The sequence below is a fragment of the Salvelinus alpinus genome, chromosome 12 (assembly GCF_045679555.1).
Source record: "Salvelinus alpinus chromosome 12, SLU_Salpinus.1, whole genome shotgun sequence".
Classification (NCBI taxonomy): domain Eukaryota; kingdom Metazoa; phylum Chordata; class Actinopteri; order Salmoniformes; family Salmonidae; genus Salvelinus; species Salvelinus alpinus.
Genome location: NC_092097.1, coordinates 56,948,308 through 57,020,396, shown reverse-complemented (window position 1 = coordinate 57,020,396; position 72,089 = coordinate 56,948,308). Strand labels below are relative to the sequence as shown.

General features: G+C 42.2%; 3 protein-coding genes and 1 long non-coding RNA gene across 9 annotated transcripts in view; 3 read left to right on the top strand and 1 right to left on the bottom strand.

Moving 5' to 3' along the window:
* Positions 1-3,200, top strand: part of LOC139536405 (arf-GAP with coiled-coil, ANK repeat and PH domain-containing protein 3-like) — a 185,053-nt gene extending 181,853 nt beyond the window's left edge. Inside the window, exons 23-24 of the mRNA XM_071336916.1 lie at positions 729-839; positions 1,087-3,200. Of these exons, the coding sequence (XP_071193017.1) occupies positions 729-839; positions 1,087-1,234 (259 nt within the window). The 3' untranslated portion in view covers positions 1,235-3,200. The remainder of the gene's footprint in view (positions 1-728; positions 840-1,086) is intronic.
* A 15,218-nt stretch (positions 3,201-18,418) lies between these two features.
* Positions 18,419-29,586, top strand: LOC139536404 (ubiquitin-conjugating enzyme E2 J2-like). Of its 3 annotated transcripts, none has more exons than XM_071336913.1 (7): positions 18,419-18,857; positions 19,862-20,009; positions 20,579-20,619; positions 21,046-21,148; positions 21,799-21,937; positions 27,556-27,636; positions 28,953-29,586. In XM_071336913.1, the coding sequence occupies exons 2-7, from the start codon at positions 19,879-19,881 to the stop codon at positions 29,235-29,237; spliced, it is 780 nt and encodes a 259-aa protein (XP_071193014.1). In that variant the 5' UTR covers positions 18,419-18,857; positions 19,862-19,878; the 3' UTR covers positions 29,238-29,586. The 3 variants fall into 3 exon arrangements, with proteins under 3 accessions (XP_071193014.1, XP_071193015.1, XP_071193016.1); XM_071336914.1 differs by having other exon boundaries at positions 18,421-18,680; XM_071336915.1 differs by having other exon boundaries at positions 18,723-18,857; positions 19,879-20,009.
* Positions 29,587-39,649: 10,063 nt separating this feature from the next.
* On the bottom strand, positions 39,650-68,359 carry LOC139536401 (homeodomain-interacting protein kinase 1-like). Of its 4 annotated transcripts, none has more exons than XM_071336910.1 (14): positions 68,115-68,359; positions 67,886-68,005; positions 64,585-64,671; positions 61,059-61,243; positions 60,745-60,898; positions 60,230-60,416; positions 56,851-56,969; positions 56,413-56,556; positions 52,062-52,216; positions 51,600-51,743; positions 51,205-51,378; positions 48,305-48,501; positions 45,447-45,565; positions 39,650-45,209 (listed from the first exon to the last, which is right to left on the bottom strand). In XM_071336910.1, the coding sequence occupies exons 1-14, from the start codon at positions 68,307-68,309 to the stop codon at positions 44,772-44,774; spliced, it is 2,418 nt and encodes an 805-aa protein (XP_071193011.1). In that variant the 5' UTR covers positions 68,310-68,359; the 3' UTR covers positions 39,650-44,771. The 4 variants fall into 4 exon arrangements, with proteins under 4 accessions (XP_071193011.1, XP_071193010.1, XP_071193012.1 ...); XM_071336909.1 differs by having other exon boundaries at positions 52,062-52,219; positions 68,115-68,356; XM_071336911.1 differs by lacking the exon at positions 56,413-56,556 and having other exon boundaries at positions 52,062-52,219; positions 68,115-68,355.
* Positions 51,215-53,295, top strand: LOC139536403 (uncharacterized). Its single transcript, XR_011667297.1, has 2 exons — positions 51,215-51,351; positions 51,590-53,295. It is a non-coding gene; the product is annotated as an uncharacterized lncRNA (long non-coding RNA).
* Positions 68,360-72,089: the final 3,730 nt, after the last annotated feature.

Genomic DNA, 72,089 nt, shown 5'->3' with positions numbered 1-72,089 from the left:
TCTCTCTTCCCCCCATCTATCTCTTTATCTCTCTCTCTCTCTCTCTCTCTCTCTCTCTCTCTCTCTCTCTCTCTATATATATATATATATATATCTCTCTATCCATCTATCTCTCTCTCTCCCTCTCTCTCTCTCTCTCTATATATATATATATATATCTCTCTATCCATCTATCTCTCTCTCTATCTATCTCTCTCTCTCCCCATCTCTCTCTCTCTCTCTCTCTCTCTCTCTCTCTCTCTCTCTCTCTCTCTCTCTCTCTCTCTCTCTCTCTCTCTCTCTCTCTCTCTCTCTCTCTCTCTCTCTCTCTCTCTCTCTCTCTCTCTCTCTCTCTCTCTCTCTCTCTCTCTCTCTCTCTCTCTATATATATATATATCTCTCTATCCATCTATCTCTCTCTCTCTCTATATATATCTCTCTATCCATCTCTCTCTCTATCCATCTCTCTCTCTATATATATATATATATATCTCTCTATCCATCTATCTCTCTCTCTCTATATATATATATATATATATATATATATATATATATATATATATATATCTCTCTCTCTCTGTCTGTCTCTCTCTCTGTCTGTCTCTCTCTCTCTCTGTCTGTCTGTCTGTCTGTCTGTCTGTCTGTCTGTCTCTCTCTCTCTCTCTCTCTCTCTCTCTGTCTCTCTATATACATATATATATATATCTCTATCCATCTCTCTCTCTCTCTCTCTCTCTGTCTCTCTCTAGTCAGGTGTGTCTGTTCCTGAAGAGAGGGGCTTGTCAGACGGAGGTGGATGAGGAAGGTCACGACCCTCTGAGCATGGCTGTCCAGGCCGCTAACGCCGATATTGTTACACTGTAAGTGTTCACCGAAAACATCTGATACCTCTTCTAAAAGTACCTTAAATAATCTCCCAGCATCCCCCCCCGCCTCACTAAATGACTAAAATGTCAATATAAAATGTTACCCAAACTTTTGTTAATATTATTCTGTTTTCTGTTTCTCTTCTATATCTTTTTCCTACCTCTCCAAACCTACCCACCTTCTCCTACCTCTCCCCCACCCTCTCACTTTCCTCCATCACGCTCTCCCTCTCTCTCCCAGGTTGCGGTTAGCACGGATGAACGAGGAGATGCGCGAGGCGGAGGGTCCGCTTGGTCAGCCAGGTCAATACCCCAGCAGCTCCCCAACTGAACATCAGTACAGGAAATGTATTCAGGAGTTCATCTGCCTCACCATAGACTACTGCTAGGGGGCGCCACTGAGGCAGAATACATCCCAAATTGTACCCTATTCCCTAAGTAGTGCACTACTTTTGACCAGAGGCCTATTGGTACCCTATTCCCTATGTAGTGCACTACTTTTAACCTGGACCCACTACAAAAGTAGTACACTACATAGGGAATAGGGTGCAATTTGGAATACAGCTTAGCCACTACTAACTGGGCATGGAGAGGCATATCATACAGCGCAGAGTAGTAGGATGAAGTTGCCCTTAGATAAACTGGTCTGGAGTCAGTTTTGCATTGTTACCGTAAGTGGTTAGGGTTATGATTTGTAGAGGGTAAAGCTGATTATAGATCTGTGTCTAAGAGCAACATCTACTGGGAGTGTGTGTGTGTGTGAAGAGAAGATGAGCGAGGTGAGAGAAACAAGGGCCTACTGACCGTAGGGCAGATCAACGTCATTTTATCTTTCCAACAACATGCTTCTCTTCTTGCTAACCTGGTGTCTACATCCAGGTCTTTTAACCACATCGCTCTCTGCTTTCCACACCATTCATATTATAAACTGAGTGAAACACAGTGTATCTGGCTGCTCCTAATAGTCTTGTCTGTGGTTCTCACTGTCAGGCCGTTTACTCGCTATACTGCTCAACACTCCTGCCTCTTGTACACTCTTAGAGGGGAAAAAAAGGTGCTATCTAGAACCATTAATGTCTCTTCGGCGATCTCCCATAGGAGATCCCTTTGAAGAACCCTTTTTGGTTCCAGGTAGAACCCTTTTGAGTTCCGTATAGAACCCTTTCCACAGAGGTTTCTACATGGAACCCAAAATAGTTCTACCTGGAACCAAAAAAGGTTCTCCTGTGGACATAGCCAAAGAACCCTTTTTTTCTTAGTGTAGGCCTTCCTGTCCATGTATTACCTTCCCTCTTCCTCCCTCTCTTACCAGTAAGGACCTAAGCTTCCACAGAGTCTTTACAATATTATTCTACAGTGTCCTATTCAGCATTTTACAGTAGTTTAGATCATTATATTATAGTGTTCTATTCAGCATTTTACAGTGGTTTAGATCATTATATTATAGTGTTCTATTCAGCATTTTACAGTAGTTTAGAACATTATATTATAGTGTTCTATTCAGTATTTTACAGTAGTTTAAAACATTATATTATAGTGTTCTATTCAGCATTTTACAGTGGTTTAGATCATTATATTATAGTGTTCTATTCAGTTTTTTACAGTAGTTTAAAACATTATATTATAGTGTTCTATTCAGCATTTTACAGTAGTTTAGAACATTATATTATAGTGTTCTATTCAGCATTTTACAGTAGTTTAGAACATTATATTATAGTGTTCTATTCAGTATTTTACAGTAGTTTAGATCATTATATTATAGTGTTCTATTCAGAATTTTACATTAGTTTAGATCATTATATTATAGTGTTCTATTCAGTATTTTACAGTAGTTTAAAACATTATATTATAGTGTTCTATTCAGCATTTTACAGTAGTTTAGAACATTATATTATAGTGTTCTATTCAGCATTTTACAGTAGTTAGGAACATTATATTATAGTGTTCTATTCAGCATTTTTACAGTAGTTTAGATCATTATATTATAGTGTTCTATTCAGCATTTTACAGTAGTTTATATTCCAGAATTTGATAGTACCATAAGAATTTATCAGCGGCCCATTGTGTTATAATTCATTAGAATCTGTCGATTGAGAAATAAGGGCATGATTACAGTATGTCCATAACTCCGTATTCCTTAAAGGGTTAAATCTGGTCTGAAAAGGAACCCTTTTGTCCTTATATCTTCCGTGGGAGATCTAGGTTAGATGTAATTCAGTGGGAGATCTAGGTTAGATGTAATTCAGTGGGAGATCTAGGTTAGATGTAATTCAGTGGGAGATCTAGGTTAGATGTAATTCAGTGGGAGATCTAGGTTAGATGTAATTCAGTGGGAGATCTAGGTTAGATGTAATTCAGTGGGAGATCTAGGTTAGATGTAATTCAGTGGGAGATCTAGGTTAGATGTAATTCAGTGGGAGATCTAGGTTAGATGTAATTCAGTGGGAGATCTAGGTTAGATGTAATTCAGTGGGAGATCTAGGTTAGATGTAATTCAGTGGGAGATCTAGGTTAGATGTAATTCAGTGGGAGATCTAGGTTAGATGTAATTCAGTGGGAGATCTAGGTTAGATGTAATTCAGTGGGAGATCTAGGTTAGATGTAATTCAGTGGGAGATCTAGGTTAGATGTAATTCAGTGGGAGATCTAGGTTAGATGTAATTCAGTGGGAGATCTAGGTTAGATGTAATTCAGTGGGAGATCTAGGTTAGATGTAATTCAGTGGGAGATCTAGGTTAGATGTAATTCAGTGGGAGATCTAGGTTAGATGTAATTCAGTGGGAGATCTAGGTTAGATGTAATTCAGTGGGAGATCTAGGTTAGATGTAATTCAGTGGGAGATCTAGGTTAGATGTAATTCAGTGGGAGATCTAGGTTAGATGTAATTCAGTGGGAGATCTAGGTTAGATGTAATTCAGTGGGAGATCTAGGTTAGATGTAATTCAGTGGGAGATCTAGGTTAGATGTAATTCAGTGGGAGATCTAGGTTAGATGTAATTCAGTGGGAGATCTAGGTTAGATGTAATTCAGTGGCTAGATGTGCAGGGCAGTACTTGTTCCAGCTGTTGTTTCTACGGTGGCACGAGGTTACAGTGATATGGAAGTGGGTGTTGTGTGGCTGCTATAGGCATGGTCAAGGAAGGTCCACTGCGTTAGTCTGTGAAGGTGGTGGTCGTCATGGTTTACTGTGTGCGTAATGGGAAGGGACGGATGAAGTGGATTTAAAATGTGATGAGAATTCCCGAAGGACTGATGGACGGAACAAGAGACAAGCACCTGCTTTGTTGTTACTTGTGAGGATTAAAAGTTATATTATTATTACGATGATATCTTAATGTAAAAAACGACTTTCCCTTCTTACAGTAAAGTGATTTCTTTATAGTTGTTGTCGTGTTTTACGTCATGCTCTCTCATTTTGCTTGTTGAGTTTCTGTCTTTTTGTTTGTATTCGTTTATTTATGTTAAAATAGGGAAGCAAAATTCCACTTCGGGAATCTTCCATACATGATTTCTGGGAAACCGGGGAGTTATTGGAATGTTGTAATCTTACGTTGAACCCAGAGTGACTAGTGCAATGATGATTATTGGGATTCAGAATTTATATGTTTCTGTAAATTATTTTCCTTTTTTTAAATCTTTCAAACTTTTCGATATCCTCACTTTTTTTTTCTGACTGGATATGTTTTGGTCTGGTCTTGCGTCATCGTGCCACAAACACATTCTGGCTTCAGTTCTAAACAAGGGTTTCATCAACCCTGTCCCTTCAACGTTCCCACTGAACTATACCTAGAATTACTGTACTAGACTTTTTGAAAAATGTCATTTATTGATAGACATTCTAGTGATTACGTGTTTCTATATCTATATTTCAAACCTTTTTTGATTGCAGTCATTCAGTGTTTACTGATAAAGACATCTTCTTCACGACCACACCAGCGGTGCTTTGGTTGAATCAGGGGCCATTGGTAACTGTCCCTTTAGCAGGTAGGGAGAGGAAGAGCTAGACCCATTGAATTATCATCAAAACCCATTGTAATTCTATGGTTACAACTGACTGTCTTCTCCGGTCATCATTGCTCAATGCTCATTATATTCTGCATGCTTTTCGGTTGTGACCAGAACGTTCTAGAACGTATGTACGCGTTCTAGAATATGCTCTTGGGCGTTTTAGAATGCTGCGTAGTTCTTGGGGGCGTTCTAGAATGCTGTCTGCATTCGGAGCTTGATAGTCTCCTATTGGTCCCCTCATGGTGCTGTGCAGTCCTGTTAAAAAGCATGAGCTACTGTACAGTACAGCCACTTCCTCTGATGTCCTAAATCAACTTCCTCCTGTCTCTTTGGTAGACCTATGGACCTCTGTGCCATCTCTACGTCCACTTATGGACCAGCTATAGCTTCACTGTTTTTGTCAATTTGATTTATTTTTCCTTTTTTAATGAAACATAGAGCTGAACTGTTTTTCATTAGCTAGCTGACCTCTGTTTGTTCCTCAACTACGTTGGCATGAAGTCCTAAAGTAGTTTGATTTTTTATTTTGTTCTCTGCCAAAGACTTTGGAAAAGGGAAGTGTGCAACGGTGTTGTTAGGCATCAATCAGTTTAACTTCAGCGGGAATACATAAATACAGCGTTTAACATCTGATAACAAGTGGTACAGTCAAACAAAGTGGTAGAAACAGTGTTTTTACAAAAATGTTCAAAAGAAGATAGTCACGGAACAATTATTATTTTCGTCAATTGAAGTGCGGCAGCAGGTGATATTCTGCAATAACCATCTGAAAGTATTTTGAATTGAAAGTAAAACGATGGGAGTGATAAATTGGATATATTTGACCAGGGACTGTGACTAAATAGGGTGGTAACCTAGCCCAGCTGAAGTCATGGCTGTTGTTTCTTAGTGTTTTAACATTGGGGTTAAAGGATGCTTCTAAACAAACAAACATGCTGTAAATAAAAACGCTTTTTTTTACATTTTATTTTAACTCTTGACTCCAACTGCTCTACTCTGACTTCCGCATTCCACCACGGAACCCTGCCGGTTCCCTTCCATCTGTTCTGATTCTGTTCTCTTCTTCCAAACATCTTTCTGTACAATCTTTTGGAATATTGTGACATAGCTGTCTCTCTGTGCTACTTGGGGGAAACAAACATCCTTGTATTAATATCTCTACATTTGGATATCTTTGGAATAACTTTCTTTGTTCCTTGGTTTTAGAAAACACTGAGATGGTGATTTAAAAAAAAATGCATAAAGAGAATAAAACCAAGAAACTCTTGAACTCCTAACCTTGCTTGGACTGCTTCTGCCTCATTTCTGACTCCTGTTGTCTTCTCTCCTTGTAAACAACCCTTCTCTCTACGTTGCCGTAACTTTGCGGTTGGAATGTTACTGGAACGTTGGGAGAACATTACTCACTGGTCGCAGGGTAATTCCCTCGTCTATACTGTAACTGCGTCAACACACCACCTCACCTTAAGCATTCAACAAGGCACAGTACAGTCCCTTGAAGCTAGAGCCAGATCAACGGGTCATATACTCATCTCAGAGAGGTCTTTCTTTTACCCAACTCTCTTCTGTCTCCTTCTCTGAGAAAATAAATACACTGTCTGTTTCCCAAATGCTACCCTATTCCCTACATAGTGCACTACTTTTGACCAGAGCCCTATGGCACCCTATTCCCTATATAGTGCACTACTTTTGACCAGAGCCCTATGGCACCCTATTCCCTACATAGTGCACTACTTTTGACCAGAGCCCTAGTTCAAAAGTAGTGCACTATACACTGAGTATACTAAACATTAGGAAGTGTTGCAGTTCTTGACACACGCAAACCGGTGCGCCTGTCACCTACGACTATACCTCGTTCAACAACACTTAAATCTTTTGTCTTGCCCTTTCACCCTCTGAATGGCACACATACACAATCCATGTGTCAATTGTCTCAAGGCTTAAAAATAATTATTTAACCTGTCTCCTCCCCTTCATCTGCATTGATTAAAGGGGATTTAGAAAGTGACATCAATAAGGGATCATAACTTTCACCTGGATTCACATTTTTGTCATTTAGCAGATGCTCTTATCCAGAACGACTTACAGTTAGTGAATTCATCTTCAGATAGCTAGGTGAGACAACCACATATCACAGTCATAGTCAGTACATTCATCTTCACATCGCTGGGTGAGACCACATATCACAGTCATAGTCAGTACATTCATCTTCAGATAGCTAGGTGAGACAACCACATATCACAGTCATAGTCTGTACATTCATCTTCAGATAGCTAGGTGGGACAACCACATATCACAGTCATAGTCAGTACATTCATCTACAGATAGCTAGGTGAGACAACCACATATCACAGTCATAGTCAGTACATTCATCTTCAGATAGCTAGGTGAGACAACCACATATCACAGTCATAGTCAGTACATTCATCTACAGATAGCTAGGTGAGACAACCACATATCACAGTCATAGTCAGTACATTCATCTTCAGATAGCTAGGTGAGACAACCACATATCACAGTCATAGTCAGTACATTCATCTTCAGATAGCTAGGTGAGACAACCACATATCACAGTCATAGTCAGTACATTCATCTTCAGATAGCTAGGTGAGACAACCACATATCACAGTCATAGTCAGTACATTCATCTTCAGATAGCTAGGTGGGACAACCACATATCACAGTCATAGTCAGTACATTCATCTTCAGATAGCTAGGTGGGACAACCACATATCACAGTCATAGTCAGTACATTCATCTTCAGATAGCTAGGTGGGACAACCACATATCACAGTCATAGTCAGTACATTCATCTTCAGATAGCTAGGTGAGACAACCACATATCACAGTCATAGTCAGTACATTCATCTACAGATAGCTAGGTGGGACAACCACATATCACAGTCATAGTCAGTACATTCATCTTCAGATAGCTAGTTGGGACAACCACATATCACAGTCATAGTCAGTACATTCATCTTCAGATAGCTAGGTGAGACAACCACATATCACAGTCATAGTCAGTACATTCATCTTCAGATAGCTAGGTGAGACAACCACATATCTCAGTCATAGACAGTACATTCATCTTCAGATAGCTAAGTGAGACAACCACATATCACAGTCATATAAAGTATTGTTTTCCCTCAATAGAGTATCTATCAGTAGAGTCAAAGCTAGAAAGGGGGGGTGGAGGGTCAAGTGCAAGATTCAGGTTTTATTTTATGGGGAGCGAGGTGAGGAGGATATATAGTCAGTTGTACAACTGAAATGTGTCTTCTGCATTTAACCCAACCCCTCGGAATCAGAGAGGTGCGGGGGGGCTACCTTAATCAACATCCACGGCGTCCAGGGAACAGTGGGTTAACTGCCTTGCTCAGGGGCAGAACGACAGATTTTTACCTTGTCAGCTCGGGGATTCGATCCAGCAACCTTTTGGTTACTGGCCCAACGCTCTAACCACTGGGCTACTTAAGATACTGTTTTAACAGGTTGGGTTTTAGAATTTTTCACCTGGTCAGTCTATGTAATGGAAAGTGCAGGTGTTCTTAATGTTTTGAAAACTCAGTGTATAGGGAATAAGACACAGCCAAAGTAGGTTTGTAGTGTTTTGTTGACTGCTATCTGAGAAAAAGAATAAACTGATGACTGTTGCTGCTTCCATTGCTACAGGCGTTGCCATGGGGACCAGCAGGAAGGTAAAGCGCAAGGATAGTGTTCGGGATAGAGTGAGTGATGCATCATGGTCTATCTCGCCTTGGGGGTATGGTGTGTTTGGTGTCCCTCTCTGTGGTCCATGCTATCCGGGATCCTTGGGGACATCCCTAACCTATCGGAAGTTGAAATGTAAAATGGTTAAGAAAGGGTTATTACGGTTCGGATAAGGGTAGGGGCTAAGGTTAGGTTTAGAATAGGAATGTCCCAGGGATCCCAGATAGCTCTGACCATCTCTCTGTCCTACTGGTGTACATGATCATATATTTAAGGAACCTCAATCTCTCTTCAAATGATGTGCACACACACACACACACACATAAACAAACACAAAACACACACACACACATAAACAAACACAAAACACACACACACACATAAACAAACACAAAACACACACACACATAAACAAACACAAAACACACACACACACATAAACAAACACAAAACACACACACACACATAAACAAACACAAAACACACACACACATAAACAAACACAAAACACACACGCGAACACACTTGCTTTGGGAGAAAATGTGGTTGGGTGACCTCACTGGTATTGTTAATCTATCTTCGGTCTCTTCCCACTGTGTGATAATATTGTTCTGCTTATCAATGGATCAACGCTTTTCTAAACATGGACAGCTGTGAAGGAAGTAGGCTACAGAAGTTTGGTGATTGCAACGACCCGTTCTATCCCAGCTTTCACAATCATTACAAATCATGCTCGTCAGTATTTACCACAGGACTGAAAACACATTGGGTTTTATTTTGAATTTTGTCTACATACCCCCGATAGCCCACCAGTAACACTTTTTGGCTAAACTTCTTACCAGAGAACGAGAAAATAAATATCTGTTTTCGTTGTAATCAAAATGGAAACCCAGTGCCTCCCAATGGATTGCTATGAATTAAGAAGCTTACCTCCAAAACACTATAAGAACGAAGAGATATACTTTCTACACTTAGCTTATAGTTATACTTCACTAAATACTCGTAGGAACCAACACAGCCATAGGGAAGATTAAAAAAAATTAAAAAAATGTTACTTTTATTTAACTTGGCAAGTCAGTTAAGAACAAATTCTTATTTTACAATGACGGCCTAGGAACAGTGTGTTAACTGTCAGCCTCCTGGGGAACAGTGGGTTAACTGCCTTGTTCAGGGGCAGAACGACAGATTCAAGATGAATGATATGACACAGAGCAGATTTCGATCAACCATAGAGAATGATAGAGGCCTCTAGAGGCCAAAATGCTGTTTTAGCATGGGCAGCGCCATTGAGGGCTTCCACCCTGGCTTCCACCATTTTAAAGTAGTCAAAGTAGTCAACTGGGTGGGGAGTCCTATGGTTTGTTGCCTTAATGGCGCTGCCCATGACGCCGCAGATCCTTTAATGGCACAGATATAAAGATGAGTCCTCTATCTCTAGGGGATCAACCCTCAGGCAAGGTGGTCAGGATGTTCACCACTATGGCTGCGTTTACACAGGCGGCCGAATTCTGATCTGTTGCCCAATTATAAGGAAAAGTGCTGATCTGATTGGTCAGAGGAATTACTCACTCCAGCTTCAGGGATGGGCAATATAACATTACTATAGAATACTATAGGGAAATAGATCTATAGAACATTACTATAGAATACTATAGGGAACTAGATCTGTAGACCATTACTATAGAATACTATAGGGCATTAGATCTATAGAACATTACAATAGAATACTGTAGGGAATTAGATCTATAGAACATTACTATAGAATACTATAGGGAAATAGATCTATATAACATTACTATAGAATACTATAGGGCATTAGATCTATAGAACATTACTATAGAATACTGTAGGGAATTAGATCTATAGAACATTACTATAGAATACTATAGGGAAATAGATCTATAGAACATTACTGTAGGGCATTAGATCTATACCTGTCCAATCATTTTAGACCAGTGCTATACTGAAGTACGGAAACCAATCCTGATAATTACCTGACAGCTTTTCTAGTTTTCCTATAGTAGATGTACTGATCTAGTCCTGATACTGTGTTTTACTAACACCGGGATCTCTGAACCAGTGGGATTCATTTAACACCACACGGGGTGACAGATTATCTGTGGGCTATCTAGTGATCTAGTCTGAACCTCTGATCAAATCAAATCAAGTTATCGCTAGTTCTATCTCTGGTCCAGGCCGTTAGTGTGTGTTCCTTCACTAACCCACACAGCCACACTAATGCCCAGGACCAATGCTACTCTATTCCTTGGGGAGCTACAATGCCCGAATGGCGCCCCCTTGTGATTGTAATGTCCCCTCTTGCAGGTGACACAACATATCACATCTTTCGGGAGTCCTCGCTCATGGCGTCCCACCAGCCCGAGAAGCTAAAGAGGAGAATGCACTTCAACAACTGCCAGACGTAGTCCATGATGACATCAAAACATACTTCAGCCACTGCCTGAGGTAGTCAAAGACTCCTAACTTGACTCAGACTCTGAAGTGACTAACTAACAAGTCTCTGTGTCCTACACCTGAGATCTATTTAGGTAGAGCACCACCAAGACAGATCTATTTAGGTAGAGCACTATCAACAAGAAAGATTTATTTATCTACTAGTTTATTAGCATTCTACCTGCCTAGTAAGTAGTTAGTAAGTGGCCTTGTGCATGCCAAAACAGCCCATAGGGCAGTGAGTCTTGTTTCTGCAGCGTGAGGCAGAAGTACATCCCTGGATAGGACTAGTCTTATCACAGGTTCATAACTGCATAATGATGTATAATCTAAATTCAAATATGTTATTTCCTTATTTTCTTGGATTACATTTTATAATGTTATTAAGTACACAGTGTATGTGGTGATGAAAGGTTGATTTGTTAAACTTCTTACATTTTTTATATAAACTATAAACTTTTCAGTGGGTGCCCTGGTGCCCTGGTGTTCTCCTAGCAAGCGATAATTGCTCTCAGTTCCATTGCATTACACACAAGATTCATCATTAGACGAAGGCGTCTTCTGTACGGGAGAGTTTTGTTTTAAGAGCCGCGACGCTCGGTCTGAACATTTAACACGCATCGTTTGCGGTACGGTTTTGCAAGCATAAGGACCTTATCTTTATTCTTTTTTTAAAGTTTAAATTGATACACACCTTTTATAGGGTTAAGGTTCCCACACGGCCGTATTTCCATGTTACAGCACTAGTTTAGGGAAAACATACGGAAGACAGAGTGGACTACCTGTGCTAATTAGTTATCAGCGTCTCCGAACACCTGTGTGTGTAAGTGGAAGATGACAAACGTGTTGTCACTGAAAAATACTGTCGGCTGCAACTGCGTTGAAACCGGTTAAAACGGCGTACAGTGTATATTTAGTGTATTTTGCATTTGGGAAATTATTTAAAAAGGGATTCGTGTTTCTAGAACCGTACTGCAATTGAGAATCGATTCAGGTTTGGATTGAATTTGGCTTCCAGAGCCACTTCATCTTTAAACAGAACATGTAAGGTCCTTGGACTAAGGAGTAACGTTAGGTTTCTTTAGTTCATTATTGGGTGATTGTTCCCTTAGTTAGGGAGAGTGGAAAAATTGCAGTTTCAATTCATGCTTGATTTGTATTACTGTATGTACAGAGACATGCATACTGCATACATTATGATATTGTTGTATGGTGGTATTAAACATTTTGTATTGTAGACATGTAGTGGTGGTATTATACATGTTGTATTGTAGATATTTAGTGGTGTAATAATGTTATATAATGTACTGTTTTATCTGTTGTTTTATATGTAATATAAGTGCCTTAATGTGTTTGGACCCCAGGAAGAGTAGCCGCTGCCTTGGCAGGAACTAATGGGGATCCATAATAAACCCCCAGGAAGAGTAGCCGCTGCCTTGGCAGGAACTAATGGGGATCCATAATAAACCCCAGGAAGAGTAGCTGCTGCCTTGGCAGGAACTAATGGGGATCCATAATAAACCCCAGGAAGAGTAGCCGCTGCCTTGGCAGGAACTAATGGGGATCCATAATAAACCCCAGGAAGAGTAGCCGCTGCCTTGGCAGGAACTAATGGGGATCCATAATAAATACACATACAGTACAGATAAAATGTGTCCTACATACAAGATAGAAAGTGTGAATATATATATATTTATATATATATTCAGACAAATTATTATTTTGCAACAAACAGGTGGAAATAAATGGGGCTATAAAATAATTGAAATGTCTGTTGGTCGTTCTTCTACATTCTATTAGGATTATTTAATACAGTTCAATGATTTAAATACACCGACTGTATTCATCATACATAGCGGCAGGTAGCCTAGCAATTGGGCCAATAACCCTGAAAGGTTGCTGGTTCAAATCCCCGAGCCGACTAGGTGAAAAATCTGTTGATGTGCCCTTGAGCATGACAGTTAACACTGTGACGCATTTAATAAACCCTTTCTTTCTAGTAGGAGTGTGCTCTCTGGTGGTCATTTGAGAGCCATCTATAATTTTGTAGGCCTACACATGACCCATGTCATACCCAGTGAATGATGTATGATGATGTCTAGGATCATAGCCAAACTGTCCATCCTATCACTGTTAATGAGAGAAGAAGAAGGAGAAGAAGAAGAAGAAGAAGAAGAAGAAGAAGAAGGAGGAGAAGAATGTATCGTACCAAAGGTTCTAGGTCCATTTATACGAAAACAGTCTGAAACATAGATACATTTTATTACAGTGGTATACATTTACACAATGTAATATTAAATGTTGTCAAACTTGAACAAACAAACACTGATAATCAGAGTCAACATATACCTTAGTACAATCAACCACCCCTAAATAATTAGCTTCAAGAAAGACAGTTTAGTCCTCAAAACACACTTTCAGGTACAAAAAAATGCTCTCATCCTGCAGAAAAGAGGTGGTTTTATACGCACTAATTAGTCCCCTGGGAAACATAGACCGAAACCATGGTTCCTACCTTGTCACAGTACCATGTAGTAGTCTATCCTACACGAGACAGACCTCTTTTCACGCCACTTTCGATACAAAGGGATTTTCACATTAGGTTAGAAAAGCATTTTTGCTAACCCTAACCCTTTTCCTAATCTTAACCTCAGTTTCCTAACCGGTCACGTTAATTCTCCTAACATGCTATGTAATTTATCCTAACCTGTTACGATAAAGTCACTTCGGTATTAAAGTAGCATGAAAATAGTGTTTGCCTATCCTACAAATCAACCCTGAATAACAGGTCTGTATATCGTCAAATACCACAAGCCTCTATTAGAACAATAATCATTACAGTTGAATAGTTGAATAGTATTCGCCATTCTGGGTCAAGTGCCACACCTCAACAACTAACATGGATTGCCCTTTATTCACAGAGCACAACATGTTATATATAAAACATAAGATGCATACATTTTGTGTGTTTTATTCAGTCAGATCCTTTACATATGAAGAAGAAGAAGAAAAAAAAATAACGATTTAGAATGACAAATTATGTTAAATTAACTCTAAATAGACTATTTGTACAGTTTACACACTTTGCTTTGGATTGCACATCGTTTATTTGTATTAATCAAATTGTATAACTATAAGTAATGTTGTTACAAATATGATTCAATTTGTTTGGATAAATTATATTTTTATATGACTGTTAACAATGTAACAATTGCACAATGAGTTTATAACTGTGGTGCAGAGGACATGTGTATCACGAGTTTGGCCTACACTCCCCCTACTGTAGATTAGACATAGTGAAACTAGCAGGCGAAGCGATTACCGTTCTCCTAGCAGCAGGATATTATGCTGGCAGCACGATCACGTTTTATATATATATAAATAAGAGTCCCCTGCAAAGCAATGCTAAACTGGGAATATCGTTGTTGTTTTTTTACCGATGCGGTACAACTGATTTTCACAGCATCGCAAACACCTTTTAAAAAATAAATTGATAATTTGACGTATTTCTTTTGAAAGTTTACACAAATACTGGTATGTTAAAAGCTATTGTGAAGTTTATATTCAAATAAATTAACTTTTAATAAAATAAAAAAGACATGTTTTTGGAATTACTCAATAGAGTCTACAAGACTCTTGTGCTAGGCAACAGGTTTATTACAGAATACTGGTAAGTCTTTACTCCAACAACTCCATTCACTGAAATGCAATACACAGTATATGGGATACTTATTGGCTTGTAGAGAGAAAACTTGTCTACCTGTCTCAGCTAAAGTGGGGTGGGAAATACTCAGTAGGGTGTCTACTAACCAAATATGTGCCGTTTTGGAGGGGAACTGATGTTGTACATATTCAACAGCACTTCCTTCTCCACCCCCTCCATAGCGCCCCAATAAAATGCACTGTAAGTTATAGACAGCACATGTGATACATATTGGCTTGGTTTTGAAAACTTGGTTAACAGGTATTTACAGTATACCGCTAACCTTGATAGAAAAGCAACATAGAGGTCTATAACTTGTAAATTATGTTCTCCATTGTTGTTCTGAAAGCTTGATTATATTGTGTACTGTTAGCCTTGTAGCATTGTTGTTCTGAAAGCTTGATTATACTGTGTAATGCTAGCCTTGTAGCATTGTTGTTCTGAATGCTTGATTATACTGTGTAATGTTAGCCTTGTAGCATTGTTGTTCTGAAAGCTTGATTATACTGTGTAATGTTAGCCTTGTAGCATTGTTGTTCTGAAAGCTTGATTATACTGTGTACTGTTAGCCTTGTAGCATTGTTGTTCTGAAAGCTTGATTATACTGTGTACTGTTAGCCTTGTTGTTCTGAAAGCTTGATTATACTGTGTACTGTTAGCCTTGTAGCATTGTTGTTCTGAAAGCTTGATTATACTGTGTACTGTTAGCCTTGTAGCATTGTTGTTCTGAATGCTTGATTATACTGTGTACTGTTAGCCTTGTAGCATTGTTGTTCTGAAAGCTTGATTATACTGTGTACTGTTAGCCTTGTTGTTCTGAAAGCTTGATTATACTGTGTACTGTTAGCCTTGTAGCATTGTTGTTCTGAAAGCTTGATTATACTGTGTAATGTTAGCCTTGTAGCATTGTTGTTCTGGAAGCTTGATTATACTGTGTACTGTTAGCCTTGTAGCATTGTTGTTCTGAAAGCTTGATTATACTGTGTACTGTTAGCCTTGTTGTTCTGAAAGCTTGATTATACTGTGTACTGTTAGCCTTGTAGCATTGTTGTTCTGAAAGCTTGATTATACTGTGTACTGTTAGCCTTGTAGCATTGTTGTTCTGAAAGCTTGATTATACTGTGTACTGTTAGCCTTGTTGTTCTGAAAGCTTGATTATACTGTGTACTGTTAGCCTTGTAGCATTGTTGTTCTGAAAGCTTGATTATACTGTGTACTGTTAGCCTTGTAGCATTGTTGTTCTGAAAGCTTGATTATACTGTGTACTGTTAGCCTTGTTGTTCTGAAAGCTTGATTATACTGTGTACTGTTAGCCTTGTAGCATTGTTGTTCTGAAAGCTTGATTATACTGTGTACTGTTAGCCTTGTAGCATTGTTGTTCTGAATGCTTGATTATACTGTGTACTGTTAGCCTTGTAGCATTGTTGTTCTGAAAGCTTGATTATACTGTGTACTGTTAGCCTTGTTGTTCTGAAAGCTTGATTATACTGTGTACTGTTAGCCTTGTAGCATTGTTGTTCTGAAAGCTTGATTATACTGTGTAATGTTAGCCTTGTAGCATTGTTGTTCTGGAAGCTTGATTATACTGTGTACTGTTAGCCTTGTAGCATTGTTGTTCTGAAAGCTTGATTATACTGTGTACTGTTAGCCTTGTTGTTCTGAAAGCTTGATTATACTGTGTACTGTTAGCCTTGTAGCATTGTTGTTCTGAAAGCTTGATTATACTGTGTACTGTTAGCCTTGTAGCATTGTTGTTCTGAAAGCTTGATTATACTGTGTACTGTTAGCCTTGTAGCATTGTTGTTCTGAAAGCTTGATTATACTGTGTACTGTTAGCCTTGTTGTTCTGAAAGCTTGATTATACTGTGTACTGTTAGCCTTGTAGCATTGTTGTTCTGAAAGCTTGATTATACTGTGTACTGTTAGCCTTGTAGCATTGTTGTTCTGAAAGCTTGATTGTACTGTGTACTGTTAGCCTTGTAGCATTGTTGTTCTGAAAGCTTGATTATACTGTGTACTGTTAGCCTTGTAGCATTGTTGTCTCTTGTAATACATTTTCAACTCTACAAAAAGTGCCTTTGCTGACCTTGATCGATAATCTTTATATATATTTTTAAAACTAGGTAATAGGCCTATACCTTTACAATATACTGCTAACCTTGATAGATAAGAAGCACATATCGGCCTACAACTTGTAAATAATTTCCCCGATTGCTGTTCAGAAAGTATGATTATGCTGTGTCCTAATGGGCTGGTTTATATTCATTACATTTATTTATTACAAATAGATTAGAATTTGTTTTGATAAAAAAAAGTTTGGCTTTTGTATTTATTTGTTTCTTTTCTTTTTGTGTATATTGATTTCAGGACCATGGATAGTACCAGGTCATTTAATAACCCTCTGGTACCATGGATAGTAGCAGGTCATTTAATAACCCTCTGGGACCATGGATAGTAGCAGGTCATTTAATAACCCTCTGGGACCATGGATAGTACCAGGTCATTTAATAACCCTCTGGGACCATGGATAGTAGCAGGTCATTTAATAACCCTCTGGTACCATGGATAGTAGCAGGTAATTTAATAACCCTCTGGTACCATGGATAGTACCAGGTCATTTAATAACCCTCTGGTACCATGGATAGTACCAGGTCATTTAATAACCCTCTGGGACCATGGATAGTACCAGGTCATTTAATAACCCTCTGGTACCATGGATAGTACCAGGTCATTTAATAACCCTCTGGTACCATGGATAGTAGCAGGTCATTTAATAACCCTCTGGGACCATGGATAGTAGCAGGTCATTTAATAACCCTCTGGGACCATGGATAGTACCAGGTCATTTAATAACCCTCTGGTACCATGGATAGTAGCAGGTCATTTAATAACCCTCTGGGACCATGGATAGTACCAGGTCATTTAATAACCCTCTGGTACCATGGATAGTAGCAGGTCATTTAATAACCCTCTGGGACCATGGATAGTAGCAGGTCATTTAATAACCCTCTGGGACCATGGATAGTACCAGGTCATTTAATAACCCTCTGGTACCATGGATAGTAGCAGGTCATTTAATAACCCTCTGGGACCATGGATAGTAGCAGGTCATTTAATAACCCTCTGGGACCATGGATAGTACCAGGTCATTTAATAACCCCCTAGAGCATAGGTATTCAACTCTGACCCTACTAGGTCCGGAGTCTGCTGGTTTTCTGTTCTACCTGATAATTAATTGCACATACCTGGTGTCCCAGATCTAATCAGTCCCTTATTACATGGGAACAATGAAAAAATGCAGTGGAACTGGAGTTGCGTTTGAGGGCTCTAAAGTCTAAAGGTGGGTTTAAGACCTTTTAAGGTATAAAAATATATACATAAAAAATGATTTGATTAAACATTGAATTTGGCCTTTTTCCTAATAGCCCATAGAAACACATTGAATAACATATTCATACATGGATAAACAGATAGTTCCCCAAAAATCTACTTGTTCTGAAGTGTCTGTCCTATATCTGAGAGATATAAGAAATATCAGGATTTTTTTGTTTTGTTTGTGTATTTAACCCCTTATTTTAGGCACTAAACTATCTCCATACTTCCATTCATTTTTTTAAACTGGTACCTTCAGACTAGTCTTGTGAGGATCCTAGAGCAAAACAACTGACATGTAAGTGTTCGTGAGAGACTCCCCTTTCCACAGAGTGTGTAGCCCAAATAGTTCAGAGGTTGACAGATTGGATGTACCGACTTCAGAAAAGTCCCATGGTCATAGAACAAAACGGAGAACCCCATGTTCGTGTGAGTCATCTTTCCATAGTGCGGTCATAATAGTTGGGACACTACAGGCGTTTTCGTAAGAAGACCGATTGTTGGGGATGTCTCATGGTCTGACAAACACAACTCTAGCTCTGCCACCTTCCAACTTTCACAGATGCGGAAGGACGACATCGGCGGAGGTATTTGATTGAGACGTAGCCCGTGCAAAATAAATGTTCATTGTTTGTGCTGCTGGCAGAATACTAGTCCCAAACGTCGGTGTTTTAGTAGCCCGTATTCAGGATTTGTGAACGAAACCAACGGCTCACCATCGAGTCTTTCCACGAAGAAATACCTTCACCGGGTTCTCTAAAGAGGTATATTTCTCTAATCGAATGATTTATGTTCAGTTTGTCGTTGTTTTGATTAGAGGCTAGCTAGCCAATAATGTCGATGCAATGGCCTAGTTAGTACAGCGATAACATTAGCTGCTAACTAGCCGTTTCTTCCTATCTGTCCATTTTTACCAGTTAGCTAACTTAGCTATCTAGGTTCGTAGCAAGCAGTTGGTTAAGTATCTAGCACAACGTTTAATAGCTTAATACATTAGTTGTTTATAATCGAAGTTTTCGGCGAACCACGTAACCTTGACGCTGGAAATATTTTTGTTTTACGGTTACCCAACACGCAACGTTTAACTACGTTAGCTAGCTAGCTAGCTGATTCGGTTGTGTTTGGACCAACACTCAGTCAGATATAACGTTAGCCACCAACCCATGGAGATACAGTATGTGTCTGCTAGTTAGATACAGGAGTAATACACCCCCCCGGTTGATTTACTTTCCTTGGTAGTTAGCTAGCTAATTTATCTCAAATTGCGATATTTCCAGGTACGTAAGACAGTAAACTCGCTCGTCTCGTTGATCATTACTTGGTGGCGGTTGTTCATTAAGTACCATAATAAATGTCAATGAGCATCATCCGATATCATGTCACTTAGAATTCAGGTACTGATTATGCCAATCAAGCTAGTTAACTACCTAAGAAATCCTGTTAACTCGTGTCAGTCATGCTATTAACTAGTTTACAGCCCTGCACTGTGTATGTCTCAACATTGGAGACGTGACATTTGTTTAGCCTTACGTAATCCTTGGCATTCAATATGTTGACAGATTTTATTATCCATAACATTCCCATTAATACCTGCTTCTTATGATAATTTGGGTCCCAAGTCACTTGCTTCAAGATGAGGTGTGAGCTAGTATTTTTTTATTTAATCCATGACTCAAAGGAAAACAGATTAACACAGTGTCTAATCCTTGTAAAGATGATTAATGATGTATTGTAATTTCTAATGAACTATATGTGTGGTGTCTGTAAGGAACTCTCTGTCTGTAGATGAACAACCACGGGAATAAGAGGGCACCGACCACAGCCACCCAGAGACTAAAACAGGACTACCTCAGGATAAAGAAAGACCCTGTGCCTTACATCTGTGCTGAACCCCTACCATCCAACATCCTCGAATGGTAAGGGCTCTCGCTCTCACATATCCATAGAGCCTCTCAGAGTAGGAGTGCTGATCTAGGATCAGGTCCCCCTGTCCATGTTACTTATTCATTATTATCTAAAAGGGGGGGGAATCTGATCCTATATCAGCACTCCTACTCTGTGATGCTTTTTGAATATGGGCCCAGGAGTTTTAAGAGCTGAGTCTCAATACTTTTCAATCCTCACCTGGTCTCTTCTCTCTCTCTCTCTCTCCTTCATCTGCACTGATCTGAAAACAGAATTGGTGAAAATACTGGAAGATTGTGATTGCTTGTTGTGACTCTCTTTTTTACCTGTCCCGGTTTCTTTGGGGTCAGTGTAAATGAAGGACATTTAGACTAGGAGGCAGAGACTGCACCAGACTATTGAGATGCACCCGAGGTCTCTTTAGAGAATGTGATGAATGAACAGGATCTTTTATAATATGAATGAATAGTACACTTGTTGTTAGCCAAATCAGTCATGGGTTTCCTTAAAGTTGTTCACTCACTGCGTTTTCCATGATGTGATTCCCCCCCCCCCCCCCCCTCCTCTCCTCTCTCTACAGGCACTATGTTGTTCGAGGTCCTGAGAAAACCCCATACGAAGGTAGATAAATGCATCTTTTACATATAGTACAGTACTCTGAATAATATCACTTTTAAATTGGGACTCTCCAACCCGGTTCCTGTAAAAGCTGACCTCCTGTAGGTTTTTGCTCCAAGCCCAGTTGTAACTAGCCTGATACATCCCATCAACCAGCTAATTGTTAGAAGTAAGGTGCTCTAGAATAAGTTTGGAGTGAAAACCTATAGGACGGTATCTCTCCAGGAACAGGTTTGGAGAGCACTGCTTTAAATGATCTCATACTAACTGGTGTTATGTTCACCTTTTTAAAATTCTGTGTCTGACTAAATTCCCCCCCATCCATTTTTTTGCTTAGATCTGCAGACTTATAGATTCATTTTTGACAATATTGTTGTTACAGTATATTGTAATTTAATTGATTGAATGTCTTGATTCTTTGTTCCACAGGGGGATATTATCATGGCAAACTAATATTCCCTCGGGACTTCCCCTTTAAACCACCCAGCATCTACATGATCACACCTAACGGGAGATTTAAGTGTAACACACGGTAAGAATCAAATTGAAATCACATTCTAGGGAGTTTTTCCCTGGTTCCTCTCTAGATTTATGCCTTTTCTAGGGAGTTTTTCTATCTCAGAGCCTGGTTCCTCTATACCCGGTACAGCCAGAAGAGGACTGGCAACCTGTCAGAGCCTTGTTCCTCTCTAGGTTTCTACCTAGGTTCCTGCTTTTCTAGGGAATTTCTCCTAGCCACTGTGCTCCTGGATTGCTTGCTCTCTGAGGTTTTAGGCTGGGTATCTGGAAAGCACGTGTGACAACTGTAAAAAGGGCTTAAAAAACTATATTTGATTGATTGAATTACCCAGAAGATGTTATAGAACCAATGACCAGGGTTGGGGTCAATTCCAGGAAATTCAGAAAATAAACCAAATTCCATATTTTCCTCATTGAAGAGAATTAAAATCGGAATTTCAGTGTACATCCTGAATTGAAATGGAATTGACCCCAATCATACTAACACAATGAAGTACAATCTTCAGTACATATCCTAAATGGATGTCATTTTATCTCGGGGTTTAAACTATGGAACTACAGTATATTCCGTTAAATCATTGCATCTGTTTTTCTTGCTGTCTTTTCCTGAGTGTCGCCGTGACTGAGTGTGTCACGCTGTATCTCTTCCCCCCCCCCCCTTAGGTTATGTCTGTCCATCACTGATTTCCACCCGGACACGTGGAACCCAGCCTGGTCCGTCTCCACCATCCTGACTGGTCTGCTCAGCTTCATGGTAGAGAAAGGCCCCACTCTGGGCAGCATTGAGACCTCTGACTACACTGTGAGTTCATATTGACAATGTTATTATTCTATCAGTTGATTAGACAGGGGGGGGGGGGGGGACGACACTATGGATACATGAGATCAAAAGGATTTGGAACTATGTTTTGATACAATTCCATTGTTTACAAACAATGGCGTTAAAACCATCTTCTATTTGGGTTCTGATGGGGGACAACAGTTGAATTAAAAGCTCTTGAAGCCTTAACAGTATAAAGTTATTCTTCAACAATCAATGGCTATATATCATTCATTTAAAAGGTAAAACAAACTTGATGTAGCAATGGACGATTGTCCCTTTTTTTAGTATTAGACCTTTAGAGTCCCGTCGCTTTCTTACATTCATCTTATAAATCCTTCATAAGCACTACATAAATATGTTACAAAGCATCTATAACCATATGTCATGGGTTTTATAAAGGGTTCATAAATCTGGCATAACTGTGTGACATAATCCACTGTGTCGAAATATGATATAAACATGTTTTACAAAGGGCAACATGTTGTGCTGAAGGATGTCACATCTAATCTCGTTCCCAGACCCTTTCTGCTGAAGTGTGTGGAAAGGTCAGGTGGATAGTGCTGAGCGATTAGTGCTTTTTGAGGTCGGTGTGATTTATTTAAAGATAATCACGGGTTTCGTTTTTTTTTTTTAAGCATTAAAATGCACAATGCATTATGTGGGTTGAATGTTATAACACAGAATAAATATTTAAACAGACCAAATGGAATTCAAATAATTTAACCAACGTCGCTCATAAAACAAGTCATACTGTGGGGTGCTGGACCCAGTCAGGTCTTTATATAACAAGTCATACTGTGGGGTGCTGGACCCAGTCAGGTCTTTATATAACAATATAACATGTCATACTGTGGGGTGCTGGACCCAGTCAGGTCTTTATATAACAAGTCATACTGTGGGGTGTTGGACCCAGTCAGGTCTTTATATAACAAGTCATACTGTGGGGTGCTGGACCCAGTCAGGTCTTTATATAACAATATAACATGTCATACTGTGGGGTGCTGGACCCAGTCAGGTCTTTATATAACAAGTCATACTGTGGGGTGCTGGACCCAGTCAGGTCTTTATATAACAATATAACAAGTCATACTGTGGGGTGCTAGACCCAGTCAGGTCTTTATATAACAATATAACATGTCATACTGTGGGGTGCTGGACCCAGTCAGGTCTTTATATAACAATATAACATGTCATACTGTGGGGTGCTGGACCCAGTCAGGTCTTTATATAACAATATAACATGTCATACTGTGGGGTGCTGGACCCAGTCAGGTCTTTATATAACAAGTCATACTGTGGGGTGTTGGACCCAGTCAGGTCTTTATATAACAAGTCATACTGTGGGGTGCTGGACCCAGTCAGGTCTTTATATAACAATATAACATGTCATACTGTGGGGTGCTGGACCCAGTCAGGTCTTTATATAACAAGTCATACTGTGGGGTGTTGGACCCAGTCAGGTCTTTATATAACAAGTCATACTGTGGGGTGTTGGACCCAGTCAGGTCTTTATATAACAAGTCATACTGTGGGGTGTTGGACCCAGTCAGGTCTTTATATAACAATATAACATGTCATACTGTGGGGTGCTGGACCCAGTCAGGTCTTTATATAACAATATAACATGTCATACTGTGGGGTGTTGGAACCAGTCAGGTCTTTATATAACAATATAACATGTCATACTGTGGGGTGCTGGACCCAGTCAGGTCTTTATATAACAATATAACATGTCATACTGTGGGGTGCTGGACCCAGTCAGGTCTTTATATAACAAGTCATACTGTGGGGTGCTGGACCCAGTCAGGTCTTTATATAACAAGTCATACTGTGGGGTGTTGGACCCAGTCAGGTCTTTATATAACAAGTCATACTGTGGGGTGTTGGACCCAGTCAGGTCTTTATATAACAATATAACAAGTCATACTGTGGGGTGCTGGACCCAGTCAGGTCTTTATATAACAATATAACAAGTCATACTGTGGGGTGCTGGACCCAGTCAGGTCTTTATATAACAATATAACAAGTCATACTGTGGGGTGCTGGACCCAGTCAGGTCTTTATATAACAATATAACAAGTCATACTGTGGGGTGCTGGACCCAGTCAGGTCTTTATATAACAATATAACAAGTCATACTGTGGGGTGCTGGACCCAGTCAGGTCTTTATATAACAATATAACAAGTCATACTGTGGGGTGCTAGACCCAGTCAGGTCTTTATATAACAATATAACATGTCATACTGTGGGGTGCTGGACCCAGTCAGGTCTTTATATAACAATATAACAAGTCATACTGTGGGGTGCTGGACCCAGTCAGGTCTTTATATAACATGTCATACTGTGGGGTGCTGGACGCAGTCAGGTCTTTATATAACATGTCATACTGTGGGGTGTTGGACCCAGTCAGGTCTTTATATAACAAGTCATACTGTGGGGTGTTGGACCCAGTCAGGTCTTTATATAACAAGTCATACTGTGGGGTGTTGGACCCAGTCAGGTCTTTATATAACAAGTCATACTGTGGGGTGCTGGACCCAGTCAGGTCTTTATATAACAAGTCATACTGTGGGGTGTTGGACCCAGTCAGGTCTTTATATAACAAGTCATACTGTGGGGTGCTGGACCCAGTCAGGTCTTTATATAACAAGTCATACTGTGGGGTGCTGGGTCCAGTCTTTGACACATTCACCCACTCCCTCACTGAAAGATAAGCCACAAAATTGATGGCACCCTGACGGGGACCGTCTGGAATAAGCCCCTAGCTACTACTACTACACCCTGACAGGGACTGGATGGCTGGAATAAGCCCCTAGCTACTACTACTACACCCTGACAGGGACTGGATGGCTGAAATAGCCCCAGCTACTACTACTAGACCCTGACAGGGACTGGATGGCGGAAATAGCCCCTAGCTACTACTACTAGACCCTGACAGGGGCCGTCTGAAATAAGCCCCTAGCTGCTACTACTAGACCCTGACAGGGACTGTCTGAAATAAGCCCCTAGCTACTACTACTAGACCCTGACAGGGACTGTCTGAAATAAGCCCCTAGCTACTACTACTAGACCCTGACAGGGACCGTCTGAAATAAGCCCCTAGCTACTACTACTAGACCCTGACAGGGACCGTCTGAAATAAGCCCCTAGCTACTACTACTAGACCCTGACAGGGACTGTCTGAAATAAGCCCCTAGCTACTACTACTAGACCCTGACAGGGACTGTCTGAAATAAGCCCCAGCTACTACTACTAGACCCTGACAGGGACTGTCTGAAATAAGCCCCAGCTACTACTACTACTAGACCCTGACAGGGGCCGTCTGAAATAAGCCCCTAGCTACTACTACTAGACCCTGACAGGGACTGTCTGAAATAAGCCCCTAGCTACTACTACTAGACCCTGACAGGGACTGTCTGAAATAAGCCCCAGCTACTACTACTAGACCCTGACAGGGGCCGTCTGAAATAAGCCCCTAGCTACTACTACTAGACCCTGACAGGGACTGTCTGAAATAAGCCCCTAGCTGCTACTACTAGACCCTGACAGGGACTGTCTGAAATAAGCCCCTAGCTACTACTACTAGACCCTGACAGGGGCCGTCTGAAATAAGCCTCTAGCTGCTACTACTACTAGACCCTGATAGGGACTGGATGGCTGAAATAGCCCCAGCTACTACTACTAGACCCTGACAGGGACTGGATGGCTGAAATAGCCCCTAGCTACTACTACTAGACCCTGACAGGGGACGTCTGAAATAAGCCCCTAGCTGCTACTACTACTACTAGACCCTGACAGGGACTGTCTGAAATAAGCCCCTAGCTACTACTACTAGACCCTGACAGGGACTGTCTGAAATAAGCCCCAGCTACTACTACTAGACCCTGACAGGGACCGTCTGAAATAAGCCCCTAGCTACTACTACTAGACCCTGACAGGGACTGTCTGAAATAAGCCCCTAGCTACTACTACTAGACCCTGACAGGGACCGTCTGAAATAAGCCCCTAGCTACTACTACTAGACCCTGACAGGGACTGTCTGAAATAAGCCCCTAGCTACTACTACTAGACCCTGACAGGGACTGTCTGAAATAAGCCCCAGCTACTACTACTAGACCCTGACAGGGACTGTCTGAAATAAGCCCCAGCTACTACTACTACTAGACCCTGACAGGGATCGTCTGAAATAAGCCCCAGCTACTATATATATATAAAAATGTGTTTAACTAGTAATTGGGGGTAAAAAGTACAGTCTTGTCCCTTAGCTTTAACTCCAATACGGACTCTGATGAGCGGGAAGTCCGAAACACGACCCTGGCAAGCCGCGCTGCTTCCTTAACCCAAAAGCAAGCCGCACCAATGTGTTGGAGGAAACACTGTACAACTGGCGACCGAAGTCAGCATGCATGTGCCCAGCTCGCCACAAGGAGTCGCTAGAGCACAATGAGACAAGGACATGCCAGCCAGCCAAACCCTACTCTAACCCAGACAACGCTGGGCCAATTGCGTGTGTGTATTTTTAATAGAGCTGAGATTTTCTTTGAAGTGCAATGTGTAGGAATAGGCCTACTGGTGAAATCAGTCATTGATACAGACATGGTGGTGTTGCAGGAAGATTGGAATGCTGTGAACCAGAGTATGTGAGCAGAGCGAGGAGAGGAGCATGCCCAATTTGACTGGAGCACGGAGCGGGATTCCCAAATGCTGGAGCATCGGCCTTCTTGCCCGCTCCAGTAGCGCTCAATTCACGAGCGCAGCATGCATTTGCAGTCTACTTGTGCGCTGCTATATCCCCTTGCTTTAGCTACTGTCACGGAGTTTACTACTACTACTACTACTAGTACTAGTACTAGTACTACTACTACTAGACCCAGTCACGTGGACTCCAGTCAAGTTGTAGAAACATCTCAAGGATGATCAATGGAAACAGGATGCACATGAGCTCAATTTAAAGTCTCATATCAAAGGGTCTAAATACTTATGTAAATAAGATATTTCAGTTTTTTATTTTTAATAAATGTTAAAACATTTCAAAAACCTGTTTTGGCTTTTCCATTATGGGGTGTTGTGTGTAGATTGATTGAGGATTTATATTTAATCCATTTTAGAATAAGGCTGTAATTTAGCAAAATATGGAGAAATTCAATGGGTCTGAATACTTTCCGAATGCACTGTGTGTGTGTGTGTGCACACACACACACACACACACACACACACACACACACACACACACACACACTAGCTGTTCCTGTAGACTTCCACTCATTGCGCTAACGCCAGTTAGCATTGGCTTGTGAAACTACATTGAATTTCCTTAATCCTGGACGCAGAGACAAATAAAAATTGTATCCATGAGTTAATTCGCCTCTGGAGAGAAGTAGATAAAGTACTTACTTGCCAAAATCTTGAGCTATCCCTTTAAGATGAATGTTCTGACAAAATCCTGAGCTATCCCTTTAAGATGAATGTTCTGACAAAATCCTGATCTATCCCTTTAAGAAGAATGTTCTGACTTTAAGTCACTCTGGATAAGATGTAAATGTAGTTCAAATTGTTGGTTCTTTTGGTTATTTATTGTTTTGTTTATTTCCTCCAGAAACGACAGCTGTCAGCCCAGAGCTTGGCTTTCAACCTAAAGGAGAAGGTTTTCTGTGATTTGTTTCCTGATGCCGTTGATGTGAGTCTGCATGGAATTCATTTACTAAAGACGGATACTGTAACAAAGACGGATACTATCCCAGAGACGGATACTATCACAAACAACTAAAGACAGATACTGTAACAAAGACAGATACTATAACAAACGACTAAAGACAGATACTGTAACAAAGACAGATACTGTAACAAAGACAGATACTGTAACAAAGACAGATACTGTAACAAACTTCTAAAGACAGATCCTATGATAATACTATGATAATAAACTAAACACAGATAATACTATGATAAACTAAAAGGCAGCATATACTAGAGCAGTATTTCTGAAACTCGGTCCTCGCCCCCTGGGTGCAGGGGTTTTTGCTGCTAGCTCTACACAGCTGATTCACTGTGAGCCAGGGAAACCTAGATCACAACTTTCATCCACTGAGCGGATTCTATTACTGGCTTATTTTGACTGCTGACTTTCATCCTTTTCCACTTCGTCTCTCCCTGACTACTTGCTCTTTTCCATCCATCGTCCCTGCTCCGTCTATCGTCCCTGCTCCACCCATCCACCCATCCCTCGTCCCTGCTCCACCCGTCCACCCCTCGTCCCTGCTCCACCCGTCCACCCATCGTCCCTGCTCCACCCATCGTCCCTGCTCCACCCATCGTCCCTGCTCCACCCATCGTCCCTGCTCCACCCGTCCACCCGTCGTCCCTGCTCCACCCGTCGTCCCTGCTCCACCCGTCGTCCCTGCTCCACCCGTCGTCCCTGCTCCACCCGTCCACCCGTCGTCCCTGCTCCACCCATCGTCCCTGCTCCACCCGTCGTCCCTACTCCACCCGTCGTCCCTGCTCCACCCGTCGTCCCTGCTCCACCCGTCGTCCCTGCTCCACCCGTCCACCCATCGTCCCTGCTCCACCCGTCCACCCATCGTCCCTGCTCCACCCGTCCACCCATCGTCCCTGCTCCACCCGTCCATCCCTCGTCCCTGCTCCACCCGTCCCTGCTCCATCCCTCGTCCCTGCTCCACCCGTCCATCCCTCGTCCCTGCTCCATCCCTCGTCCCTGCTCCACCCGTCCATCCCTCGTCCCTGCTCCACCCGTCCATCCCTCGTCCCATCTCCACCCGTCCATCCCTCGTCCCATCTCCACCCGTCCATCCCTCGTCCCATCTCCACCCGTCCATCCCTCGTCCCATCTCCACCCGTCCATCCCTCGTCCCTGCTCCACCCACCCATCCGTCCCTGCTCCATCCATCCGTCCCTGCTCCGTCCGTCCCTCGTCCCTGCTCTATCGCCCCTACTCCATTTCTGCCTCAATCTTTCTCCATTTCTCCCTCTCTCCAGGAGATAAAGCAGAAACAGAAGGCCCAGGAGGAATTGAGCGCCCGTCCCCTCCCCCTCCCCGACGTGGTTCCTGACGGCGACCCTCACCACGGCAACTACGGAATCCCCGCCCTCAACGGAGGCCACGGCCCTCTGGGCCCTGCTAACCCCGCCCCCGGCCTCCAGCAGGCCAATCGGAACCACGGACTGCTGGGCGGCGCCTTGGCCAACCTGTTTGTGATTGTAGGGTTCGCGGCGTTTGCCTACACGGTGAAGTACGTGCTGCGGAGCATCGCCCAGGAGTGAGAGATGAAGAAGAAGAGGAGCAGAGGTTCAGCTACAGGACTATTATATGATTTAAACACATTATTGATAGAAATTCCGAGCCACCCCCCTGAATGAGGGATGGAGGAGCAGGTGGCGGGGGTTTGGGGGGTGGGGATGACTGGGACAGGTTTGTTTGGGATCACGGTTGTTGATCCACTCTGTGTTTTCGGTGGTTATGACCTTATAGAAGAAGAAGAGCTTGGCTCATGGGTTGACCGCTGGCTCAGAACATTTTAAAGTAATTGTTCTTCTCTGCCTAATTACTCTGAAGCCACTGTGTTGTTGGTGTTCTGTGTGCTATATAAATTTTCAATCTATTGTGCCGCCATATTGGTGGATCCCTGTAAAAGAAAAAAAAAAATTCATGTGGAATTTGGAACCATGTTTCTGTTCTGCCTGTTCCAGTTCTACAAAGTATGTCTTAAGTGGGGATAGATAGCCCTCTGTTTCCCGGGAAACAACCCCCCCCCCCGAATGAGTCGTGAGTCCTAAATCAGTTGTCACTGTGTGGTGTTGAGCAAATACAACAAGGCAGATCTCTCTGTTTGCTTCCCAAATGGCACCCTATTCCCTATGTAGTACACTACTTTTGACCAGGACCTATATGGATGTGGTCTAGAGTAGTGCACTATAAAGGGAATAGGGTGCCATTTTGGGACACCGCCTCAGTCAGGTCCGCTGTGGCTTTTTTCCAAAATGGCTGACCTCCCCCCGAGTGTCTTCTTCAGAATGCGTTCATAATACCACTGTCCCGCTTCATTTACCCTCTCGTCTGGTTTAAACCATATACACGACTCACAGGTTTGGCCCATGTTAATCACTGACAATGCTGTCTTGAAAGGGGTTAGTTGGAAAAGAGTGGGGTTATAGGCTAATGAGGAAATTGGTTTGAAATTACGGAAGTCATTAGTCATGGGATATGTTGCATAAGAATGGAAGACGCAGGGAACCGAACCGCTTATCCAGCCTTAGACAGACAGACAGACAACATGCCCTGTCTGTCTGTCTGTCTTTACAATGCTACTGACCCACTCAAACGTTTTGAAAAGAGACATATGGACCTGGTGGATAGGTTAACTATAGTAGTGGTATAATTAGGTTACAAATAGTAACCTACTTAATTTATATAGTGATCTCAAAGGAAGTTGTTTCAGCCTTTTATACATTTAATTACACAGATCATAAATATGAAGGCAACATGTAAAGTGTTGGTTTCAGGAGCTGAAATAAAAGATCCCAGACATGTTCCATACGCACAAGTGTTTCTCAAAAAAATGTTGTGCACAAATGTGTTTACATCCTTGTTAGTGAACATTTCTCCTTTGCCAAGTGGCATTATCAAGAAGCTGATTTAAACAGCATGATCATTCCACAGGTGCACCTTGTGCTGGGGGGGGGGGGCGATAGGTCACTCTAAAATGTGCAGTTTTGTCGTCACACAAAGCAATGCCACAGATGTCTGAAGTTTTGAGGGAATGTGCAATTGGCATACTGACTACAGGAATCTCCACCAGACCTCCTGCTCTGCTCCTGCTCCTCTACCATAAGCCGCCTCCAATGTTGTTGTTTTTTGTCAGTACGTCCAACCGGCCTCACAACCACAGACCGCGTGTAACCACGCCAGCCTCGGACCTCCACGTCGTCTGAGACCAGCCACCCGGACAGCTGATGAAACTGAGGAGTATTTCTGTCTGTAATGAAGCCCTTTTGTGGGGGGGAAAACTCAATCTGATTGGCTGGGCCTGGCACCCAAGTGGGTGGGCCTGGGCCCCCCCCCCCCCCCCCATGGCTGCGCCCCTTCCAACTTAAGTGAAATCCATAGATTAGGGCCTAATGAATTTATTTCAATTGAGTGATTTCCTTATATGAACTGTACTTAGTAAAATCGTTGAAGTTGTTGCATGTTGCGTTTAAAAAATATATTTTTCAGTATAGCTAAATTCCCCATCTTAAAATACCATGTCAACCTACCTGTGTGTTTGGTATAGCTGATATCTGTTTAAGTTTGGGTGAGTTTCAATACGTGCTGTGGGTCATTGCATTAGTCATTAGGCTTGTCTTTAAACCATGACAAAGGACATCAAAAAGACAGACTGCATCTGACTAGAGCACTAAATAGGGTAGGAGATATGAGTGGACTCGTCTCTCAGTTGGCGTTTGTTGTCAGTCAGTCAACCCGTGAGCCAAGGCAGTTAAGTACAGCACTGTCAATCCCTAGTTGGGCTGAGACGGGGATCTCCACTGTGCTTAGCTGATCAGTTTAGTAACAACACAATGCTCTATATAGGCCCCAATGAGAAGACAACAGTCTATATAGGCCCCAATGAGAAGACAACAGTCTATATAGGCCCCAATGAGAAGACAACAGTCTATAGACCCTAATGATGAGACAACAGTCTATAGACCCCAATGATGAGACAACAGTCTATATAGGCCCCAATGAGGAGACAACAGCACATGGAGAAGTAAACCTTTGTGTTTAATATAGATATTTAATTTCTTTTAATATATGCCATAGTGTGGCAGTCTGTTAGAGCGTGAACCAGCTTTCTTGTCCCTAGCAGTGTACGAAATGGCACCCTATTCCCTTGTCTTGTTCGCTACTTTTGACCGGAGCCTTTGCAAAGGTAGTGCGCTGTATAAGGAATAGGGTGTCCTTCGGGACACATCCCGTCTTGCCGAACAGGACAGGTGCTGAGAGTAGAGCTGGTTAATGTGAAAACACACCAGCACCCTCCCTGGCTAGCAGAATTACTCATTTTACTGTCTTGCGTTGCATTTAGATTGTTCTACACTGTAGCCTACTTTTGACTTCAGAAAGCAGAAGAAAATACTTTCAGATTAAAGAAGACTTGACAAACGCTCTTTTGTCTCTTATTCTGGACCTTTTAAAGATAGTTAATTATTTGAGATGCACAGCAAAGCACACAAATTCCATGCTTCGTAATTATCTCGTTTTGAAATTGTATGTTTTCATAGTTAATGGAAAATAAATGTACCCCGCTATTTTAGAGAATACGTTTGGTGGTTATTATTGGTGTGTGTCTGTGTGTGTTAAAGGGAAACCAGTGCGAGAGGTGAAGGAGGTCACGCCATCTTTGAAATGACAGTCACAACATTTTAGTGGAATTGACAGGTGTGTGTGTGTTGTAGGAATTTCCAATCCACTACAGCAGAGTGGATATCTCTTTTAGTTGACTTCCTTTTGAGTTATAAGGGTGCCAAGCCTTATTTGAATATTTCTTAATCTGTCACGTTATTTGTATTTATTATGGATCCCTATTAGCAGCTACTCTTCCTGGGGTCCAGCAAAATGAAGGCAGTTACATTTAAAAAAAAATAATAATAATAATAATAATGTAACATTACAATACATTAACAACAGATTTCACAACACATAATGGTGGTGCAATGTGAAATCCAATCTCTGTTGGAATCCAGTTTGCAGGAACATATCCAATCCTTTTACATCACTCACAACTTGCATCTTGAATTCGTTTCAGAGTAGGGCAGAAAATACAGTACGTGAAGACTACCTACACCATGTAAACTGGAACGATTTTATCTCACTAACGGTTGCTATAAATCGAACCACTTACAGATTGGATTAGTTTTGGGGGGGAAAGATACGTTTCTTAGTGCTGAACGATTAGTGATTTTTGAGGTCGATAATCGCGCCCCCCCCCCCGTTTCGATTATTCGGATTAACACAGAATAAAACTATTTATAAAAATCCCATGATGGTAGTGAGTGCCCATTACTGCTTATCACTTATTAACCATTTATTCACTTTACTTTTATAAAATATCTAAGTTGTTGTGTATATTACTATTATTTGAATTCCAAGTCATCATCTCATCTCTATAGAGCTGCTGTCTGACAAAATCATTATTTTGGTAGTTCTTCAAAGTAAATAAGGCATACTTTTATGACTGCTGAATACCAACTATCAATCCTATTGTATTTTCAGGTAGAGATACCTGGCGAAGCAATAGCTGCTCTCTATGTCCCCTCGCCATCTCGGGCATTCTTGTCTCTTCCGTAGTACAAGAATCACAGACCGGACAAGTTGATGCGCAATGGATTATGAACATTGTAGTCAATTACCACATTTTAGTAGTATAAAATATTGTCTTTTTTTTAACTAGGCAAGTCAGTTAAGAACAAATTCTTATTTACGACGGCTTACCCCGGTCAAACCCGGACGACGCTGGGCCAATTGTGCGCTGCCCTATGGGACTCCCAATCACGGCCGGATGTGATACAGCCTGGAATTTGTTCTTAACTGACTTGCCTAGTTTAAAAAAACGGCCAATATTTTACATACTAAAATGACGCCTTTTGCACTGAGATGCAGTGCCTTGGACCACTGCACCACTCGGGAGCCCCTTTGGAAACTACAACTCCCTACTACATCGCACAGTTCTGTCTGGATCTGCACAGTTTCTCTAGAGATAAATCCATGTGCGCATTGAGCTCACAGAAGAAAATAAACAGAACAAAATGGTATTCAATCAACTGAACCGATGTCAGTCAATTAGTTGTTTTAAAAAACGAATCACTCACCACTAACGTTTCTGATATTTGTGTAGCATAAGATCGAAAACAATCAATGTACATGCGAAAACACAGATATTGAAACAACCTTTTTTTTTTTTTTATCAACCTGCAACAGACCATCCTGGGACATATGACAGAGGCCCCTCCCATATCTGTGTATAATTCCGTAGATTTAACTCCCTGTTTCTGGTTACTCTTAATGGAGTTAAAAGTACTCAATCACAATCAATAACTCCAGGGAGCGTATCAGTTCCTTGACTGTTAATAAGATAACTCCCAGTAGAGTCAATTTAACCCTCATTTTTTAAACACTGATTTCAACTATCCTTGATTTACTGTCTAGGTTAAAGGGCAACTACACCACTTTTCAACCTCTTGTTCGTTATCTCCAGCACAATACCAGTGCCAACATATTTAAACTGTATTTCTACATTTTGTAGAAAAAGATGTGAACTTTTTAACATTTAAACAGTGATTTTCAAACACTGACATTCGCAGTGACATGGGGAGCGAGAAAATACCCTCCTTTGGGCTAGAAACGAGTAAATAGCAGGTTGTTGAAAATCACTGTTTTTAACTTTTAATTCTACCCTGTGATGTCACAGAAGCATTTTTTTGTTGTTGACCTTCTTCTTCTCTTTTTAACCACAGATCATAGAAACGTGCTGTTTTCACATATGTAGAAAGTGGCGAAATTGCCCATTAAGTCAATCGCGTTTATTACAAATTTCAACAGGAAGACTGTTATTTTACTTGTTTAAGTTGGTTGTTTTACAAGATTTCCGCTGAAGTTGCATGACTTTGACCTGATTTTAATAGAAATACTAATGACTTTAATCACTCTGGCTTAAAAAAACGGCTGCCAGAAACTCCCATGATTGTGAATGAATTAATCCATCGTTACACTAATGTATCATTGTATTTATTTAACCAGGATAGCCCACTCATTCAATAACAGCTGTTTTCCATGGAGTCCCGGGTGTCATGTAAAAATGTTCCCAGTGAAAATATACTGAGCAAAAATATAAACGCAACATGCAACAATTTCAAAGATTTTACTGAGTTACAATTCATATAAGGAAATCAGTCAATTGAAAGAAATTTATTAGGCCCTAATTTATGGTTTTCACGTCACTGGGATTACAGATCTGCATCTGATGGTCACAGATACCTTCAAATAAATGGGTCTCACAATGGGCATCAGGATCTCGTCACGGGTATTTCTGTGCATTCAGATTGCCATCGATAAAATGCAATTGTGTTCGTTGTCCGTAGTTTATGCCTGCCCATACCATAACCCCATCGCCACCACGGGGAACTCTGTTGACAACGTTGACATCAGCAAACCGCTCGCCCACACGATGCCATGCATGTGGTCTACGGTTGTGAGGCCGGTTGGACGTACTGCCAAATGATCTAAAACAATGTTGGAGGCGGCTTATGGTAGAGAAATTAACATTACATTCTCTGGCAACAGCTCTGTTGGACGTTCCTGCAGTCAGCATGTCAAATGCACACTCCCTCAAAGCTTGAGACATCTGTGGCATTGTGTTGTGTGACAAAACTGCACATTTTAGAGTGGCCATTTATTGTCCTCAACACAAGGTGCACCTGTGTAATGATCATGCTGTTTAATCAATTTCTTGATATGCCACACCTGTCAGGTGGATGGATTATCTTGGCAAAAGAGAAATGCTCACGAACAGGGATGTAAAACAAATTTGTACACAAAATTTAAGAGCAATAAGCTTTTTGTGCGTATGGAACATTTCTGGGATCTTTTATTTCAGCTCATGAACAATGGGACCAACACTTCACATGTTGCGTTTATATTGCTAGTGACTATATTCACGGCACCAAATAATTGATTAAAACACATGGTTTTGCAATGGTCTACAATAGCCTCAACAGACCTCTGTAGGGTACCATCATGGTGTAGCCGGAGGACAGCTAGCTTCCATCCTCCTCTGGGTACATTGACTTCAATACAAAACCTAGGAGGCTTGTGGTTCTCACCCCCTTCCATAGACTTACACAGTAATTATGACAACTTCCAAAGGACGTCCTCCAACCTATCAGAGCTCTTGCAGCATGAACTGACATGTTGTCCACCCAATCAAAGGATTAGAGAATGAATCTAGTTCTGAAAGCATAAGCTAGAGCTAGCTAGCACTGTAGTGTATAAAATGTGGTGAGTAGCTGACTCAGAGAAAGACGGTAGTTGTGCAGTTTTAAACAAATTAATTTCTTCAGAAATTAAGGAGAAGTGAGAGAGAGAGCTAGCTATATTTATATTTTATATTTATATTTTTTACTTTCACTTAGCTAGCAAACGGAGCTAGCTAGGTTAGCTTACTCAAACACACGGCTCAAACAACAAGGGATTACATGTTAGCTAGCCGGCAGTGGCTGTCTAACACTGGAACTTTTCCAAGTCAAGGTAAGCTTTTATTAATTTATTGGTGAGAGAATGCCAAGATTGTGCAAAGTTGTCATCAAGGCAAAGGGTGGCTACTTGGAAGAATCTCAAATATAGAATATATTTTGATTTGTTTAACGCTTTTTTTGTGATTCCATATGTGTTATTTCATAGTTTTGATGTCTTCACTATTATTCTACAATGTAGAAAATAATAAAAAAAAAATAAAGAAAAAACCCTTGAATGAGTAGTTCTAAAACTTTTGACCGGTAGTATATAATAATACCAAATACCCCACCGAAGACATTCTTTAAAAAATATATACTTGGTTATAACAGACTTTATACGGGCAAATAAAACTGATGGAATAAAGAAAAGTTTTACATTTCCCTAAGAGGAAACAATGGAAACAAACATATTGAAGATACACAAACCCCATCTTTTCACGCGTCTATTTCCAAAGGATAAAGCGAAGACAACTTAATAGTTTAGAACACGACAACAATATGGAAGAAAATTAAACGGATTCTACAAGAACCCTCCCTAAAAAACACACCCCTATGGAACAATCCTTGGGTAGCTTTTTAAGAATTCACATAGAAATTGGTCCACGTGGAAAAAAGGCATATAAACTGTAAATTACTTGGTAAGGGAAAAATAAAACGACTTAAATGACAGAATATAAAAAAGCAATTTTGGACTGACCAATGTAGATATTTTCAAATACATGCAACTTAAAAAGTTTCATATCACAAAATGTTGATTTGAAATATTTTGGACATCAGAGCAAAGTTTAACGGAATCCTTATTTGTCAGAAAAGGATACTAATATAATAGGAAAGATATACAAAACATTGAAGAGTGCCTATCCAATTTACAATCTCTTAGAAAAAAATATTAACTCTTGGTACCAAAACTTTAAAATAACTGATATTGGCGCAAGATGGATGTGTTGGAACGTAACTAACGAAATTGTAAACTTAATCTACTAACGGAAATGTAAACGTGTCACGTTCTGACCAGAGTTCTTGTGTGTTGTGCTTGTTTTAGTGTTGGTCAGGACGTGAGCTGGGTGGGCATTCTATGTTGTGTGTCTAGTTTGTCTGTTTCTATGTTTGGCCTAATATGGTTCCCATTCAGAGGCAGATGTTTTGTGTTGTCTCTGATTGGGAATCATATATAGGTGGCTTGTTTTGTGTTGGGGTTTGTGGGTGGTTGTTTCCTGTCTTTGTGTTTTCGCTGCACCAGATAGGGCTGTATCGGTTTGCCACATTTGTTATTTTGTATTGTGTAAGTGTTCACAGTTTCGTTTAATTAAACATGTTGAACACGAGCTACGCTGCGTCTTGGTCCGATCCCTGCTACACCTCCTCTTCAGACGAAGAGGAGGAAGGCTGCCGTTACAAAACGTAATCCAGTCATGTTTGAAGTGTAAAAGTAACAATGTATTCATGCCTTCTAGGAATGCTATGAAGTCCAAAAGTTAGAAAGTTGGCTGTTAGACAGACTAAAAGTAATCTTTACATTTCTATCTGCATATTTCAAGGCATGGCAAATGAGGGTGAGGTGAGATACCAATGGATTGGACCATACTTTTCTAGTCAATCATTTTGAAAAAAAGTTTACATAAAAACTGGAAATCATTAAAAACTTTTTATGGCTGCAGGGGCAGTATTGAGTAGCTTGGATGAAAGGTGCCCATTTCAAACGGCCTGCTCCTCAGTCATAGTTCCTAATATTTGCATATTATTATTAGTATTGGATAGAAAACACTCCAAAGTTTCTAAAACTGTTTGAATTATGTCTGTGAGATTAACAGAACTCATATTGGCAGGCAAAATCCTGAGTTGAAATCAAAACAGGAAGTCATAAATCTGAGCTTGTCTGTATTCACCAGAGTCCTTTAAGAAATCCAATTGAGTTATGACTGAGGTTGCACTGCCTAGGGGTTCCACTAGATGTCAGCAATCAATAGAAATTCCAATGAGACTTCTATGATGTTGTGAGAGAGAATGAGAGCAGAATCAGTCAGGTGTCCATCAAGCAGCCATGCGTTTATCATGCCACTTCCTCATGCAAGCCACTGACGTTCCATTGCTCACGCAGACAAGAACGAATACTCTGGTTGGAACTTTATTGAAGCTATATGTTAAAAACATCCTAATGATTGATTCAGTACTTAGTTTGAAATGTTTCTTCGACCGGTAATATCACATTTTGATATGATATGAAGCTGACCAGAATTAGCGTTTGGACATGTTTACCAAACGCGCTAACAATTGGACATAAATAACGGATTTTTTCGAACAAAACAAACATTTATTGTGGACCTGGGGTTCCTGCTGTGCTTTCTGATCGAGACCAACAAAGGTAATGAAATATTTATCATGTATTTTATTGTTTATAGTGACGCTATCTTTGCAGCTGTGATATGCTACTTTGAGCGCCGTCTCAGATTATAGCGTGCAATAATTTTCCCTTAAAGTTTTTTAGAAATCTGACATAGCGGTTGCATTAAGGAGAGGTATATCTATAATTCAATGTGTATAACTTGTATTATCATCTATATTTATGATGAGTATTCATGTTGAAACGATGGGCTATGCAAAGTCACTTGATGTTTTTGCATTTAGGGAATCTTGTAGCCTCAATGTAAACTCAGATTTTTTGATATAAATATGAATTTATTCAAACAAAACATACATGTATTGTGTAACATGAAGTCCTATGAGTGTCATCTGATGAAAATAATCGAAGGTTAGTGATTCATTTTATCTCTATTCTGGTTTTTGTGAAGCTATATTTAGCTGGGAAAAATGGCTGTGATTATTTTTGGTTTTGTAGCGACCTAACATAATCGTTTGTAGTGCTTACGCTGAAAAGCCTATTTGAAATCGGACACTTTGGTGGGATTAACAACAAGATTACCTTTAAAATGATATAAGACACATGTATGTTTGAGGAATTGTAATTATGAGATTTCTGGTTTTTGAATTTGGCGCCTTGCACTTGGACTGGCTGTTGTTTTATTGGAGTTTCTTATTGGACAAGTTAAGGTAGTCCCTCCCCATTGACGTCCATTTTGGTTTCTATTGAAAATGGTTTATGGCGAGATCTTCCTGGTAACAGGAGATCTGCTGTGGCAGGTTGGAGGTTCACGGTCACGTTGAGTTGTTGTGGAAACACTGTGACAGGATGAAGACCTGTGTGTAAAATTAATTCAAACATAAATCATTTAGTAAGTTACTATATACTGTATGTAAAACATAGGTCTATTTCCTTTCAGTTTAAACTAAATGTTTGCGTTCACTATCAATATGAGAAGTTTAGCTAACTATTGAATTAATGATAGCCTGACACCAAAGCCTGTTAACTATGATTAGCGTTGCTTAGAGTCAAGAGACAAGACACATGGACTTCTGGGTAATTTATTTGAAAACAGTGATTGGGTTGATTTGATGTTGACATTATCCTCACCAATAACCTGATTACTAAATGCATTGTGCAACATAATGACAAAGACAAGACAGTACAGTATCAAGAAAAAAGACCAGAGAGTGTTTTTGAAAACAATAAACTCCACCCAGGTGAAGATATTCTGACGTTCTCTGCAGAACCAGTAAAATGATCCCTTTAAACAGCAGTAAGAACCTTCAGTCCCAATAGAACACTGGGAGAGTTCCGTCCGAGTCTGATAATGTACTTCTGTCTAAAACCACAGGTGACAAAATGAACCAAATCGTTTTCAGTAGGTCAGTTTAAGTTGTAAAGCAGTTTCCTGGCTGATCGATGAGCGATGTGACTTTCCATCGTTCAGCCTCATTATTACAGTCCAAACAAACATTAAAACGCCCAGTTTGTCATGTGAAGACCTGGGTTCAATTACTATTTGAAATCATTTCAAGTACTTTAAACTGAATGTGCCTGTTGCAATTGAAGCAATAGAATGTCACAATAGTATTTTAAACCAGGTCTGGTGGTGTGAAGACTAGAGCGTGACTGTCTCCCTACATCATTACCAGGCTGTGTACATCATTACCAGGCTGTGACAGAATAGACTACATCATTACCAGGCTGTGACAGAATAGACTACATCATTACCAGGCGGTGACAGAATAGTCTACATCGTTACCAGGCGGTGACAGAATAGTCTACATCGTTACCAGGCGGTGACAGAATAGTCTACATCGTTACCAGGCTGTGACAGAATAGTCTACATCGTTACCAGGCTGTGACAGAATAGTCTACATCGTTACCAGGCTGTGACAGAATAGTCTACATCGTTACCAGGCTGTGACAGAATACACTACATCGTTACCAGGCTGTGACAGAATACACTACATCGTTACCAGGCTGTGACAGAATAGTCTACATCGTTACCAGGCTGTGACAGAATAGACTACATCGTTACCAGGCTGTGACAGAATAGTCTACATCGTTACCAGGCTGTGACAGAATAGTCTACATCGTTACCAGGCGGTGACAGAATAGTCTACATCGTTACCAGGCTGTGACAGAATAGTCTACATCGTTACCAGGCTGTGACAGAATAGTCTACATCGTTACCAGGCTGTGACAAATAGTCTACATCGTTACCAGGCTGTGACAGAATAGTCTACATCGTTACCAGGCTGTGACAGAATAGTCTACATCGTTACCAGGCTGTGACAGAATACACTACATCGTTACCAGGCTGTGACAGAATAGTCTACATCGTTACCAGGCTGTGACAGAATAGTCTACATCGTTACCAGGCTGTGACAGAATAGACTACATCGTTACCAGGCTGTGACAGAATAGTCTACATCGTTACCAGGCTGTGACAGAATAGTCTACATCGTTACCAGGCTGTGACAGAATAGTCTACATCGTTACCAGGCTGTGACAGAATAGCCTACATCGTTACCAGGCTGTGACAGAATACACTACATCGTTACCAGGCTGTGACAGAATAGTCTACATCGTTACCAGGCTGTGACAGAATAGACTACATCGTTACCAGGCTGTGACAGAATAGTCTACATCGTTACCAGGCTGTGACAGAATAGTCTACATCGTTACCAGGCTGTGACAGAATAGTCTACATCGTTACCAGGCTGTGACAGAATAGCCTACATCGTTACCAGGCTGTGACAGAATACACTACATCGTTACCAGGCTGTGACAGAATAGTCTACATCGTTACCAGGCTGTGACAGAATAGCCTACATCGTTACCAGGCTGTGACAGAATAGCCTACATCGTTACCAGGCTGTGACAGAATAGACTACATCGTTACCAGGCTGTGACAGAATAGTCTACATCGTTACCAGGCTGTGACAGAATAGTCTACATCGTTACCAGGCTGTGACAGAATAGTCTACATCGTTACCAGGCTGTGACAAATAGTCTACATCGTTACCAGGCTGTGACAAATAGTCTACATCATTACCAGGCTGTGACAGAACAGACTACATCATTACCAGGCTGTGACAGAATAGACTACATCATTACCAGGCTGTGACAGAATAGTCTACATCATTACCAGGCTGTGACAGAATAGTCTACATCGTTACCAGGCTATGACAGAATAGACTACATCATTACCAGGCTGTGACAGAACAGACTACATCGTTACCAGGCTGTGACAGAATACACTATGTCGTTACCAGGCTGTGACAGAATAGTCTACATCGTTACCAGGCTGTGACAGAATAGTCTACATACAACATACTCATGATTTAAATGAAATGATCCATCGCATCAGTGTCAAACAACCATACATTTCTGTCTCCCTCTCCTTCCATTCAAACGTCTTACCATCCATCCCGTGCGGCACGAGCCACCAACAAGACCGTCTTGTGTGACGGCTCACATTAACGACAAAACATAATTTAAACTCACAATAGAGAAGGTTTAGAACTTAGAACATGTAGAACTATAAACACAGGTGTTTAGGCTATATGTAAAACAATATAATACAACTATTATCAGACCATATTATGGATGTCACTGGATTAGTTTGGGTTATATAAGGGTACTAAAGACACAAGGATCACCGTTAGAAGTTATTTAGGTTAGCATATAGCTAGCATCTCTAGCTAGTTAGCCAGCCATGCTAAAGACACACAAATCACCTTTAGGTAAACTAGAAGATTCCAACCGTATACGCTCTGCTATATGGTTGGAAAGGGCTTTTGTTGAGATTAAGACACTGGTGAGCTGTTTTCGTCCTCATGCTAGCCAGCATGTGGCTACTGCTAGCTAGCATGAGGACGAAAACGGAATCACCTTAAGTGCTTTGTTTAAATGAGCAAGTAGCTAGCATCTCTCTAGCTAGCCTGCCATGCTAAAGATACTTGGATCACCTTTAGACCAGCCTTGGGTAGCTAAAAGCTAGCATCTCTCTAGCTAGAGTTAGGCTACAAGGGTCTCCTGTAGGTTTTCTTTAGATTAGCTAGCATATCTAGCTAATTAGCTAGCAGTAGCATCTCCCTAGCTAGGTGTGCCGTCTCTCTAGCTACGCCTTTCTAGCCTCTCCTACATTGTCTGACGTCAGATAGCGCTGACGGCCGTCTGCACTCGGGTTGAGGGACGGGCGTCGCGTAGGAGTGACGCCATTTGACGTGAGACAATGAGCTCTCCTATTGCAAGGAGACACAGCTAGGGCCTATTCAGGAGGCTGCAACGCTACAGGTAGCTCACAGACCAGCATAGCTGTTATATACTGTACATTTATGCCATGTAGAACACAGACTCGTGTCATATTCCTACATTTCATATGGAAGTGCATTTCATATGCCTCCTGATCCTTACATTTCATATGGTATAGAAACACGTTTTGTATCTCCAGTATTCTGTGTTTCAGTTCACTGACTGGTCCCCTAGAGGAGACTAGTGCCCTTTAAAACACAAAGCCTTTTAAATAAACACAATTTATAATATATATGATATTAAAAACCAGAACGCCTCAATCTACATCCAATTAAAACAGGGATAAAACAAAACAATTATACTTTTTCTACTGGGAAAAATAACAGTACAATATCACATAATAATATTACAAAAGGTCAGAAAGCTGTTAAACCAGTTTGAGGTGAACCACTGCTTAACAGAAAGCTGTTAAACCAGTTTGAGGTGAACCACTGCTTAACAGAAAGCTGTTAAACCAGTTTGAGGTGAACCACTGCTTAACAGAAAGCTGTTAAACCAGTTTGAGGTGAACCACTGCTTAACAGAAAGCTGTTAAACCAGTTTGAGGTGAACCACTGCTTAACAGAAAGCTGTTAAACCAGTTTGAGGTGAACCACTGCTTAACAGAAAGCTGTTAAACCAGTTTGAGGTGAACCACTGCTTAACAGAAAGCTGTTAAACCAGTTTGAGGTGAACCACTGCTTAACAGTAAATAAAATGCAGTAGTGCAAATGCAGTAGGTACCCCCCCCACCCCTTTCCATAGCCCTCCCGGATTCATCCACAAGGTGAAGTGGGGGGGGTCTTATTGCCCCTTCAGAGTGTGTGTGTGTGTGAGGGCCATAGTCCTACACATTATTGCTCCCCCCCCCGCCCCATCTCTAGCCCCAGTATCATGACATCATCAGTAGGTATACTGCTCTACCATAGCCACGTTCAGTTGCAAAACGTTGTCCCAACGTTGCAGATAAAAAAATGTCATGAATAGTGTCGACGTGATCTAGAGCTGGGCGATAAGGACAAAAAAAAATCCACATCGGGATAAATGACCTGAATTGATTGGATAAATAGAAAGAAGCCTATATAACAATCTACACCACCATATGGTTTTAATATCCTTTAAAGGCCCAGTGTTGTCTAAAACGTTTTTTTCCCCCTGTGTGGTTGGAATAATACTGTGAAATTGTTTTAAAAAAAAAAAAAAAAAAAAAATATGATGCCCTTTAAATGTAAAAACTGTTTGAAAAGACCGTCTGAAATGTCCTGTTTTGGTGGGATGGAGTTCTGAGCGTGTCTGGTGACGTCACCAGGCGGTTAATTAGTTAATAGACCAATAAGAAAGAGTTCCAAAACTCTGCCAATAACAGCTAGTTTTCAGTTTCCCCTCCCCACTCAGACCACTCCCAGACAGCCCTAGCAAAACTCTTACTTGAGAAATTGCTCTTTGCTATTTAGCTTTCTGTTTATTTTTGATTATTTCAATTGAAAACAATCACAGTAAGGTACTTAATTCTTACACAGAAATGACTTGATATTGAGATAAAAACGGCAGCATTGGGCCTTTAAACTACTACTACTTTGACGATTGTAGCCATCAATTGTTCTATTAACAATCACCCATATTAGTAAACTTATTTCATTTCAAACTTCACGTTTCTCTAGTAGAGGCTACTTATTGTAATGAATGATATTAACAAAATGTCTGCGATAAGTGATCGGTATAGTCGGTGTCGATCATTTTTGGTTTATCATCCCAGCTCTAATTTGATCTGCAATTCACAGACATGTTTGTTCTACATAGGATGTTTTTCTATCTGAACGTTCCAAAACGTTGCATTGCTGCTGAAAGCGGCCCACGTCTCATCATAAGTAAGGGTACTGTCCCAACCGTCGAGGGCTGAGCTGGTATGCGCTGTAGGCTTCAGCCCGGGGCCTCACACTAATGTATGGGGGCCCAGCAGTAAACTGGTGCTGATAGGTTGCAGGAAGCCCCACCCCATGGATCATCCCTGACCCCACCGAAGACTCCTTCCTGGTCCCTGCGTCACTCCGGGCCAACCCAGAGGCTCCGTAAGAGACAGTGGGAGGGGCATAGGTGGAAGGGGTGGGGTGGCCACGCACCAGGAACTGTTCCATGGCCTGAGAGGCGGAGGCGGGGAAGGTGTAGAGGCTGGGGGCGGAGCTTAGGGAGGGCGCTTCCTGAAAGGTGTAGTGGGAAGCGGGGCTAGGGGGGTAGGTTGCCTGGCGACGCAGGTTGCCGTGGGAACGGTCCTGAGACGAGGATGAGACTACAGGCTGTACCTGGAGAAAGAGAGGCAGGCAGACAGACAGACTGCATCAGAACATGTCTTTTGCCAAATATCTCAATGAAAATAAACTGTATAAACAAAGGAAACATTTTACATCACTGTTTAAAAATTAAAATAGACAATCAACTGTTCTACACAATACATTTCTATCTGAATGTTCTGTAACATGTCACAGTGGCCTGGGGCACACCTGCTAGTAAGAGAGGATACTATTGGCTGGCCGACTCACCTGGCTGAGGTTGAGAGGATGTGATTGGCTGGGGACTAGCTTATGGCGGTCGCTGTTGTCACCACTACAGGGCTGTCGATTGGCCCGCTTGGGCTTGATGTAGGAGCTCTGGAGTTGCCCTGGAAACCAACCAGGAAGAGACAGAAAGACATGGTTAGAAATACAGCTTTCAACGAAAACACTCAAAACTGGTTTTAAAGCATTCTGTGCCTCTGTACACTGTATTTGTGATTCTAAACTGTACAGAGGTGTGGGTATGTCCTAGTGTTGTCAAGATACCAGAATTTTGACTTTGATACTGATACCAGGTTTAGTACCACAATACTCGATACCATCACAATACCAAAACAATACTAAGGCAAAAAAAAGGCATTTGAAGCAGACAGTCAGCTACTGCTCTGTTCAATCGTTGGGCAACTGTTGAGTTCAATATAACATTTGCATTTTACTTTAACATTTAAAACCGCAAGCATTAATGAATGAATTATACAATCAATTTGACCTAGTTCTTTTAAAACCAATTTAGCAACATAACGGTAATAATTTATTTGAATGGTAAATCTCTATTGATAAACTGGGTAAATCAAGATGTAGCCTAGGAGTGTGTGCATACATTGAGTTATTGAGCTTGTTTTTGGCTGATTTCATGGGGCTACAGATGACAAACAATCTGTTTCCTTCATGCAGCTACAGATGACAAACAATCTGTTTCCTTCATGCGGCTACAGATGACAGACAATCTGTTTCCTTCATGGGGCTACAGATGACAGACAATCTGTTTCCTTCATGGGGCTACAGATGACAGACAATCTGTTTCCTTCATGGGGCTACAGATGACAGACAATCTGTTTCCTTCACGGGGATACAGATGACAAACAATCTGTTTCCTTCACGGGGCTACAGATGACAGACAATCTGTTTCCTTCACGGGGATACAGATGACAAACAATCTGTTTCCTTCACGGGGCTACAGATGACAGACAATCTGTTTCCTTCACGGGGATACAGATGAAAAACAATCTGTTTCCTTCACGGGGCTACAGATGACAGACAATCTGTTTCCTTCACGGGGATACAGATGACAGACAATCTGTTTCCTTCATGCGGCTACAGATGACAAACAATCTGTTTCCTTCATGCGGCTACAGATGACAAACAATCTGTTTCCTTCACGGGGCTACAGATGACAGACAATCTGTTTCCTTCATGCGGCTACAGATGACAAACAATCTGTTTCCTTCACGGGGCTACAGATGACAGACAATCTGTTTCCTTCACGGGGATACAGATGAAAAACAATCTGTTTCCTTCACGGGGCTACAGATGACAGACAATCTGTTTCCTTCATGCGGCTACAGATGACAAACAATCTGTTTCCTTCCATTTGGGACTTATTTTATTGTACCGATCAACAACATTTGCATAATAGTAGCTTCTGTGCGTTCTCTTTAACCAACATCATCTCTTTAATGACATCATTTACGAGGCAGTCAATTCGCTGAGGCAATAGATCATTATTGTGAGAGATGTGAGAGAGAAACTGAATAAGTGAATGAATAAAGTTGTTGGGGCAATCAGCTTTAAAATGAGCATATTTTACATTATGGTTTGCATATCACAAACAAAGTACAAGGGTAGCGAATTGATGTTATCTTTAGCTTTCAGCTAGCAGGGAAAGTTAGCCTACAAAGATGGAAGCTAGCGGTATCTTCTTCCATTGTAAAGTGTTGTAGCCTGTAGGGACATTGTTTTGCGAACAGTAATGAACAGTTTCTACATGCAGCGTAACATTATTCAAATGTGTTAACTTCTGGGCAGCATGAGTGGGGAGCTAACATGGTACAGTCCAGACTCCCAGGCTAGCAGTGAGTTAGTGGAGCTAACATGGTACAGTCCAGACTCCCAGGCTAGCAGTGAGTTAGTGGAGCTAACATGATGCAGCACAGACTCCCAGGCTAGCAGTGAGTTAGTGGAGCTAACATGATGCAGCCCAGACTCCCAGGCTAGCAGTGAGTTAGTGGAGCTAACATGGTACAGCCCAGACTCCCAGGCTAGCAGTGAGTTAGTGGAGCTAACATGGTACAGCCCAGACTCCCAGGCTAGCAGTGAGTTAGTGGAGCTAACATGATGCAACCCAGACTCCCAGTGCAGGCTAGCAGTGAGTTAGTGGAGCTAACATGATGCAGCCCAGACTCCCAGTGCAGGCTAGCAGTGAGTTAGTGGAGCTAACATGATGCAGCCCAGACTCTCAGTACAGGCTAGCAGTGAGTTAGTGGAGCTAACATGGTACAGCCCAGACTCCCAGTGCAGGCTAGCAGTGAGTTAGTGGAGCTAACATGATGCAGCCCAGACTCCCAGTGCAGGCTAGCAGTGAGTTAGTGGAGCTAACATGATGCAGCCCAGACTCCCAGTGCAGGCTAGCAGTGAGTTAGTGGAGCTAACATGATGCAGCCCAGACTCCCAGGCTAGCAGTGAGTTAGTGGAGCTAACATGGTACAGCCCAGACTCCCAGGCTAGCAGTGAGTTAGTGGAGCTAACATGGTACAGCCCAGACTCCCAGGCTAGCAGTGAGTTAGTGGAGCTAACATGATGCAACCCAGACTCCCAGGCTAGCAGTGAGTTAGTGGAGCTAACATGATGCAGCCCAGACTCCCAGTGCAGACTAGCAGCAAGTTAGTGGATCAGGCAAGTTGCGCTTGATCCCTGTGACACATCTACCGAAAGCAACACATTCTATTACCGAACCATTTTTCATGATCTAGTATCGAAAAAGTACATAACTTTCGGTATACCGTGTAACACTAGTATGTCCTGTGTGTGTGTGTGTGTGTGTGTTAGACGAGTGTGAGCCATCTCACCCGTCTCAGTAGGCTGGGTCTTGACAGATGGTGCCACCACGGCCAGTGACCTGCCCATAGACGTCCCCCCTCCCCGGAGGTGTGTGAGAGTGCTGGAGCCGGCGAGGAGGCGGGGGGTGAGGGGGCTGGCCGTGGAGGAGTCAGAGTCGTGGACCGTCAAACAGCTGATCACGTTAGTCCTCTGAGCCGGACCACAGCTGTTAAACAGACGAACACAGAGATTCATACATTTAGAGACATACATTAAGAGATACAGTACCAGTCAAAAGTTTGGACACACCTACTAATTCAAGGGTTTTTCTTTATTTTACTATTTTCTACATTGTAGAATAATAGTGAAGACATTGAAACTATGAAATAACACATATGGAATATGTAGTAACCCAAAAAGTTTTAAACAAATCAAAATATATTTTATATTTGAGATTCTTCAAAGTAGCCACTCTTTGCCTTGATGACAGCTTTGCACACTCTTGGCATTCTCTTAACCAACTTCACCTGGAATGCTTTTCCAACAGTCTTCAAGGAGTTCCCACAAATGCTGAGCACTTATTGGCTGCTTTTCCTTCACTCTGCGGTCCAACTCATCCCAAACCATCTCAACTGGGTTGAGTTTGGGTAATTTGTGGAGGCCAGGTCATCTGATGCAGCACTCCATCTCTCTCCTTCTTAGTCAAATAGCTGTTACACAGCCTGGAGGTGTGTTGAGTCATTGTCCTGTTGAAAAACAAATGATAGTCCCACTAAGCGCAAACCAGATGGGATGGCATATCGCTGCAGAATGCTGTGGTAGCCATGCTGGTTTAGTGTGCCTTGAATTCTAAATAAATCACGGACAGTGTCACCAGCAAAGCACCCCCACTCCTCCTCCTCCATGCTTCATGGTGGGATCCACACATGCGGAGATCATCCGTTCACCTAATCTGCGTCTCACAAAGACACGGCAGTTGGAACCACAAATCTCTAATTTGTCCTCATCAGACCAGAGGACTGATTTCCACTGGTCTAATGTTCATTGCTCATGTTTCTTGGCCCAAGCAAGTCTCTTCTTATTGGTGTCCTTTAGAAGTGGTTTCTTTGCAGCAATTCGACCATGAAGGTCTGATTCACACAGTCCCCTCTGAACAGTTGATGTTGAGATGTGTCTGTTACTTGAACTCCGTGAAGCATTTATTTGGGCTGGTAACTCTAATGAACGTATCCTCTGGCTCTTCCTTTCAGTCAGTTTCATCATAGCGCTTGATGATTCTTGCAACTGCACTTGAAGAAACTTTCAAAGTTCTTGAAATGTTCCGGATTGACTAACCTTCATGTCTTAAAGTAATGATGGACTGTCATTTCTCTTTGCTTATTTGAGCTTTTCTTGCCATAATAATTCTTTTTTTCTATTGAACCTTTATGTAACTAGGCAAGTCAGTTAAGAACAAATTCTTATTTACAATGAAGGACTAACCCAGACGACGCTGGGCTAATTGTACGCCGCCCTATTGGACTCCCAATCCCGGCCGGTTGTGATACAGCCTGGATGGCTTCGGGTAGAAGCTGTTGAGGAGCCTTTTGGTCCTAGACTTGGCGCTCCGGTACAGCAGAGAAAACAATCTATAACTTGGGTGACTGGCGTCTCTGACAATTTTATGGGTTTTCCTCTGACACCGCCTATTATATAGGTCCTGGATGGCAGGAAGCTTGGCCCCAGTGATGTACTGGGCCGTTCGCACTACCCTCTGTAGCACCTTACAGTCAGATGCCGAGCAGTTGCCATACCAGGCGGTGATGCAACCTGTCAGGATGCTCTCGATGATGCAGCTGTAGAACCTTTTGAGGATCTGGGGACCCATGCCAAATCTTTTCAGTCTCCTGAGAGGGAAAAGGTTTTGTCGTGCCCTCTTCACGACTGTCTTGGTATGTTTGGACCATGATAGTTTGTTGGTGATGTGGACACCAAGGAACTTGAAACTCTCAACCCGCTCCACTGCAGCCCCGTCTATGTTAATGAGGGCCTGTTCGGCCCCCCTTTTCCTGTAGTCCACGATCATCTCCTTTTGTCTTGATCACGTTGAGGGAGAGGTTGTTGTCCTGGCACCACACTGCCAGGTCTCTGATCTCCCTATAGGCTGTCTCTTCGTCGTTGGTGATCAGGCCCACCATTGTTGTGTCGTCAGCAAACTTAATGATGGTGTTGGAGTCGTGTTTGGCCATGCAGTCGTGGGTGAACAGGGAATACAGGAGGGGACTAAGTACACACCCCTGAGGGGCTCCAGTGTTGAGGATCAGCGTGGCAGACGTATTACCTCAAATACCTCGACTAACCGGTGCCCCGCACAATGACTCTGTACCGGTACCCCCTGTATATAGCCTTGATATTGTTATTTTACTGCTGCTCTTTAATTTTTGGGGGGTATTTTTTCTTAAAACAGCATTGTTGGTTAAGGGCTTGTAAATAAGCATTTCACCTGTTGTATTCGGCGCATGTGACAAATTTGACAATGTAGAAAATAGTAAAAATAAAGAAAAACCCTGGAATGAGTAGGTGTGTCCAAACTTTTGACTGGTACTGTACATTAGACACATACATTAGATTCATAGCAACAACAGAAATAAAGATGGTAGATGATGGTGGATAGGATGATCAATTCTAGTCCATTCAGATCAGATTTTCATCTGTTTTAGGAAAACTTTAATAATTGTTTTACCATCATTTGTGGACGACCTATGCTCCTCACTGAATTAAAGGGTTTAATTCAAGTAAGTCAGTGAAATTGTTGCATATCAACAGAGATTAGTTAGGCTCGATGATAGTTTTGATAGGCTATCATCTGCAAACCATCTATAAAGGAACTGTCCACAATAAACCAACAGTCGTTTGTGATTGGAGAACACACACAGGAATATGACCTCACCTGGCGGGGTGGAACTTCCTCTCGTCTTCCTCATCTGAGTCGCTGTGGATGGTGATGACGCTGACCGCCGGGCTGGGCGTGTCTGAGATGATGATTGGCTGAGAGAGAGCTGCCACACTGCAGGTGGGCGGAGTCAGCATGGCGTTGGTGAGCAGCGGCACACCAGACACACCCCTGGATACACACACGCAGGGATAAGAAACGTACTTAGGTACACACTAGTTGATAACTGTTACTATATAGTTGATTGTAACTAGTTGATAACTGTAACTAGTTGATAACTGTAACTAGTTGATAACTGTAACTATATAGTTGATAACTGTAACTAGTTAATAACTGTTATTAGTTGTTGTGCCACGATCTATCCATAGCCTTTCTCTTCCAGTCAGTTGTACCTGGTGGTTCTGTTGTTGCCGCGACGACCCTTGGCCCTCTTCCCCGCTCCGCTCCTCTCCTGCTGTGACCTCTGGGTGGCCTGACCCCGGCTAGGGTCAAAGGTCGATTGACTCTGCTGCAGTACTCCCCTGTACTGAGACCCCCTACACACACCACACACACATCTGAGTACCCCTGCTTTTCTTCAGACCTGGGTTTCAAATACTGTTTCTGTGCCTGTGAGTTTGCCTGGCTTAAATCAACCAATAGAAAAGTCCCAAAACCGCAAACCCCACCCATCTGGCACTCCAGGCAGAGAAGTAAACGCTCAAAGTTTTTTAATATTTTTGTTTCTCTTTTTCTGGGATAGTTACACCCTGACATGATCTGGGTAATAATCCTATTGATGGACTGACTTCTGTTCCCTTATATAAAGAGGTCTATTCTGACAGACAGCTATGTAACCATGGTGATAACCATACCTCCAGCTGTTTGTGTGCTGGGCTGTGTCCGGAAGGAGCGTCTCTACGGGAGACTCCGCGACAACCGTCTGGTGGGAGGAGCCGTGGATGGCCACGCCAGGAACCTGCTGCCATGACGACGGGATGAGGATCTGCTGGGTGCCGGCGGGCCAAGCCTGCTACAGAGAACACACACACACATAAACACACAAAAACCAGTTAGCATTCATTCCAGTGTATATCTGTAATATCACATGAAAGCAGTGCCTGGTCAGAATTGTCCAGAAGAGCCGATGAGTCAACCTGGAGCTAGTAATCAATGTCAGGAAGAGGGATGAATATTTTACAAATGTTTCATCCCGAGAATAAATCACTTTTCTCCCAGGTAACCCAGTATTTCCCGCCAAAACTGTAAGTGTCCTTGGAAAAGCTTTATAAAGCATATAAATTGGCCTATATCTGTATTTGATTAGAGCTTTGATTGAAAATTCTAGCCTGATTTTATGATCTCTACATTAACAACATTTAAAGGAAATCCAAGACCAAACGATTATGCCGTTATCTAAGACGTATATAATATATATGTAGGCCGTCATTGTAAATAAGAATTTGTTCTTAACTCACTTGCTTAGTTAAATAAATAAAAAACGCACAACAGAAAATCCAATATAATATAGTTATGTGGTTGTAGAGTAGTGGTCTGAGGGAACACACTTAATGTGTTGTGAAAAGTGTTTTGAAATGTAATGTAGTAATATTTTAAATTATATATAAGTTCCTTAATGTTGATGGACCCCAGGAAGAGTAGCTGCTGCCTTGGCAGGAACTAATGGGGATCCTTAATAAACCCCAGGGAGAGTAGCTGCTGCCTTGACAGGAACTAATGAGGATTCATAATAAACCCCAGGAAGAGTAGCTGCTGTCTTGGCAGGAACTAATGGGGATCCATAATAAACCCCAGGAAGAGTAGCTGCTGCCTTGGCAGGAACTAATGGGGATCCATAATAATTTCCAATACCAGACTCTTATGATTGCTAAATACTGCACAATTTAAACACCAATCCCCCTTCCCCAAAACACGTGTAAATATTGGACGATAAACTGTGCCTTCCTGTATTATACTGATGCTCAAATGTTTATTATTTTCTTCTGAGACATTTACTTTATGTTGGTATTCTTATATTTTTTATTATTTGTTGTTGTTGCATCGTCCAGAAGGAATCTGTATGTAAGCATTTGGTTGGACGATGCATAGCATGCCTATCCTGTACATACGACTAATAAAACTTAAAACTTAGAGGTGAGTTAGTTACTGATTAGGCAAAGAGAGAGAGAGAGACACAGAGACAGAGACAGAGCGAGACGGACAGAGAGAGACAGAGAGAGAGAGACGGAGAGACAGAAAGAGACAGAGAGAGACGGACAGAGACACAGAGAGACAGAGACGGAGAGAGAGACACGGAGAGAGAAAGAGAGAGACGGAGCTATATGGCTGCTGACTAGCTCTCCACATCACCGATGTCATGGGAGTCTGGGAGCTGATAAACTGGACAACTACATCCAACAAGAAAGGAAGGACGGAGGGATACACTAACTAGAACCTTCTCCTGATCGCGGTGCCAATACCGTTGAGCTGAAAGGAAAGGCGAAGAATGGGTCGAGCTGTTAAGGAAAGATGTGTCTTAGCCGGTGTCTCCTTTAGGGAAAAGAGATGAGAGGAAGGAGGGGGGAGAGGGGGAACAAGCAACCACAGGAGGCTTCAAGTAAAGTGAAGACAGGCTTCTGTGCTGAGGACATCATGCCTCCATGTCCTCAGCACAGTAGAACTACAGAAAGGAGGGGAAGAGGGTGTGTGTAGGCGCCACCGCACTGCAAGAGAGAGGAAATGACAGACTGAGAAAAAGGAAACGGGGACAGAGAGAGTAAAAGGTAAGAGACAGAGATAATCAGAGTAGAGACAGAGAATGAGGTAAGAGACAGAGATAATCAGAGTAGAGACAGAGAACGAGGTAAGAGACAGGGATAATCAGAGTAGAGACAGAGATAACCAATAAGAAGAGTCCCCTAAGCAAGCTGGTCCTAGGGCTCTGTTCACAAACACAAACACACCCCACAGAGCCCCAGGACAACAGCACAATTAGACCCAACCAAATCATGAGAAAACAAAAAGATAATTACTTGACACATTGGAAAGAATTAACAAAAAAACAGAGCAAACTAGAATGCTATTTGGCCCTAAACAGAGAGTACACAGTGGCAGAATACCTGACCACTGTGACTGACCCAAACTTAAGGAAAGCTTTGACTATGTACAGACTCAGTGAGCATAGCCTTGCTATTGAGAAAGGCCGCCGTAGGCAGACATGGCTCTCAAGAGAAGACAGGCTATGTGCACACTGCCCACAAAATGAGGTGGAAACTGAGCTGCACTTCCTAACCTCCTGCCCAATGTATGACCATATTAGAGAGACATATTTCCCTCAGATTACACAGATCCACAAAGAATTCGAAAACAAATCCAATTTTGATAAACTCCCATATCTACTGGGTGAAATTCCACAGTGTGCCATCACAGCAGCAAGATTTGTGACCTGTTGCCACAAGAAAAGGGCAACCAGTGAAGAACAAACACCACTGTAAATACAACCCATATTTATGTTTATTTATTTTAACTTGTGTGCTTTAACCATTTGTACATTGTTACAACACTGCATATATATAATATGACATTTGTAATGTCTTTATTGTTTTGAAACTTCTGTATGTGTAATGTTTACTGTTCATTTTTATTGTTTATTTGACTTTTGTATATTACCTACCTCACTTGCTTTGGCAATGTTAACACATGTTTCCCATGCCAATAAAGCCCCTTGAATTGAATTGATAATCAGAGTAGAGACAGGGAAAGAGGTAAGAGACAGAGATAATCAGAGTAGAGACAGAGATAATCAGAGTAGAGAAAGAGGTAAGAGACAGGGATAATCAGAGTAGAGAAAGAGGTAAGAGACAGAGATAATCAGAGTAGAGAAAGAGGTAAGAGACAGGGATAATCAGAGAACGAGGTAAGAGACAGAGATAATCAGAATAGACAGAGAACGAGGTAAGAGACAGAGATAATCAGAGTAGAGACAGAGAAAGAGGGAAGAGACAGGGATAATCAGAGTAGAGACAGAGAAAGAGGTAATCAGAGTAGAGACAGAGATAATCAGAGTAGAGACAGAGATAATCAGAGTAGAGACAGAGAAAGAGGTAAGAGACAGAGATAATCAGAGTAGAGACAGAGATAATCAGAGTAGAGACAGAGAAAGAGGTAAGAGACAGAGATAATCAGTAGAGACAGAGGTAATCAGAGTAGAGACAGAGAAAGAGGTAAGAGACAGGGATAATCAGAGTAGAGCCAGAGAAAGAGGTAAGACACAGGGATAATCAGAGTAGAGACAGAGATAATCAGAGTAGAGACAGAGAAAGAGGTAAGAGACAGGGATAATCAGAGTAGAGACAGAGATAATCAGAGTAGAGACAGAGAAAGAGGTAAGAGACAGGGATAATCAGAGTAGAGACAGAGAAAGAGGTAAGAGACAGAGATAATCAGAGTAGAGACAGAGATAATCAGAGTAGAGACAGAGAAAGAGGTAAGAGACAGGGATAATCAGAGTAGAGACAGAGAAAGAGGTAATCAGAGTAGAGACAGAGAAAGAGGTAAGAGACAGAGATATTCAGTAGAGACAGAGATAATCAAGAGTAGAGACAGAGAAAGAGGTAAGAGACAGGGATAATCAGAGTAGAGCCAGAGAAAGAGGTAAGACACAGGGATAATCAGAGTAGAGACAGAGATAATCAGAGTAGAGACAGAGAAAGAGGTAAGAGACAGAGATAATCAGAGTAGAGACAGGGATAATCAGAGTAGAGACAGAGAAAGAGGTAAGAGACAGAGATAATCAGTAGAGACAGAGATAATCAGAGTAGAGACAGAGAAAGAGGTAAGAGACAGAGATAATCAGTAGAGACAGAGAAAGAGGTAAGAGACAGGGATAATCAGAGTAGAGACAGAGAAAGAGGTAAGAGACAGAGATAATCAGAGTAGAGAAAGAGGTAAGAGACAGAGATAATCAGAGTAGAGACAGAGAAAGAGGTAAGAGACGGATAATCAGAGTAGAGACAGAGATAATCAGAGTAGAGACAGAGAAAGAGGTAATAGACAGAGATAATCAGAGTAGAGACAGAGAAAGAGGTAAGAGACAGAGATAATCAGTAGAGACAGAGATAATCAGAGTAGAGACGGAACATTATTGAAAGGGAGTGAGTAAGAAGAGGGTTGAACTGGGTGAGCGAGGAGGAGGAGGGAGAACGTGGAGGTGTGTGTGTATTTTACCAGCACGGTGGCAGTGTGCTCCAGCAGAGTGGAGTGGCCGGCATCACAGCCCAGCCCCAGGGGAACAGAGTACTGGGAGACTACGCCAGCTACTGTGGGGGGGTGGGGGTGGAGGGTGGCCACCATCAGGGGTGTGCAGGAGCCCTGGGAGGTGGAGGGGGGGGGGGTCAGGAAAGGGTGGAGGGTTAAATAAGTTGGCAGAGACTCTTATTCCTCGGGTTGATGAACACTCATTCTTTTCGACCTGTGGAAGCTGTCAAGGTAATGACGATGGTCGATGGACGGGGAGAAGAGGAGATATGAGCCCAACTCCAACAACCTTTCAACAGGAATATAATGTTCTAGATTCTTCTGAGCTACAGGACCTGGAGTTCTCAGACACAGACAGACAGACAGACAGACAGACAGACAGATACACAGACAGACAGACGGACGTACCTGTGTGAGCATGGCAGGCTGCAGCTGCAGTGGCTGTGTTGATTGGTTCTGGTTCACTATGGGGGCTGAACTGTTCATCCTCACTGGGAAACTAGAGCTCTTATTGGATGACTGGAGACCTGCAGACAGAGGAACAGCCAATCAGTGACCACCACTACACCATGACATCACAAGTGTTACTAAGTCCCAAGTCATTCAGACGTACAGTTGAAGTCGGAAGTTTACATACACATTAGCCAAATACATTTAAACTCAGTTTTTCACAATTCCTGACATTTAATCCTAGTAAAAATTCCAAGTCTTAGGTCAGTTAGGATCACCACTATATTTTAAGAATGTTAAATGTCAGAATAATAGTGGAGAGAATGATGTATTTCAGCTTTTATTACATTCCCAGTGGGTCAAAAGTTTACATACACTCAATTAGTATTTGGTAGCATTGCCTTTAAATTGTTTAACTTGGGTCACACGTTTCGGGTAGCCTTCCACAAGCTTCCCACAATAAGTTGGGTGAATTTTGGCACATTCCTCCTCACAGAGCTGGTGTAACTGAGTCAGGTTTGTAGGCCTCCTTGTTCGCACACAATTTTTCAGTTCTGCCCACACATTTTCTATAGGATTGAGGTCAGGGCTTTGTGATGGCCACTCCAATACCTTGACTTTGTTGTCCTTAAGCCATTTAGCCACAACTTTGGAAGTATGCTTGGGGTCATTGTCCATTTGGAAGACCCTTTTGCAACCAAGCTTTAACTTCCTGACTGATGTCTTGAGATGTTGCTTCAATATATCCACATAATTTTCCTACCTCATGATGACATCTATTTTGTGAAGTGCACCAGTCCCTCCTGCAGCAAAGCACCCCCACAACATGATGCTGCCCATGCTTCACGGTTGGGATGGTGTTCTTCGGCTTGCAAGCCTCCCCCTTTTTCCTCCAAACTTAACAATGGTCATTATGGCCAAACAGTTCATATTTTTGTTTCATCAGACCAGAGGACATTTCTCCAAAAAGTACGATCTTTGTCCCCATGTGCAGTTGCAAACCGTAGTCTGGCTTTTTTATGGCGGTTTTGGAGCAGTGGCTTCTTCCTTGCTGAGCTGCCTTTCAGGTTATGTCGATATAGGACTCGTTTTACTGTGGATATAGATACTTTTGTACCTGTTTCCTCCAGCATCTTCACAAGGTCCTTTGCTGTTTTTCTGGGATTGATTTGCACTTTTCGCACCAAAGTACGTTCATCTCTAGGAGACAGAATGCGTCTCCTTCCTGAGCGGTATGACGGCTGCGTTGTCCCATGGTGTTTATACTTGTGTACTATTGTTTATACAGATGAACATGGTACCTTCAGGCATTTGGAAATTGCTCACAAGGATGAACCAGACTTGTGGAGGTCTACAATTTTTCTTCTGAGGTCTTGGCTGATTTTTTTTGATTTTCCCATGATGTCAAGCAAAGAGGCACTGAGTTTAAAGGTAGGCCTTGAAATACATCCACAGGTACACCTCCAATTGACGTCAATTAGCCTATCAGAAGCTTCTAAAGCTATGACATAATTTTCTGGAACTTCCCAAGCTGTTTAAAGGAACAGTCAACTTAGTGTATGTAAACTTCTGACCCACTGGAATTGTGATACAGTGAATTATAAGTGAAATAATCTGTCTGTAAACAATTGTTGGAAAAATGACTTGTGCCATGCACAAAGTAGATGTCCTAACCGACTTGCCAAAACTATACGTATCTAGATGGGCTCCGATACAATACAGGAACGATACGTTTTAGTTTGAAACGATTCGGTGGGATTCGGTTTGATTACAGAATGAATCGATGCGACTCGGTTCGATACGATTCGATGCACTAACATTTGGTGCATAAACACATTCATTTTCCATTATAAATGAAAATCTGCTGCTGATGGAACTCATGAGCTGAATGTCTCTGAGCTGGATGTCTCTGAGCTGGATCTCTCTGAGCTGGATGTCTCTGAGCTGGATCTCTCTGAGCTGGATGTCTCTGAGCTGGATCTCTCTGAGCTGGATCTGTCTGAGCTGAATGTCTCTGAGCTGGATCTCTCTGAGCTGGATGTCTCTGAGCTGGATCTCTCTGAGCTGGATGTCTCTGAGCTGGATCTCTCTGAGCTGGATCTGTCTGAGCTGAATGTCTCTGAGCTGGATCTCTCTGAGCTGGATCTGTCTGAGCTGGATCTGTCTGAGCTGGATCTCTCTGAGCTGGATCTGTCTGAGCTGGATCTGTCTGAGCTGGATCTCTCTGAGCTGAATGTCTCTGAGCTGGATCTGTCTGAGCTGGATCTGTCTGAGCTGAATGTCTCTGAGCTGGATCTCTCTGAGCTGGATCTGTCTGAGCTGGATCTCTCTGAGCTGGATCTCTCTGAGCTGGGCCTCTCTGAGCTGAATGTCTCTGAGCTGAATGTCTCTGAGCTGGATCTGTCTGAGCTGGATCTGTCTGAGCTGGATCTCTCTGAGCTGGGCCTCTCTGAGCTGAATGTCTCTGAGCTGAATGTCTCTGAGCTGGGCCTCTGAGCTGGATCTCTCTGAGCTGGGCCTCTCTGAGCTGGATCTCTCTGAACTGTCTGTGAACAAAAATAAACGCAACATACAACAATTTCAAAGATTTGACTTGTCCAATAAGAAACACAAATTTAAATATCCAGTTGAAAACATGATCCTGAACAATGTGTCCTATAAAACATAAAGAACGCAGATTAAGCCATAAAATAGCACAAACAGATCTGGCACCAGGGTAGTTAATTTATATGCTGTTATAATAGGAAGTATTCATATTTTATTTTACCCCCTTTCCCCCGCTAATTCCAATTACAATCTTGTCTCATCGCTGCAACTCCCCAACGGGCTCGGTGGAGTCATGCGTCCTCTGACCCGCCTAATCGCGCTCCTTAACACCCGCCAGCTTAACCCAGAAGGCCAGACGCACCAACGTGTCGGAGGAAAACCCCGTTCAACTGGCGACTGGGATCAGCCCGCAGGCACCCGGCCCTCCACAAGGAGTCGCAAGAACGGCCAAACCCTCCCCTAGCCCCGGACGAAGCTGGGCCAATTGTGCTCCGTCCTATGGGACTCCCGGCAACGGCCGGTTGTGGCACAGCCTGGGAATGAACCCGGGTCTGTAGTAACGCCTCTAGACAACTGCGCCACTCGGGAGGCCCATAAGTAATCCTCTTACCCTCTGTGGTGGACGGTAGATCATATTTTTGGGACATGTTCGGGAAAACATTTGAGACCCTACATCTTAAATAATCGTCCCATCCCCTCCAAGTCGGAGGACTTGGACTTCCCTTTAGTCCTCTTATGAACTCAACCCGTCGTGTCTCAATACCATAACATCATAGTGATTGGCTCTTACCCTGTATGGTGTTTGGTGGGCAGACGATGAGAGTCTGCTGGAAAGGCTCAGTCTGGCAGGCCAGGCCGGTGGGGCGTGCCTGCAGGGGTACACTCTGTTGGGCCAGCCCGGGAATGTTGATGGTGGCCTGCTGGTACAGGGCTGGCTGGTAGTTCATGAGAGGAACAGCGCCCCCTGCTGACGGGACCTGTTGGTTGACGTTCATTTAGAGTTCCGCTACTGGTCAGTCGGACGGAAGTTGGAACAAACTGTTTTGTCCCGGCCATTTTGTTCATAGATCTGGACCCATAATTCTAAAGAGCTTTAGAGTACACATGCTGATCTAGGATCAGATCCCACTTGTCGATAGAATATAATATATATAATCCTATTCATTATGATCTCAAAAGGCAAAGCTGATCCTAAATCGGCAATCATTGATACAGCTTGCCCCTGGTGACTTGCACTGTGTGTGTGTGTGTGTGTGTGTGTGTGTGTGTGTGTGTGTGTGTGTGTGTGTGTGTGTGTGTGTGTACCTGGTTGTGCTGGCTCAGCTGGCTGCTGAAGGTGACAGTGAGGTTGCCGGCGGCAGCACTAGGAAGAGTGTTCGTGGAGAAGAGAGTTTTGTTGTTGTCGAACGATGAGCTCCTATGTTTACAGAGTTCCATGTTCTGGAAGCAAGACTTCACACTGCAAGGGGTGAGAAACAAATAATCAATCTATTGTTCCGTCAAATAATTTAATCAATCGATCAAACAATTACATTTCACCCACAGAGGGAAAATTCGAATCGTGACCCCCCCCCACCACAACCCAAACATTATTTCACACCACAGACAGGTGTACGTACTGGGAGCTGTGAGGGAAGTCCAGCAGGTGACTCATGGTGACGAAAGGATGACCCAGCGTCTTAGTGGGCGTGATCCTCTTGTCAGCGTCCAATCGAAGCATCCGCTTCAGCAGGTCGATGAATTCCCGCCTGTCAGCTTTCTCCGCAAGCATGTCCGTCCCCTCCAGGTGAGACGATAGGTTGACCTGCACCAGGAGGAAGTGATGCAACAGGAGGAAGTCAGGTTGGATGAACGTGCCACTGGAAAGATCTATTTTCAGTTTAATATTATCTAATTGTTAAAGTTAGGATTTGGGGAGAGGGAGTAGAGGAAAAGCAGAATCAATGAATTAGCCAGAAAACTTGCCTAAATGTTCAGAAATAACTTGTTGATTTAAAAAAAAGATTAAATCGTATGTACATTACGTCGGTACATTTCTTGCACTAAAAACACGCGCCTTGACTTACTAGCACCGACTTTGTATAATAGCTTCTTTATTGAGTTAAGTTTCGACTTCACGTTGCCATCCCAACCATTTCATGTGGATTAATTTACCTGACGCGTGAAAAAAGTCACGACCGGGCTGATGGAAACATGAGATGTCTGTACAATTTTATAAATGCATACAGACAATTTGTTCATTCGACATGGTGGAATATTTTTATGTTTTTAAAATTAATTATTAATAATTCAAAATATTGCTGTTTGAAGCTGGTGTACAAAACCAATAGTAAACATGTTCTAAAACTAAATTTAAGAATGGTGAGCATAGAAATAGCACACATAGAACAGATCTACTGCTTCTTAGACTTGATTTCAATGAGAATGACAGATCTATAACTCCCATTTCTATGTGAATTGGGTCTCCCCGAAAAAGTGACATATTGCACATTATTGCAACATGACTACAATGGTCAAATGTAAACGCAACATAACTGCATCTTAAGGGGTTACTGTAGAATGTACAGTATAGTAGAGGACTGGCCACCCCTCGGAGCCTGGTTCCTCTCTACCCAGTACAGCCAGAAGAGGACTGGCCACCCCTCGGAGCCTGGTTCCTCTCTACCCGGTACAGCCAGAAGAGGACTGGCCACCCCTCAGAGACTGGTTCCTCTCCACCCGGTACAGCCAGAAGAGGACTGGCCACCCCTCAGAGACTGGTTCCTCTCCACCCGGTACAGCCAGAAGAGGACTGGCCACCCCTCAGAGCCTGGTTCCTCTCTACCCGGTACAGCCAGAAGAGGACTGGCCACCCCTCGGAGCCTGGTTCCTCTCTACCCGGTACAGCCAGAAGAGGACTGGTCACCCCTCAGAGCCTGGTTCCTCTCCACCCGGTACAGCCAGAAGAGGACTGGCCACCCCTCAGAGCCTGGTTCCTCTCTACCCGGTACAGCCAGAAGAGGACTGGCCACCCCTCGGAGCCTGGTTCCTCTCTACCCGGTACAGCCAGAAGAGGACTGGCCACCCCTCGGAGCCTGGTTCCTCTCTAGGTTTCTTCTTAATTTCTTGCCTTTTAGGGAATTTTTGGCCACTGTGTGTGCTTCTGCATTGCGTGCTCGTTGGGGTTTTCGGCTGGGTATCGGTAAAACACTTTGTGACAACTTTGTTTTCAAAATAATAGTCCAGTGGTATACTACTAAGCAAGCTAGATCTAGTCAGGCTTTTATAAAGCTAGCCAGCTTCAGTTAGCTTCACGTTGCAGCTCAGGCTTCATCCGTACCACGACGGTGGATATCGGTTGTCTTTTAACTACGCGTGAATGCCAACTCTTCACTGCGACAACGCTGAACCATCGGCGAGTCAGTACCACGTTTTAATTCTTGCAAACTCAGCAGGCTATGGTTGTGAACTAGGCTTTTAAAAGTGTAGTCTTCATTTTATTACTTTATCATTAATGCCGTCTTTGTTGTGCTTATCAATGCACGCAGCACCTTTTTCCTCGTCTCATATCAATAAAATCATTTTATAAAATCATATAAATGTTTTCCTGAACTTTCAAATGCATCCCATCATTAGTAAATGGTATTTTAATATAATTACTACAAAAAATTACACCCCAAAAATTTTACATAAAACATTTGATTAATTAAATATGTAAAAGTCGGTCATCTTTCTTGAAGGGGATGACGACGCAATCTTTACGCCAGGGATGGAATGTGGTCCTCAACTCGCAGCTCAGACACTTCATTCAGGGTAAGTGGAGTTAGCCGTGAGATATCCTGCCCCGTAGCAGGTTAGTTCTGAAGGATACGCTGCTAATGGAAACTAACCTAGCTAAAAGCTGAGCCACTTTCGTGATATCGGTTATCCCGAGTTGAAAGTCAGTTGACCAAAGTTACCTCACCAACTCCTCAGACCTGCTTTCTAGTATACCCCTTAAAACTTCTTGAGGATAGGGTGCAGATTTTTCACTTAGGGAAAAATAGCGTGCCCAATTTCAACTATAAGATATGCATATTATTAGTAAATTTGGATAGAAAACACTCTGAAGTTTCTAAAACTGTTTGAATCATATCTGTAAATATAACAGAACTTATATAGCAGTCAAAACCCTGAGGACTAACCTTTTTTTTTTTTAAGGAACTGTCTGTTCAATGAGTTATTATGGGCAAGCCAGAATTCTAATCACTACCCTCGCAGTTCCTACTGCTTCCACTGGATGTCGCCAGTGTATGGAAATAGGTTGAAGTTATTCTTTTTAACAATGATGAAGAAAAACACCAGGAAGTGGAGTGACTTCTTGTGGGTTTTTTTTATTGTTGCGCAAGACTTGAAAAGTACCGTGAGTTTGTTGATCTCCTTTATTGAAAACAGATTGACCCGTCCTCAATTTGATCGATTATTAACGTTTACAAATACCTTAAGTTGTATTACAAAAGTACTTTGAAATGTTTTGGCAAAGTTTAGAGGTAATTTTTTTGATATTTTGTCGTGATTTTGCGCAAATTGAACGCTGTTTTTCCTGGTACAACGGCGCCAAATAAATGGACAATTTGGATATATATGGACGGAATTAATCGAACTAAAGGACCATTTGTGATGTTTATGGGACATATTGGAGTGCCAACAAAAGAATCTCGTCAAAGGTAATGCATGTTTTATATTTTATATGTGCGTTTTGAGTAGCGCCGGCATGGTTGAAATTGTCAACAAAGAGAGTGTAGCCTTTGTACTATCATCAGATAATAGCATCTTATGCTTTCGCCGAAAAGCCTTTTTGAAATCTGACATGTTGGCTGGATTCACAACGAGTGTAGCTTTAATTTGGTATCTTATATGTGTAATTTAATAAAGTTTGATTTTATAGATTTTTTTTTGAATCTGGCGCTCTACATTTTAACAGGCTGTTGGGACGCAAGCGTCCCGCTATCCCAGAGAGGGTTTACCCCTTAAGTTTCTCGTGATAAAAAAATATATATATTTTTTTTTATCTCAACGAGACTAACCTGGTTAAATAAAGGTTAAGTAAAACAAAATGGCGGATGTGAAAAGGGGGTTTATAAACATAAATGTGACATACTAGATGACGTCATATAGCGAACCTACCTGCATCATGTCGTCCAGACAGTTGAAGATGTATTTACGGGCCTCCTTCGACTTGATGCCCATCTCAGCCTCGTGGTCCGAAGGGGCCTATTGAACAGACACATCAGGAATGTTACACTTGTTGTTATCACCAAAATAGTTAATAAATAATTAATTAATAATTAATAATTAATTACTTAATTAAACTAATAATGAAGTGCCTTGGAAAAACGTAAGTTTCTATCTGCCCACGAACCCCACTGAAAGCCCTGTTCACAGCAGTGTGTTGAGATCCATGTGCTGATTCTGGCAGGAACAACTAGGTGAGCGTCCAAAATGGTAACCTATTCCCAATATAGTGCACTACTGTTGACCAGGGCTCTGTAGTGCACTACTGTTGACCAGGGCTCTGTAGTGCACTACTGTTGAGGGGATAGATGGAGTCAGGTGTACTGTAACACCTTGATCATCCAGAGAGGATAGATGGAGTCAGGTGTACTGTAATACCTTGATCATCCAGAGAGGATAGATGGAGTCAGGTGTACTGTAATACCTTGATCATCCAGAGAGGATAGATGGAGTCAGGTGTACTGTAACACCTTGATCATCCAGAGAGGATAGATGGAGTCAGGTGTACTGTAACACCTTGATCATCCAGAGAGGATAGATGGAGTCAGGTGTACTGTAATACCTTGATCATCCAGAGAGGATAGATGGAGTCAGGTGTACTGTAATACCTTGATCATCCAGAGAGGATAGATGGAGTCAGGTGTACTGTAACACCTTGATCATCCAGAGAGGATAGATGGAGTCAGGTGTACTGTAACACCTTGATCATCCAGAGAGGATAGATGGAGTCAGGTGTACTGTAATACCTTGATCATCCAGAGAGGATAGATGGAGTCAGGTGTACTGTAACACCTTGATCATCCAGAGAGGATAGATGGAGTCAGGTGTACTGTAATACCTTGATCATCCAGAGAGGATAGATGGAGTCAGGTGTACTGTAATACCTTGATCATCCAGAGAGGATAGATGGAGTCAGGTGTACTGTAACACCTTGATCATCCAGAGAGGATAGATGGAGTCAGGTGTACTGTAACACCTTGATCATCCAGAGAGGATAGATGGAGTCAGGTGTACTGTAATACCTTGACCATCCAGAGGGGTATATATATATATATATACAGTGGGGAGAACAAGTATTTGATACACTGCCGATTTTGCAGGTTTTCCTACTTACAAAGCATGTAGAGGTCTGTAATTTTTATCATAGGTACACTTCAACTGTGAGAGACCGAATCTAAAACAAAAATCCAGAAAATCACATTGTATGATTTTTAAATAATTAATTTGCATTTTATTGCATGACATAAGTATTTGATCACCTACCAACCAGTAAGAATTCCGGCTCTCACAGACCTGTTAGTTTTTCTTTAAGAAGATCTCCTGTTCTCCACTAATTACCTGTATTAACTGCACCTGTTTGAACTCGTTACCTGTATAAAAGACACCTGTCCACACACTCAATCAAACAGATTCCAACCTCTCCACAATGGCCAAGACCAGAGAGCTGTGTAAGGACATCAGGGATAAAATTGTAGACCTGCACAAGGCTGGGATGGGCTACAGGACAATAGGCAAGCAGCTTGGTGAGAAGGAAACAACTGTTGGCGCAATTATTAGAAAATGGAAGAAGTTCAAGATGACGGTCAATCACCCTCGGTCTGGGGCTCCATGCAAGATTTCACCTCGTGGGGCATCAATGATCATGAGGAAGGTGAGGGATCAGCCCAGAACTACACGGCAGGACCTGGTCAATGACCTGAAGAGAGCTGGGACCACAGTCTCAAAGAAAACCATTAGTAACACACTACGCCGTCATGGATTAAAATCCTGCAGCGCACGCAAGGTCCCCCTGCTTAAGCCAGTGCATGTCCAGGCCTGTCTGAAGTTTGCCAATGACCATCTGGATGATCCAGAGGAGGAATGGGAGAAGGTCATGTGGTCTGATGAGACAAAAATAGAGCTTTTTGGTCTAACTCCACTCGCCGTGTTTGGAGGAAGAAGAAGTATGAGTACAACCCCAAGAACACCATCCCAACCGTGAAGCATGGAGGTGGAAACATCATTCTTTGGGGATGCTTTTCTGCAAAGGGGACAGGACGACTGCACCGTATTGAGGGGAGGATGGATGGGGCCATGTATCGCGAGATCTTGGCCAACAACCTCCTTCCCTCAGTAAGAGCATTGAAGATGGGTCGTGGCTGGGTCTTCCAGCATGACAACGACACGAAGCACACAGCCATGGCAACTAAGGAGTGGCTCCGTAAGAAGCATCTCAAGGTCCTGGAGTGGCCTAGCCAGTCTCCAGACCTGAACCCAATAGAAAATCTTTGGAGGGAGCTGAAAGTCCGTATTGCCCAGCGACAGCCCCGAAACCTGAAGGATCTGGAGAAGATCTGTAGGGAGGAGTGGGCCAAAATCCCTGCTGCAGTGTGTGCAAACCTAGTCAAGAACTACAGGAAACGTATGATCTCTGTAATTGCAAACAAAGGTTTCTGTACCAAATATTAAGTTCTGCTTTTCTGATGTATCAAATACTTATGTCATGCAATAAAATGCAAATTAATTACTTAAAAATCATACAATGTGATTTTCTGGATTTTTGTTTTAGATTCCGTCTCTCATAGTTGAAGTGTACCTATGATAAAAATTACAGACCTCTACATGCTTTGTAAGTAGGAAAACCTGCAAAATCGGCAGTGTATCAAATACTTGTTCTCCCCACTGTATATATATATATTTATTTTTATTTTTTTCATGGTCGAATTGCTGCAAAGAAACCACTACTAAAGGACACCAATAAGAAGAAGAGACTTGCTTGGGCCAAGAAACACGAGCAATAGACATTAGACCGGTGGAAATCTGTCCTTTGGTCTGATGAGTCCAACTTTGAGATTTATGGTTCCAACAGCTGTGTCTCTGTGAGACGCAGAGTAGGTGAACGGATGATCTCTGCATGTGTGGTTCCCACCGTGAAGCATGGAGGAGGAGGTGTGATGGTGCTTTGCTGGTGACACTGTTGGTGATTTATTTATAATTCAAGGCACACTTAACCAGCATGGCTACCACAGCATTCTGCAGTGATACGCCATCCCATCTGGTTTACGCTTAGTGGGACTATCATTTGTTTTTCAACAGGACAATAACCCAAAACACACCTCCGGGGATGTGTAAGAGCTATTTGACCAAGAAGGAGAGTGATGGCACGCATCCGTGCGTGACGTCAGTGTGTCGTGTTCTGGAAAAGAGTCGATACCTTGATTCTCCAGACGGGGTAGCTGGAGTCAGGTCCTCTCTTGAAGAAGCGGCTTGTCTTGGTGCCGGCACTAAGCAGGTACTCTGCAGGCAGACCCTGGGTCTGAGAGATGTACCGGATCTAGTGGAGGAGGAGAGGAGGGGACATGTTAGAATCCATTAAAACAGTTTCAGATAAAAAAATAATGTTTTCGTGTCTTGGTGTGTGTGTGTGTGTGTGTGGTTCCTACCTGGTCGTACTCCGAGGCCCCGGGGTACAGGGGCCACCCCAGGAACAGCTCGGCTATAACGCAGCCTAGAGACCACATATCTATAGCCTCACAGAACGGCAGACCCAGGATGATCTCTGGAGCCCTGAGAAAACAATAACACGTCAACAACAACACATGATAACATGCTCGCACACTTAGTAGTAAGCAGTACATTGGGAAAGTGTTCTACTGTTGTGAAATAACCGCTTGTTTTTTCTCCGAAGTCTCAGATTCTCACCTGTGGATGGAATTACTTACTTGTAATGTCTGATACACCTGTACCAGTCATCATGTTAGATATACCTGTACCAGTCATCATGTTAGATACACCTGTACCAGTCATCATGTTAGATACACCTGTACCAGTCATCATGTTAGATACACCTGTACCAGTCACCATGTTAGATACACCTGTACCAGTCATCATGTTAGATATACCTGTACCAGTCATCATGTTAGATATACCTGTACCAGTCATCATGTTAGATACACCTGTACCAGTCATCATGTTAGATACACCTGTACCAGTCATCATGTTAGATACACCTGTACCAGTCATCAAGTTAGATACACCTGTACCAGTCATCATGTTAGATACACCTGTACCAGTCATCATGTTAGATACACCTGTACCAGTCATCATGTTAGATACACCTGTACCAGTCACCATGTTAGATACACCTGTACCAGTCATCATGTTAGATATACCTGTACCAGTCATCATGTTAGATACACCTGTACCAGTCATCATGTTAGATACACCTGTACCAGTCATCATGTTAGATATACCTGTACCAGTCATCATGTTAGATATACCTGTACCAGTCATCATGTTAGATACACCTGTACCAGTCATCATGTTAGATATACCTGTACCAGTCATCATGTTAGATACACCTGTACCAGTCATCATGTTAGATATACCTGTACCAGTCATCATGTTAGATATACCTGCTATATAAATTTTCAATCTATTGTGCCGCCATATTGGTGGATCCCTGTAAAAAAAAAAAAAAAATTCATGTGGAATTTGGAACCATGTTTCTGTTCTGCCTGTTCCAGTTCTACAAAGTATGTCTTAAGTGGGGATAGATAGCCCTCTGTTTCCCGGGAAACAACCCCCCCCCCCGAATGAGTCGTGAGTCCTAAATCAGTTGTCACTGTGTGGTGTTGAGCAAATACAACAAGGCAGATCTCTCTGTTTGCTTCCCAAATGGCACCCTATTCCCTATGTAGTACACTACTTTTGACCAGGACCTATATGGATGTGGTCTAGAGTAGTGCACTATAAAGGGAATAGGGTGCCATTTTGGGACACCGCCTCAGTCAGGTCCGCTGTGGCTTTTTTCCAAAATGGCTGACCTCCCCCCCCCCCCCCCCGAGTGTCTTCTTCAGAATGCGTTCATAATACCACTGTCCCGCTTCATTTACCCTCTCGTCTGGTTTAAACCATATACACGACTCACAGGTTTGGCCCATGGTAATCACTGACAATGCTGTCTTGAAAGGGGTTAGTTGGAAAAGAGTGGGGTTATAGGCTAATGAGGAAATTGGTTTGAAATTACGGAAGTCATTAGTCATGGGATATGTTGCATAAGAATGGAAGACGCAGGGAACCGAACCGCTTATCCAGCCTTAGACAGACAGACAGACAGACAGACAACATGCCCTGTCTGTCTGTCTGTCTTTACAATGCTACTGACCCACTCAAACGTTTTGAAAAGAGACATATGGACCTGGTGGATAGGTTAACTATAGTAGTGGTATAATTAGGTTACAAATAGTAACCTACTTAATTTATATAGTGATCTCAAAGGAAGTTGTTTCAGCCTTTTATACATTTAATTACACAGATCATAAATATGAAGGCAACATGTAAAGTGTTGGTTTCAGGAGCTGAAATAAAAGATCCCAGACATGTTCCATACGCACAAGTGTTTCTCAAAAAAATGTTGTGCACAAATGTGTTTACATCCTTGTTAGTGAACATTTCTCCTTTGCCAAGTGGCATTATCAAGAAGCTGATTTAAACAGCATGATCATTCCACAGGTGCACCTTGTGCTGGGGGGGGGGGGGGCGATAGGTCACTCTAAAATGTGCAGTTTTGTCGTCACACAAAGCAATGCCACAGATGTCTGAAGTTTTGAGGGAATGTGCAATTGGCATACTGACTACAGGAATCTCCACCAGACCTCCTGCTCTGCTCCTGCTCCTCTACCATAAGCCGCCTCCAATGTTGTTGTTTTTTGTCAGTACGTCCAACCGGCCTCACAACCACAGACCGCGTGTAACCACGCCAGCCTCGGACCTCCACGTCGTCTGAGACCAGCCACCCGGACAGCTGATGAAACTGAGGAGTATTTCTGTCTGTAATGAAGCCCTTTTGTGGGGGGGAAAACTCAATCTGATTGGCTGGGCCTGGCACCCAAGTGGGTGGGCCTATGCCCCCCCCCCCCATGGCTGCGCCCCTTCCAACTTAAGTGAAATCCATAGAGTAGGGCCTAATGAATTTATTTCAATTGAGTGATTTCCTTATATGAACTGTACTTAGTAAAATCGTTGAAGTTGTTGCATGTTGCGTTTAAAAAATATATTTTTCAGTATAGCTAAATTCCCCATCTTAAAATACCATGTCAACCTACCTGTGTGTTTGGTATAGCTGATATCTGTTTAAGTTTGGGTGAGTTTCAATACGTGCTGTGGGTCATTGCATTAGTCATTAGGCTTGTCTTTAAACCATGACAAAGGACATCAAAAAGACAGACTGCATCTGACTAGAGCACTAAATAGGGTAGGAGATATGAGTGGACTCGTCTCTCAGTTGGCGTTTGTTGTCAGTCAGTCAACCCGTGAGCCAAGGCAGTTAAGTACAGCACTGTCAATCCCTAGTTGGGCTGAGACGGGGATCTCCACTGTGCTTAGCTGATCAGTTTAGTAACAACACAATGCTCTATATAGGCCCCAATGAGAAGACAACAGTCTATATAGGCCCCAATGAGAAGACAACAGTCTATATAGGCCCCAATGAGAAGACAACAGTCTATAGACCCTAATGATGAGACAACAGTCTATAGACCCCAATGATGAGACAACAGTCTATATAGGCCCCAATGAGGAGACAACAGCACATGGAGAAGTAAACCTTTGTGTTTAATATAGATATTTAATTTCTTTTAATATATGCCATAGTGTGGCAGTCTGTTAGAGCGTGAACCAGCTTTCTTGTCCCTAGCAGTGTACGAAATGGCACCCTATTCCCTTGTCTTGTTCGCTACTTTTGACCGGAGCCTTTGCAAAGGTAGTGCGCTGTATAAGGAATAGGGTGTCCTTCGGGACACATCCCGTCTTGCCGAACAGGACAGGTGCTGAGAGTAGAGCTGGTTAATGTGAAAACACACCAGCACCCTCCCTGGCTAGCAGAATTACTCATTTTACTGTCTTGCGTTGCATTTAGATTGTTCTACACTGTAGCCTACTTTTGACTTCAGAAAGCAGAAGAAAATACTTTCAGATTAAAGAAGACTTGACAAACGCTCTTTTGTCTCTTATTCTGGACCTTTTAAAGATAGTTAATTATTTGAGATGCACAGCAAAGCACACAAATTCCATGCTTCGTAATTATCTCGTTTTGAAATTGTATGTTTTCATAGTTAATGGAAAATAAATGTACCCCGCTATTTTAGAGAATACGTTTGGTGGTTATTATTGGTGTGTGTCTGTGTGTGTTAAAGGGAAACCAGTGCGAGAGGTGAAGGAGGTCACGCCATCTTTGAAATGACAGTCACAACATTTTAGTGGAATTGACAGGTGTGTGTGTGTTGTAGGAATTTCCAATCCACTACAGCAGAGTGGATATCTCTTTTAGTTGACTTCCTTTTGAGTTATAAGGGTGCCAAGCCTTATTTGAATATTTCTTAATCTGTCACGTTATTTGTATTTATTATGGATCCCTA

What these genes read in the sequence shown, in the direction of transcription:
- LOC139536404 (XM_071336913.1), top strand. Translation starts at nt 19,879, where the DNA reads ATGAACAACCACGGGAATAAGAGGGCACCGACCACAGCCACCCAGAGA. An exon ending in AGATTTAAGTGTAACACACG is followed by an intron (nt 21,149 to 21,798) that starts GTAAGAATCAAA and finishes CCCCCCCCTTAG; the next exon opens with GTTATGTCTGTCCATCACTG. An exon ending in TGTTTCCTGATGCCGTTGAT is followed by an intron (nt 27,637 to 28,952) that starts GTGAGTCTGCAT and finishes CCCTCTCTCCAG; the next exon opens with GAGATAAAGCAGAAACAGAA.
- LOC139536401 (XM_071336909.1), bottom strand. Translation starts at nt 68,309, where the DNA reads ATGTACTGCTTACTACTAAGTGTGCGAGCATGTTATCATGTGTTGTTG. An exon ending in GACTTCCCTCACAGCTCCCA is followed by an intron (nt 60,899 to 61,058) that starts GTACGTACACCT and finishes CACCCCTTGCAG; the next exon opens with TGTGAAGTCTTGCTTCCAGA. An exon ending in CAGCACACAAACAGCTGGAG is followed by an intron (nt 51,744 to 52,061) that starts GTATGGTTATCA and finishes TGGTGTGTGTAG; the next exon opens with GGGGTCTCAGTACAGGGGAG.